Genomic DNA, 71505 nt, shown 5'->3' with positions numbered 1-71505 from the left:
AAACATAAATGAAAAATTATTTTAGATCTGTGGATCTTAAAGAAATCGTGACAACTTGCTAGCTGCCAAAAAAAAAACATTAAACCAAAAACCCCACACCACTTAATTGTTTTGCATCTAAAGAGAATTTCGTAAATATGCATAGTGGTTTCAAGGTTTCATTTTTAAAAAAATAAAATGGAAGTAATTATCTGCCAGCTAAATCTTTAGGTCTTATATTATCATGAATGTTAATTGTTTCCTTCTGATAGTATGTTTTGGTGTTGTTATTAGGTGATAAAAAAACGTAATAGGACAGGATATTTTGGTGTTGTTATTTGGTGATCAAGAAAAGTTTAAAAAAGTGAATCAAAGCAGAACAAACTTGACAAAGATTAAAAATCTTTATCTAAGATCTATTTACAATATCAAAACCCTAAAAACATCAAAACAAAGATTAGAAAAATAGGGAAAAGAAGAAACAAAACTAAAAACAACTATCTATAATTAGTAGATCGAGAAGAAAAGGAAAAAATGATCAGAAGTGGACTGTTATTCAGGTATTTGACCCGCCTAGGCAGGGATATTTTAAGCTGAACTGTGACGGCTCTGGCCTGGGGAATCCAGGGCCGGTGGGAGTTCAGGGTCGCCTTCGTAATCATGAAGAGGTAACAAGCGGGGCATTTTCAAGCCCCATTGGGACTGCTGACTCGAATGAGGCGGAGATTAGAGCAGTTCACCAGGAAATTATATGATGAAGGGGTGTACGAACATGTACTGACCATCCGCCCAAAGACCCACCCATGATATTTGATCCAACAGCAGCTCACTTACGAGTGAGGTGCTGTTGGATCAAATATCAAGGATGGGATGGTCAGTTATAGGTGAAACGTTTTTTTTCCATTTTGTCTCTTGGAAGTTGGAAGTGTGCATATACATCTCCCTTAAGAAACGTGCAGGTTAAAGAGACTTGATATCAACTTCTGAGGGATCATAGTTAGTACTTTCAATGAGGGGCGCACACTAGGGCATAGTGGGTCCCATTGTAGAGTGATCAGGCCATCCATTTTAAAGACTATGCATGGTCCGGATTCCTCACCCCGTATAGACTTTAACAGAGCAGTCGTTCAAGTAGTCAAATGTGGGGGGTTGGGGAGTGCGGGTTTGGGGGGGGTGAAGAGAAGACTATCCTAGATTACTTTGATTATATCTAGAGAAGACTATTCTTTCTTCTCAGGTTATATAAGCCAGAAACCCGGGGAAAGAAATAGGCAGTTCTCTATTTGTTTCAGCACAACCTTCCAAGTAATCAAAATCTCCATCTCGATGTCTAAGCTAAGGTGAAGCTCTCTCTCTCTCTCTCGCTCTCTCTCTCTCTCTCTCTCTCTCTCTCTCTCCACACACACGAGCGCGCACGCCCACACACACACAGATATATATATATATATATATATATATATATATATATATATATATATATATATATATATATATATATATATATATATAATCTTTTGTTATGGTTTCAACCTTTGATTCCTAAAATCTTGTACATCTCATGGAGTTGGTAACAATATCTATGACCCTTGCATGTGGTACAGGTTAGAAGGCAAGGTGGCCATTATCACTGGTGCAGCCAGTGGGATAGGTGAAGCAGCAGCGAGGTTATTCGCCGAGAATGGGGCCCTCGTCGTGATCGCTGACATCCAAGATGAACTCGGTGCTCAAGTGGTGGCCTCCATAGGCCCTCAAAAATCTTGTTACCGACACTGTGATGTAAGGGACGAGAAGCAAGTCCAAGAGACTGTGGACTACGCCTTGGAGACGTATGGTAGCTTAGATATCTTGTTTAGCAACGCGGGGATCATAGGCCCACTCGGTGGAATTTTAGACCTAGACATGGGAGAATTTGATAAAACCATGGCGGTTAATATGCGTGGCGCCGTAATCGCAATTAAGCATGCAGGTCGTGCAATGGTTGCGAGGCAAATACGTGGGTCCATCATATGCACCGCAAGCGTAACGGGGTGTGTAGCAGGCGCGGGCCCACATGCGTACACTATATCTAAACATGCTCTTGTGGGCCTCGTTCGAACGGCTTCCTGTGAGTTTGGGAAACATGGGATCAGGGTCAATTGCATCTCACCTTTCGCACTCGCTACTCCAATGGGTGATTCAGCTAATATGGAAAAAAGTGAACTAGAAGCCATGTGTTGTGCTGCGTCCAATTTGAAAGGTATTGTGTTGAGGCCACCCCATCTCGCCGAGGCCGCTCTGTTTCTCGCTTCAGATGAATCTGCCTTCATCAGTGGACATAACCTCACCGTGGATGGAGGATTCACAGTTGTTAATCCTAGTTTAGGGTTCTATCAGTGATGCTTCACTCATTGAAGAATAAAATGCTACATGGTAAAATAAAAGTCCCATTATTTGTGATATTGAGAGAGGTCTTTTCTTTCCAGTATGGCTGTAATTGATATCGGTTCGTAACTTCGTATACGAATAATGCAAATATTTTGCGCAGCAGGTGCCTCTTTTTTAATGATCCAATCCACTTATCTATTAGGAATTGCTATGGATGGGCAATGCATAAAATCTACTCACACCTGCAATTACCCACTAATTTACCGCCCCTAACTCAATTAAAACTGGTTTGATTCTCCTTAGTTATAATTACCATGTAAATTGAATACTCAGGCCACACCGACTCCACAAATATATGCATTGGTCGTGTTTCCTAGTCTTCTCTCTTACCAAAAAGTCAGTGTTAGAAGGAATGCTTCCACGAGACGTCATCAAATAGTAAGTCAAAGTGACAGTCTTATTTCATCATCCTTGCTTTGCAGAATATCAAAGTTGCTTTATTTTTCTTTTTTAATTCTCTCTTTCATGCCTTATTTTTTTTTTAAATTTTCGTCTATTTCTTTGTTTCCTAACAGTCAAAACTCATTTTACTCTCGTTTTAGCCTGCATCCACATTTTAAAATACTATTTGAAAGGGAAAGACTAAGGAAAAAGTCATCAAGAAAAAAAATGTGGGTGTTTGAAGCATGCATTGTAAACAACTTTAAAAAATGTGGGCTTTCACCCTCTAATTTCTCCTTTAACAGTTTTCGGTAACTATTATGAATGGGTGGAGAAGAAACATTTAACTCCAAAAGCAGAAAAGTAAACGATTTCTGCTGCCAAACTAAAGTTTGCTTTTCCAAACTAAGATGTGATTTTCAATGTATGTGGTGGATACGGAATAACAGACACCTTTCATCATCTAAAAGTTAGCTGAGAAATATAAGTCCTCTTTACTCCGATTAAAAAGTATTGAAAGGGACATCTTCTCTTCTCTGTAGATTGTTTAAGAAGATCTTTAAAAAAAACAAACATACAAATGTCATAACAACACATAACCTCGCCAGGAGGGCTGAACTCACACTTAAGGCAAGAAAATGACACCCAAAAGTAGACATCCCCCATTAGGCTCACATGACCGGCATTGTTTTTGAGAATAATGTCCCCTCAAGGTAATGAAATAAGGGAGTGCCCATAGTACAAATCTTCTATTATAATACAGCTAGACGGGGGTTTCAATGTTCACACTAACGTGGACAGCTTCCCCATCTAGCATATGATCTTCGTGGCACCCTAATTCAAAATAGCAATTAAAAAGAAAAATTACAGGATTGATACCCGAAATTTTGATACCCCAAATACCCTTACTTAAATTTTCATCCACCCTTAAAAGGAGATGGCGTTTTTGTCTTTTGAAAACCCATTAGGGTTAGAACTCTTAATAGAAAACTATAAATACATCATTTAGGGTTCTACAGAACATATCTCAACCCTAATTGTTTCTGCAGCCCTCGAAGAGAGAGAAGTTCGTGAGAACGGCGTAGCAAAATCGATCGCAGACCCTTCTTCGCCGAATCCGACTAAGAACTGCGAGTCTTAATTGTTTACGTAGTTAAGAGAACTAAAAAAAAAAGAATATGATTGATCTGTCAGGATTGGCGTGTGTGTTGTTGATCTAGGGATGGATTAATAGATCTCTAAGAAAATAGAATTTCGAATATGGAACTAGAATATTTAGGGTTTGCATTAATCCCTAAAAAGCTTAGATTAATTATGATAAAAAAATCTTTGACTTTTGGAGCATGAAATTGGATTAGATGGATTCCTCTCGTCGATACGAATCCAACGGATCCAGCCATGAGCGAATCAGAGTTAAAACTAGAAAGTTATGGCCTATTGAAGTTTTCGGGACGAATCTAAAATTTCTGCTGAAAAACCGAGTCCGCGATCTTAGGACTTCCAAAGCAGAGCTTAGGACTTCCGAAGGGGGACCAATAGAATTTCTTCTCTGGCTTGTATCTTCGGAAGGCTTTCGAACTTCGTAAGGTACACCAGTCGAACGTCAGAACGCTGAAATTCTGCAAAACTTTGAAAAATCATAACGTCTTCGTTTCTTGTCCGTTTTTTACGCTCTTGTACTCTACGGACATGTTGGAAACGCGCTTTTCTGTTAAAAATAGTTTCAAAAAGTTTTGGAGACTCTATAATGATTAAAATTCCATAATACTAAAAAGAACCCTAGGACGGGTTACCGTGTCTTTTCTGATTAGACACCAAAGGGTGTCTTGTGTTAGTGGAAGGGTGTATATGCCTAATATGACTGATATTAATGATGGAACTCATGGTGAATACTCATACTATTGATTGTAGGAAACCAAAGTGCACTGTGAAAATGATTTCGATCTTCAATCAAGGTGAGAATAAGGGACTATACTGATGAGTTATCCCAAACCCTTTTTGACAATATTCCTATTGTTCACATGCTTTACTGTTTGAAAACCAATTCAACTTATTGATTATTGCACCCTATTGAACATTGAAATTCATGATACCTTATAGATTGAGACTGTACACCCATTATGAATCTTTTTGAACCACATACTATTGAATATCCGACCCTTCTGAATATCGAATCATTTTTTCTTGAGATGCTAGTTTATTTCTGGACCCTTAGCTACTTGAGCGAATGCATAAGACCTTTGGCACTTAGATACCATTGGCCAGTGTAATTACTGTCGTATAGTAAACAGATATCGAATCAATAAGCATAGCACTATCGATGTCTCAAGAAATTCCGACCTATCGAATTTGACACCCATATTGAATATTGAAATTGAGTGATGCCTTATTTCTGAAATTGATGCCCATTGAACTACCAATTACTGTTATCATTGAATGCCCTATTGCCAATTGACTATTGTCGTCTTTGAAGCCATATTTGTTAGTGTAGTTTCTTATTATCTCACATGAGCGCGTTTAGCTCACCCTTATTTAACAGTTTTAGATCATGCGGAGTGATTCCAGCATAAGGTTGGAGCGGAATAGGAGACTTCTGGAAGTTCCAGTTATTTGCTTTATTTACATATTTAGTGAGTATTTGCTTTTAGTAGGCATTGGATAGACATAGTTTTATTTTATTTAAGTATTTGGGATGAGAGGAGATTGAATTTGATGTAATAGCCTAGACATATGTTGGTTTGATAGTTTATGAATGATTAAAAACTATGGATTTTAATTTATTATGGATTCACCATCATTAGCCTTGCATGCTTGTGAAGGCAATTTATAGGTATGTGGCGTTGTTGCACCCCTAAGCCTTATGATTGTGGTTATAATGAATGTATGTGGCTTGGGGCATGACAACTCTCGTTTTAGCCTGCATCAACATTTTAAAATACTAATTTAAAAGGGAAAGACTAAGGAGAAAAATCAGAGGCTTGGCAGCCATAAATTCATGTTCAATGTTGAAATTTAGTCATGAATACAGGATGTCACAGACGTTTACTAACAGAAATTTTGAAAGAAAAAAATCTGGGTGTTCCAAGTATGCATTGTAAACACATTTTTGATCTAAAAGTCTAGCCCCGTATAAATGTGAAAAAGGCCCATCTTCAAAATCAAGTTTGGCAACCATGAATTTTTTTCCATGGATGAGGGGGGACCTAGAAAAGTGGCCAAAAAGTAGGCAAAAATTGTGATTTTTTCTTCAATAGAAAAATAGACACTGAGATTCACCAACACCAAACTAATATATGATTTTCCATGTATGTGGTAGAAACAACAAACACCTTTCATCATCTAAAAGTGAGCTGAGAAAAAGAAGTCCTCTTAGTATTGAAAGGGAAATCTTTTCTTCTAAGAAGCGATTGAAAATATTTTTAAATACATAAAGTATCACCACATTTCACTTATGTTTTTTTAAAAAAAAAAACAAAGAAAAATACAAATGTCTTAATAAGTTAATATAACCTGGCGAAACAGCCTCTTGTAAAAATGGTTGTCAAAAGTTTTAAAAGAATGTGTGTTTAGTTCTATGAGATTTTATATGGTGTTCCGGCGTGAGGTCCGGTATTTTTTAAAAAGTACAGTGGGAACACTTAATAGGATGATCCATACTGTTCATTTGTTGGGCCACAACGTAAATAGGTGTACCCTATAAATCATATCCAATGGATTATCCCAACACTACAATATACAGAGGTTTCTATATTGTGCAGTTCCGCTGCAGATTGGAGTGTTAAAATCATCCTATGGAAATAATTAGGGTACAACCTATTTACTGTTAACGTATCTCATTCAAGATAACCATGACATACCCTTCTATATAGTCAAGGCATCATGACATCATGCTGAATCATGAAATCTTCCATTCTGCAGCAGCCCAAGAAGGAAGATATCTTCAACATAATAAGATAAGGATTGATGTTGTCACCCTTGACTAGCTAAAGAAGGAACGCCTTTCCAATTAATGCCATGTTGAGAAAGAGAATATTTTATTCATTCTTTGTATTTTATATTCTTCCTTATATTGATTGATTGTAATCATGAAATCCTAATGTCAGTACTCTTCCATGTATAAAACACCCTATTCATTATAAATATAGAGTGGCAATCCAACGAATGGATATGCAACATTTGTCTTAATCTTTTGTTTTCATTTACGTCGTGGCCCATCAAATCATGAATGGTTTGGATCATCATATGAAGTGGACCCCACTGTAACACAACAAATAAAATCTCTAAGATCTCTTACAACATTAATTGGAGAAAAAACTCTCACCACCCTTATAAGTGGAGTTTATTTTTAGAGGCTATGGGTATAGAAAAAACTAACACCGCCCTTGTAAGTTCGAGCTTTCCTGTTTGTCACTGTGGCCGAATTCTCGTCTAGAATCTGAGCTTTGAAACACTGCAAAAAAACCCACATATCTTACCCCGTGTATTGTCTGAGGTGCAACTGCAAATGCTTCCATTCCTACAGGAAAAATTGGGTAAATATTTCAAGTAAAATACAAATATATTTCAGTAGTTCCATACACATGATGGTGGTCATAAGTTAAATTCTAATTAATTAAGGCATTGCAATACTCTTTTAACCAAACCCATAACAAGTCCTGGCTGTCCACAGCCGGGTGCCAGATCAAGCCAGTTTTAGACTCAAAATCGATTCTGGAAATCCAAAACGAACCGCTTCTGTCATTGCTTACTGTTATTAATTTAGTTAGCAATATGTATCAACATCTAAGTATGCATCCCATAGTGTAAATTGTTGGACATATCACATGTCATAACAGAAAAGAAAGAGCAATAAGAAAATAAAAGGAAAGAAGTGACCCTTCAAGTGTAACATATGGTACAATGGTTGCATGCTTTGTGAGTGAGTCGTTGTGATTCATGCCGAAAAGTAAGCATTTCTCTATCAAGTGTTGAACCTAACAACCATGAAATGTAAGCATTCATCACAGAGATAGAAAACTTAATGAAAATCAGATTTGCAAATATCTCATCAATTTATGTAAGATAAGGCCTTCTCATATACACTGTATTGTATCAATCCCCATACATTGCTCTTACCCTATCCTTGGCTACATGAGAGATTCACCTGGTCTCATGTACGGCTAGGATTAATGGTAGTCCCTCCTGGAAGACCACTTACAGAGATGACGAATGGCATTAATGTACAGGTGTATGCGACAAATGGACAAAGTCCTCTGGCAATGAGCTACTATTGCAATGTGTACATTTTTTTAACGATAAAATTTATTATTAAGACAAGCATATCTAAAGGTAACATTTGGGGGGGGACAAGATATCCCCTTACAAATGCAGGTAAGTCCACAGTTCCACAATAGCAAGGAACCCCACACAGCAGTCACTCCCTGCTAGGATACGGCGTCCATACGATTGCAACAATAAGTGAAACGCCAAACACCTTCCATTACTGCTCGGTTGCAGAAACTTCCACTTCCCCTAGATAGATCAGCTCCAATAGACAGTGCCCAACAATAAATTAGTAGACCATATGATCCACATCAGTGATTGAATTACCGGGTATTTGCAGAGTTAGCTTGGACAATTGTTATGCCCCTCCTCGTTTGCTAATTTATCAGCCTCTTCATTCACTTACCGTCGCTTGTGGTCGCTTGTGTTGGAGCTTCAGGTTAATCAAAGCCACTAAATCCCTAATTTACATTTGAGGAGTCACCCTCGATGATAACAGGAGCAGATTTGTTGGCTACGGATCATTTCAGTCCCCATAACAATGCCCTAGCTTCCGCTCTTCATTTGAGTCCGCAAATGCCGGCTGATCCAAAAAAAAAGACAATTTTACTATGTCATTAGAATCCTGAAATAGTCCTCCAAGACCCGTCGTGCCTGGATTACCCGTAGAGCTTCCATCAAAATTTAGCTTGATCCACCCAGGCGGAGGAGAGCTCCATTTAGGCTTTATTTTTGGTTTCCTCTTCTTTTCAAACATGATCGCCTTCCAATTCCTAAGGATATCAGCAACGCTATAGGGAGAAGGGTCCATGCAATAATATCTGATTTGATGTCAAGAAATGTCCTTTCCCACCTTCTCGATCTATCTTGAAAAATCCAATTGTTTCTTTCTTTCCATATGTGCCATATTATTGCATACAACACAAGATGCCATAAAGCTTGAACCACTTCACCGAAAGAAGCGCCACTCCATTCCAAGACAACGGTTTTAACAGATCTTTGAAGAGACCATGATAACCCAAAGCTTTTTATGATGTTCATCCACAGCCTCTAGGAGTAATGACAATGCACTTGCAGATGATCCCAAGACGACTCAAACTTCTTGCATAACACACACCAAGAGGTCATATGAACTTTCCATCTTTTTAGGAAATCACAAGTATTGATTCTCCTCCTTACCACTGTCCATGTAAAAGCCACCACCCTAGGAGGAGCATGCGACTTCCATACCTTTGAACAACGAGATACTTCTCTATTCTTAGGGGGGGGGCACCCTGAAAAAGAAAGAGCGAACCGAAAAAGATCCATTTGGGTCCAAGATCCAAATTCTACAGTCCGATGTAGTAGGAGCACAGTAAGAAGCATAAAGACAGGTTAGAAGGATGGAAAGGCTCACTATCTCACACTCTTTTACATCTCGCCTAAGGTCAAGTGATGTAGATCTGAACGGAATGCAGTAACTCAAGCAAGAGAAAAAAATGTTAATCTTGGAAGAAAGACCTTGATGACAATGCTCAGTACCACATTTTAAGAAAGATTCATAATGTCAACACTTGGATGGGAGTCCAATAAAAAAATAGTGGTAAGAATTGGATGATAAGCCAAGACAGCAAGTTCTGCTTAGAGAACATGCTATCATGTGCAAATTGTTTGAAACAAAGATCTAGTTCGAATTAGGTTTAATCTTGGCCTTGGCCGTTGTACCTCAAAGAAAGAGACTAAAACTAGAACAGTAATAAAAGGAACAGAACCAAACAGTAGGGACTTAAAGACACTAAAACAGAAATGAGGATTTGTGAATGAATTCCATTCATACACGAGACTGATTACAGCCTAAGGAATAAAATGGAGTAGGAAAAGAGCTTTACTTGAAGGAATTTTCCTTTACATCCATGAAGAATGAGAAAGACAACTCCTATGGAGCACCCCACGTTCAAATTTTCTTCCACCAAAATTTGCCCCACAAGTAACTCAGCCCACTCTATTATAGAGTGGGCAGAACCTTCCAGAATTATGCCTCCTTGAGATCAGTAGGAAGGGTGCTGAGGTGGAAAGGAGCCAGCCCTTCAGGTTGACACACTTCATTCCTCCTCCACCTTGCTAATAACAGTCCCCACTCACATGGCCTTGTAGCTTCTACATATCTACATGCATCCTAGGTACTCCTTAGCACGTTCTCTCGTACCTCACTTGCTCTTATTACACAACTACATATACCACACACTCTATTGTGCCCTTATATATGGGCTTTTACATGCCTAATAGTAGGAAAAACAGAGAAGGATATATCCACCCTACTAACTGATGCCCAATTATGCCTTGGTCGGATTCCGCTATACATCATTCTCTCCTCAAGCTTGCTCAAATATTAGTAGGAAGGGCTCGATACGGACAGTGGGCTGCCAGGGATGTCACCCCCTCTGTACCCGGCCAAGGGTGGTTGTCGCCAGTGCCGGGATCAAACAGAAAAGTCTCCATAGCAAGGCCCTTCACCTGGTGCCTGTAGTCATTGTGATCCCTTCTTGGTCATCCTCCCTCCACCATTAAATGGTGTATTGTCCAAGTCCATGTCCCTGTGTTAACAAAGTCCTCTGCCTTGTATCTCTCTTCTCAAATTAATGATCTCTACCTTAAAAAACTGCCATAATCAAAGGCAGTGATCATCCCTGCCAAAGGTGAACCTCAAACTATTCCCTGTCTTGCTAGAACCACCTTTGTTAATGTGAACTCTATCCCATCCTCTGTCATTTTCAAATCTAAGTGTTTCTCTACTATCTCATCTATCCCAACATGCCCAGCCTCTGTAAATGCCATAAGAGGATGCTCTACGGCATTGTTGAAATTTGACCGACAGTCCTCCGAAATCTTACCGTATGTCTCAGTACAAAAACTCTACCGTCAGCTCACTCAACTCCTCAATGGTAGTATGCTGATCCCCTATCTTCTCACTAGTGGTAATGACCTCAAGACAATCCTTACTCTGCTCTCTCGACTCTCGGATCCTCAACAATGGCAGGAACCTTTATCACCACAGGTGCATCGCGCTCCCCCCTCTCCCTTTCTTCCTCTCTATCATCCTCATCCTCAGTGTCCTCAGCCTCAAGTGGAGGAATAGAAGATGCACACACTGGGGTCCGTTGCCGTTGTAACTGCTCAACGAGAAAGCGGAGTTTGTGCATCTCACGTCTCCATCTCAACTGAATATCCTCTGTCGGATCTCTGCCTCATGCCTCTCCGTCTAGCCTCCTAGCATCGTCGTTGATACTCGGTTGGTACATATAGGCGAAAAAAGTGATCACACACTTCCTCCCATCGACGGACAGGAGGCTCTACCAAGGTATAACGCTCCCTCTCCATGCCCAGCCACATGGAATTGGCACCTAAGTACACAGTCTATCTGGTACGCCGCAATGTCCAGTGATGACTTCTGTAATATCAGTGATATGTGTCGAGACCATCGACCAACCGGACAACCAACCTTACCATCACCACAACCTGTATTGCCGTAGAGATGAGGTACATATGGTGGCTCCATCAGTAATATTAATCAAAAGTGTATTACGATGCTCAAAAGTATGCCGAAATGGAGATAACCAAAATCAACTCTGAAAGTTACGTAGCTGATCTAGACTCAAAAATCAGCCCCAACGTGCTTAGCTGAAATGTTAAATCTCCACCCACTAAGTGCTAACAGCTGATTAGCAACGTACTAGAATTGCAGATGTTGATTTAGAAAGAAGAACAACTCAAGAGGAGCTTCAATTCTGTGGAAGAACACGAAAAGAACTCCTTTAAATGGTTGAACGATGCTCAGTTTCTTCAGATTTCAGCTTCGGCAAACTAGTACGGTAGCTGAAACACTCAAACATGGACTGGATCTGTCGCTGAGAGCCGGAACTTGATATTGCAGCAGGCGTTTTAAGAACGAAGCCATGGGCAAAAATCTCTAAATAGAGCATAGAAAGAGAAGGAAGAACATCTGAAGACACATTCCCGTATCTACCATAAGAATTTAATAGAAGCAGCCCAATTAAAACATCTGCATTGAGATCAACAACCCCATGTTCTTCCCATCCCTTTCAATTTCTTTGGCCACTATATCATTTTAAATAATATATTACTGTTGTGAAACAAGAATTCTGCAAGCGGATTTAGTGGGCTACGTAACATAATGTTGGGAAAAAAGTAACTGTTTTGGAATTACTGGCCCGGATAAAGTTTTCCCGAGTTAAAGCTGTGAAAATTAAATAGGATAAATGGAAGCGGAAAAATAAATGACAAATCACACCAGAATTTTTATGTGGAAAACCCTCCGGGGTGAAGGGAAAAACCACGGGACCATAGTCCACTTGAAAACTTCCACTATGGTAAATAATGGGTTACAACATCACATGTAGGTGGATTTCTCACAGAGTGCACACAGATGTCGTGCCTTCAGTATATGGCTATGAGTAGCTGACACTCCCCTCACACACTGGCTCTCACTGCACAATTATCAGAAAACTGTCTCTCTCTCTCTCTCTCTCTCTCTCTCTCTCTCTCTCTCTCTCTCTCTCTCTCTCTCTCTCTCTCTCAGTGCACTATTTGTGCTAGTGGGTTTCTCAATGCAGAACACGTACTGCTATTCTACTCTGATATTCTAAGATGGTATACATCTTCACTTGCTTCTACCTCGTATTTATAGGTGAACAGAAGGCAAGTTTGCGCATGCAATCGCCGAATAAACCAATCTTCATGTATGCGCCTTAAATGAATTCTACAGCGAAAGTCGTCAAATTCAGCACTGAATTCGGCGCGTGCTTTGCTTTCTTGGCGTATGCACCACAAAAGACGTTGAAATTCGGCGCGTGCTTTGCCGAATTTCGCGAAGAGATTCATTTCTCTTTCTTTGATTTGTTTAATAAATCCTCTTTCCTCTTTCCTCTTTCCTCTTGTCCCCCATTTGTCCCTCCCTTTTATTTTCCTTCTCATTTTATATCTATCACTATCACCATAGCTACTCTATTTATTACATATACACACTTCCACAAAAGGTGTCGGTAGCCCCAAATAGGAGGGATCCACACCAACAAATCTCCTCCTCACGACTTATTTGGGGAAGGCTGTCAAGCCCGCTTCTTTTCTGCAAGTTTCCAGCTTTTCTCTCGGTAGGGTCTTTGTCATCATGTCGGAACCATTATTGTCTGTGAGGATTTTCTCAAGCTGTAACAGCTCCTATTCTAACACATCATGTATCCAGTGATACCTCACATCGATGTGTTTGAATTTGGAGTGAAATGTTGAATTTTTGCTGAGATTGATTGCACTCTTACTGTCACAGTATAGAACATACTTCTCTCGCTTCTGGCCCAATTCTTGTAGGAACTTTTTCATCCACAGGACTTCCTTACATGCTTCTGTTATAGCAATGTATGCTGCTTCTGTGGTGGATAAGGCAACACATTTTTGTAATCGGGACTGCCATGATACAGCTCCCCCTGCAAAGGTTAATAGGTACCCTGACGTGAACTTTCTCGTATCCACGTCACCAGCCATATCTGCATCTGTAATACTTTCTAATACAAGTTTACCTTCACCGAAACATAACTGAGTGCTAGATGTACCTCTAAGATACCTGAGTATCCATTTGACTGCTGCCCAATGTTCCTTACCAGGATTTGAGAGGAACCGGCTGACAACTCCAACTGCATGAGCAATGTCAGGTCTTGTGCATACCATGGCGTACATTAAACTACCGATTGCCGATGCATAGGGCACTTTATCCATTTCTGACTTTTCTGTCTCACTTGAAGGACATTGTTTCATGCTGAGCTTAAAGTGACTTGCAAGTGGAGAACAAACTGATTTTGCTTTGCTCATGTTGAACCTTTTGAGAACTTTTTCAACATACTGTTCTTGAGATACCCAAATTTATTGGTTTTGTCTGTCTCGAGATATCCTCATCCCAAGAATCTGCTTCGCTGGTCCCAAGTCCTTCATGGCAAATGACTTGCTCAACACCTTCTTCAGCTTGCTAATTTTGCCGGCATCATGGCCGACAATTAGCATGTCATCAACGTAAAGCAAGAGGACAATGAAATCACTGTCTGGAAATTTCTTGACAAACACACAGTGACCTGCAGTGGTTTTGTTGTAGCCATGCTTCTCCATGAATGAGTCAAACTTCTTGTACCACTGTCTCAGTGCCTGCTTGAGCCTGTATAGACTTTTCTTTAGTCTACACACGAGATGCTCTTTTCCTTTAGTTTTGAAACCTTCAGGCTGCTCCATGTAAATCTCCTCGTCGAGATCACCATGTAAAAAAGATGTCTTTACGTCAAGTTGTTCGACCTCCAAATTCAGGCTGGCTGCCAAGTCAAGAACAACTCGGATAGAAGACATTTTTACCACCAGCGAGAATATCTCCTCAAAGTCAATGCCTTTCTTCTACCCAAACCCCTTCACAACAAGCCTTGCTTTGTACCGTGGTTGTGAGCTGGCTTCTTCAGTTTTCAATTTGAATACCCATTTATTCTTGAGAGCTTTTCTGCCTTGCAGAAGTTTGACTACGTCATATGTGTGGTGCTCATTCAAAGATTTCATCTCTTCTTGTATGGCTTTTAACCACTCCTCCTTGTGCTCGTCGGTCATTGCTTTCGGATAGCTCTCCGGGTCTCCCTCGTCAGTAAGCATCACATACTCATTAGGAGAATATCTGCGACTGGGCTGTCGTACTCTGGTAGATTTCTTTAAATGAGGTTCTGGTGGGACCTGTTCTGCAACCGGTTCTGATGTTGAACCATCATCTTGTGGAGTATTGTCACCATCAGTATCTGATATAGCTCCCCCATCATCAGAATCTGTGGGTTGGGAGACTGGTTCCAGATTAACTGGATGATCATCTGGTGATTGCGGCTCCTCGTGTTTCTCGAAGTCCTCGATTGTCTGATCTTCAAGAAATATCACATCTCTGCTGCTGATGATCCTTTTGCTAACAGGATCCCAGAGTCTGTAGCCGAACTCTTCATGGGCATAACCCAAGAAGATACACTCCTTCGATTTTCCATCGACCTTGGATCTTTCATCTCTCAGGATATGAACAAATGCTCTGCATCCAAACACCTTCAGATGGCCATAGGAAACATTCTTGCCTGTCCGGACAGCTTCTGGTACGTCGCCGTTAAGTGGAACTGAAGGAGAAAGGTTGATCAAGTCAACCGTTGTCCTCATTGCCTCCCCCCAAAAGGAGTTTGGCAGTTTTGCATTTGAGAGCATACATCTGATTCGTTTGCAGATGGCTCTGTTCATCCTCTCAGCGACACCGTTGTGCTGGGGTGTCTTCGGTACTGACTTTTCCAGTCTTATCCCGAAGTTTTTACAATATTCCTCGAATGGTCCTTGGTACTCACCACCATTGTCTGCACGTACGACTTCAATCATCTGCCAGTTTCTCTTTCAACTTTCACTTGAAACTGTGTGAGAACTTCTAGCACTTGGTCTTTAGTTTTCAAGGCAAACGTCCACAACTTTGTGGAGTGATCGTCAATAAAAGTTACAAAGTAGAGAGCGCCTCCGAGTGTTTTACTTTGCATAGTGCAGACATCAGTATGTATCAGATCTAGAAGATTAGCCTTTCTAGATGGTGGGGAACTTCGAAATGCAACTCTGTGTTGTTTTCCTATGATGCAGTCAACACAAGTATGCAAGGGTGTCCCTTTCATTCCTGGCAAGAGTTCTTTTCTGGCGAGAATCTTGAGCCCTTTCTCACTCATGTGGCCGAGCCGCTTATGCCATAGCTCGGTTGGTACTTCTTTCGCCATTTCATTCACTTCACCTCCACATAGCTTGGCTTCTGTGATGTAGAGAGTGTTACTTTTTACTCCTTTGGCTACTACCATATTACCTTTAGTGAGCTTCCATTTTCCTTCACCAAAGTAATTACTGTAGCCTTCGTCATCGAGCTTTCCGGCGGAGATTAGATTGAGGCGAATGTCTGGAACATGCCTCACGTCTTTCAAAAGTAGTTTGCATCCGATTTTAGTTTCCAAACAAATATTGCTGATGCCAACTATTTTGGATGCACCTTCATTTCCCATCCTTACAAGGTCAAAGTCGTCGCTTGTATAAGATGTGAAGAAATCCTCTCATGCAGTGACATGGAAGGAAGCACCTGTGTCAACTACCCAGGCGGAACTCTGGCATGCGAGATTGACACAGTCTTCATCTCGAACAATGACAATTTCATCCGCGGCTATTGCAGTGTCATTTGTTCTATTACCTTCTTCATTAACTTTGGATTGCTCCGCCTTGAACTTTCTGCATTCTCTAATGCAGTGTCCCGGCTTGCCATAGTGGTGGCACTTTTTGTCTCGTCTGAAATTGAACTTTGAACGTCCTCTTTGCTGGTTTTGGCAATAGGGATTTCGACTTTTGCTCCTCCCGCGCCGGTTTTGCTTTTCTTGTCTATCAGTGACAAGTGCCTCTGACTCAAGATTATATCCCTCGTCTTTTCGTCGGGATTCTTCATTTAGCATTCTGTCTTTTACCATCTCCATGGTCAGCGTTCCGTCAGGTGCTGAGTTGTTAACTGACACAACTAGTATGTCCCAACTTTTTGGCAAGGAGCTTAATAGGAGCAACGCCTGCAACTCGTCTTCTATTGTCATCTTCATAGAATTGAGTTGATCCACCATGCCTTGGAACTCGCTCATGTGTTCCGAGACGCTAGTCCCGTCCTTGTACTTCAAATTTACAAGTATGCGCCTCAAATTTGCTTTATTCTGGGCGGTTGTCCTTGCATACATTTTCTCCAATTTCTGCCAAAGAACGTAAGCATCGTGTTCATTGGCAAAATTTTGAAAAATGCTTTTGTCGATCCACTGTCGGATCTGAGCGGCACACTTCCGGCTGAGCACTGTCCAATCTACTTCGGACATGGTCACCGGTTTGCCGTCTGTCAACGTTGTCGATTTGTCATCGGTTGAGGTTGTCGGTTTTTCCATGGTAATAGGCTTCCACAGATCTTTAATGTATAAAAGATCCTCCATCTTTGGCTTCCAGGTCGCATAATTAGATGAGGTCAATTTAATCATGTTGCCTGAGCTCTCCTCCATTTAATTCTGCACGGAAAAATAATCTAGAGCAACCAAGGCTCTGATACCACTTTGTTGGGAAAAAAGTTACTGTTGGGAAATTACTGGCCTGGATAAAGTTTTCCCGAGTTAAAGCTATGAAAATTAAATAGGATAAATGAAAGCGGAAAAATAAATGACAAATCACACCAGAATTTTTACGTGGAAAACCCTCCGGGGTGAAGGGAAAAACCACGGGACCGTAGTCTACTTGAAAACTTCCACTATGGTAAATAATGGGTTACAACATCACCTGTAGGTGGATTTCTCACAGAGTGCACACAGATGTCGTGCCTTCAGTATATGGCTATAAGTAGCTGACACTCTCCTCACACACTGGCTCTCACTGTACAGTTATCAGAAAATTGTGTATCTCTCTCTCTCTCTCACTGCACTATTTGTGCTAGTGGGTTTCTCTATGCAGAACGCGTACTGCTATTCTACTCTGATGTTCTAAGATGGGATACATCTTCACTTGCTTCTGCCTCGTATTTATAGGTGAACAGAAGGCGAGTTTGCGCATGCAATCGCCGAATAAACCAATCTTCATGCATGCGCCTTAAATGAATTCTGCAGCGAAAGTCGTCAAATTCAGCACTGAATTCGGCGCGTGCTTCGCTTTCTTGGCGTATGCACCATGAAAAAGCCGTTGAAATTCGGCACGTGCTTTGCCGAATTTCGCGAAGAGATTCATTTCTCTTTCTTTGATTTGTTTAATCAATCCTCTTTCCTCTTGTCCCCCCTTTTATTTTCCTTCTCAATTTATATCTATCATTATCACCATAGCTACCCTATTTATTACACACACAGTTCCACAAAAGGTGTCGGTAGCCCCAAATAGGAGGGATCCACACCAACACATAATTACCCGATGAGATGATCCTAACCATCCACTGTCTGGATTTTTTAATAAAAGGCAAATTAAATTCCAAGGCATATCCAAAACTTTCACCCGATCAGTAACTCCCCTATGTTTAAATTGAGATTTTATATGGTGTGGGGCCGTATAGTCCCATATTTTTTTCAAAAAAGTACTGCTCGTCCCACTCCGTAGGCTGATCCAAACGGTCGATTTATTGGGCCACAACGTAAATAGGTTTTGCCCGAAAAATCATTTTCATAGGTTGATCATAACGCTCCGATCTACAGAGGGACTGCTCATCATGGAAACCTATTTAGATCGGAGGGTTATGATCATATGCCCAAACTATATCCATTGTGGCCCCAACAAATGGACGGTTTGGATCTTCCTATGGAGTGGTCCGTATAGTACTTTTTGAAAAAAATAAAATACGGGACTATACGGCCCCACACCATATAAAATCTCGTTTTGGGTAAGATCCATATATGGAGAAATTATATGGGGTAAGGGCTTACAACAACATTTGATCCAACAGCAGCTCATAAAAAAGCTCACTTTGTGAGCTGCTGTTGGATCAAATATCAAGGGCAGTACCCCTACGGTATTGTTGTAAGCCCTTACACCATATAAATTCTCCCATATATTACACCATCATAAGTCATAACCATATAAAATATTCGGTACATTCGTTCTCTACTTAAAAAGGAAGATTTGGTCGTCTCACTGCATTATTTTCTAACTTGGTGTGAGGAATCTGTCTGTCTCCCAAAGTCCCAAACCCATGTCTGGAACGGCAGTCTTTATTTCAGGACCGAGCTCGCTCGCCCACTTCAAAAGGACCACAAATGGGACCTTTTTCAAGACCATTTTCATTGGAAAGAGTGCTTCAATGCCATCTCTCAACCATCTCTTCTTCAAAATTTCATATGGGCAGCAGAAAAATTCTATCTTCCCTAGCGTCAGGCCCTTCTCCCCTGTCATGGAGTGGCAAGATTGCAAGTAAAAGTCAATACCCACAAGTTTTTTTACTGCTTTTTCTTTTGAAGAAATGGGTTAATTGTGATATATGAATTTTAAGTATCCTTTGGAGTATTTGGGTCAATACTCATTTCGATTTGATGGCATTTCTTCATCTTGGATTGCAATTAAAAGTCAATAGACTCAATAACTATGATAATATGGCTTATGAGGATCCTGTTGAGGGTTTTGTTCAGTACCCATTTCGATTTCATGATCATTTTTTCATCTCTCAGATGAAAGTGACTCGAGCCACATGATTATCAGATATTTATCATCATATCTATGATTTTTGCTGTTTATAGACCTTTCTGACTATGCAACAATTGCCCCCCAAGTATCATTTGTGCATATTAGGAGTGGACTTTTGACAGGGAATCACACAATGTAAAATTATGTTATCTGATTTTTATGGACCCTTTAGAATGGCTGTGATAATGTCATAATGATATATTTATCAGTTCCTCTTCTCTGAGCTGGAATATTACAGCCCCTTTTCAATCATCAGCTACTTATCACCTTATCTATGTTTTTTAGTTTGGTGAGGCTGCTATCTTGCAGGCAGAAACGCATACATTTAGAATATATTTAAAGCAAAGTGATTTTAGTATAGATATGGGACATGAATAATTAGTATAATTGTATAGAAATAACTTATGATATAATGATACAGATAGGAAGAGTCCTTTTGAAAGTAATCACGAAATGTTTTTGCATGTAGATACAACCTTAATTGGTGTGATTTCTACCACTTCGGTGGCTATAATTTTTATTTTTTGACCCTAGCTTAATAGTAAAGACAAACATAAAAACGCATAATAGTTATTTGTGTTTGGACTTGGGGTACCCTTCTGTCCAACTGTGTATAAGAGATATTTGATAAACAAGAGACAGGATGCTTGTTGTAAGTTCAAGGTGAAATGTCAACTCCAAAGTGTTGTGCGAGCAAGGATGATGAACTTTTGGACATCATTATGAATTCTAACAATATCATATCAATGGAAGATGATCTGATGGTGGAAACACTTAAGAACACTAAATGTCAATTAGCACTGGCTAATTGGTCCATGCTTCATTCGTAATCAGTCATAGTTTTCATTAGTTACCAATATTTTATAGTATTATTTTACCAGTATGAAGCATTTCTTGAAACCAATATCACCAAAAATCTATTGCCAATTATGACCTAATCCAAAGAAATCTGAACCCCAAAGGAGGAAGGACTCTACAAATTAAAAGCCAAAGCCCAATTTGTAGATAATTGCAATACACTGTCTGAAACTACATTTCCACATAATCAAACTCTAAAATCATATACTATGAACTGATATACCTTAACCATACACACCGAAAGCTGATTACCGTACACGCCAAAAGCTGATATGAGAAGTATACACTAGTTGGTACTAGGAAAAATCATTAATTTTCCTGTTGTATGGTATTATATGTGTGTATAGATTTAATATGAGCCCAGAAACTATGTTGATTTTGCTATATTTAATTTTACAAAGCGTATCGTTGGTTACAAAGGTCTAATACCTTGTTTTCCAGTCAAAGACGCACTTGTGCTTTGTATAATTTATATGGATAATTAGAGTATTGGGAAACCATGATGGGACATGTCTCTCTGGCCACACTCATTACTGTTCAGCGGAGACTACAATATTTAGGATACAATCATGCTTGGGAACTAAGGTTTCTCCTTGCAACATTCTGATATGGAGCAATTGATACTGGATGTATTTGAAGTACATTAGTTTATCAACCACAACAGTTTTGGATATTCATTCAGTGCATAAATATGCTCGGTTAGCATTGGAGTCTGGATCTGGAAAGTTATCTATTATGGTGTTCCATCAATAAGTTAGGACCTTGAAGGGAGGGAATCCTATTTGGCTAAGCTTTGCATGGATGGTTCCATTAGGCGGACAATTTTTCATTAACTTGGACGAATCAAAGGAGTTTTGATGGACCTAGTTAGGAAAAACTCACTTGGAAAGGAACACAGCCAAGGTAAAAAACGAGTCGACTCGGGCCACTGAGGATTGACACAGAGTTTTTAACCAGTGTTAGAACCATAGAAGATTCATTTAACTGCAATCTGATCTATCGATACATCATCCGTGCAGCTCGTCTTTTCTTAATATTCACTTTTTATTTTTTAGGGCCATGGCGATTATGAGCATTGTTATAACTAATCAAAACCTGGAATTACTAGTAGGGCGGCCATTCCTGGCATAGAAAAGGGGAAACGAAGGACCCCTTCGGCGTACAACACTATTGCTCCACCATCCCTGGAGTTGCTGATACAATCACTGCCTTCATGTGTGCCACCTATTCATCAACCCATGAATCGGTTCCGTGAATAGCCGGGACATTGAGGAATATCCAGAAAGGCATTTCAGGAATCGATCTGATTCTATCTCTGACACAAGCGATGCTTATCCAGTTATCCTATACGTTAATGTGTGACATAATTTGACTGAATTGATTACTGCAATAATTTATGAATGCCTGGTTTTTATTTTCAAGCCCATTCTTTTCTTCGCATTTAGACTGTTTTTTATATGCTTAACTTGAAAATGAATGGAAAGTGAGAAAGTGAAAGATTGTGAAGTTTCTTAATTGTAACTAGACAAACTTGAATACAGGGCTACTATTGAAGTTGATGTTCCTTGTTCAGTTGCCTATGATTGTTACTCGGATCGTGAAGCAATTCCACAGTGGATGCCATTCATATCATCTGTAAAGGTGCTTACAAATATTCATTACACATCTTTTATATTATCCTGCAATAAAGGCTCTTGATGTACGTATCTGATAGAAGTTCCATGAAATGGTCATTCCTCAACATTGGTACTCACAGATGAGCTTTTCATGTGGATAGAAATAACATATGATATAATGATACAGATGGGAAGATGCTGTTAGATTTTTTTCCTAGTCCTCATATTCTTTTTTATTATTGCCAGTATTAAGAATACCCATTCCAAAGCCCGATTCTACACATAGAGATTGTAGTGCTATAGTTATTTTGTTGCTTGCCAGATGATTGTTTTAAAATTCCCAAAGCTCATGCCCATGCATTCAGTATTCTCGAAGCTATGAATCAGTGATATTACATTTATTACCTTCTCTGGTGAAAATCAGGATAAATATTGGATTTATTTGTGTGTGTGTGTGTGTGTGTGTGTGTGTGTGTGTGTGTGTGTGTGTGGGTGGGTGGGTGGGTGGGTGGGGGGGCGGGTGCTGCGGCGGCGAAAGCTAGGATTGAACCCATAACCAGCTTTCTTAGTAGTTCCATCTTCAAAATTTATCTATCAACTTCAACCTATATATTCCATTGCAGAAATTTGGCTATTATTTTATCAAAATGCTATTCACATGGGTAACTCTGCAGTATCATATTCATTAGATGGCCCTATTTGGCAGGAAGGGAATGGTAGGATGGGCTGTGTTTGTCATGTGATCGTGGATTCACTTGGCTAACTCAAATTCAATGTACCTATTAATATATGGCACATTTTATTTTATTTTAAATTGGTAAACAAGCTTAATTAAAAGAATTACATGTCGAAATATATTTATGGAGTCCTCATAACATTTGATACATGGTAAATCATGTGGTAACATGGCTTGGATCTACCTTCTTGAAGTCCATGAAGTTCTTAGTGATTGTGGAGTTTACTGTAGTTATCACAGTGCAATTAAATAGGAATACAAGGACATCCTAGATCACCAAGGTGATTTCATAACTTCACTTGACGTAGTAGCCATTGACGGCCTTGCGCGTCGCAATTTTCCAAGCAGGCACAATTTCTTCTAAGAAAAACAAATTAATCAATAATGTGCATCCAATCATCTAGGTTTCTAGCCTAATCAGTGCCAATATCGGAAAAGACTCAAGAAATTGGACTTTCTATATCTAAGAATTCTGAAAATAGTTTCCAAATGTCTGTGTGGGAAGGCAGGGAGGGAGGGATCGAGGGAGGAATTCTAACTCAAGTAGTTATTCATATCTAATTAATGTCTGAAGAAACAGTGCTAAAAAATTACTCTGCCTAACTTCTTAGAAAAGATCTCACGTTGAAAACGGGGGGTAGTTTGAGGGTATATGGTACTTGCTGTCACATGGTCTTAGGGCTTCTGATTTTCTAATCCATTAACTTTGTTGTCCTTACACTTCAGGTAAGTAGGGGTGTAAATGGATATTCGAAAATTTGATAACCGTCCTCATCCGAATCCGTTTAACGCGAATATTATCTGAATCTGTTTCAACCGGATATTATTTGAATCTGTTTATCAGATATCTGGCTCTTAGCGGATTCGAATCTGGTAAATGGTATATCTGATCCATTTAGCATCCGAATCCGAGAAGTACATCCTTTTATTCATTATTAATAATATCATTAATATTTATTTTTAGCAATGACACGCTATCTTTTGTTTCTAAAAGAAAAGTGAAAAACAAAAAGTGTTTTGGGTGGGAAATGGAGTAATCTCTCATTTTAAGGGCATTATTGGAGTTTGACATGGCTTCTTTATGAGGCAACAAATGTGGGTTGTAGGATGAAAGAGACAAATGGATGATGGTGATTGAAAGATGGCATAGCTTGTAGAGAATTCTAAAGCAAAAAGGCCATCTAGGTCATTGGTGGTAAATGGACGGCTCGGATCAATTTTTCAACTTATGATTATATAAAAACCCAAAATGCAATTGAAAGAGGGGACTTCTAAGGTTTGCAAGGAGAAGCAAGAGAGAGGAGAAAGGAGGAGGCGGAGACACCATCTCCAGCATTCCTTGGTGCCCCCAACCCCCACCAAAAGTCACCGCCACCTCTCTCCACCTTCTCACGGCCACCTCCATGACTGCCAGTCACCTCCATCTCTAACCCAATCCCCATTTCCATCCCTATTTCTCTTCATCTTCCACCATCAGCACTCCCACTTCCTCTGTTCAAAATAGCCCAAACCCATTCCATCATATACACACACAAAAAACAAGAAGAAAAAACGCAAAGCCAAAGACCACTACCAGCACCATCATCCATCCCCACCTCCTCTCTCTCTCTCTCTCTCTCTCTCTCTCTCTCTGCCTTTGTTTTAAAAGGAAGAAGAGGATCTCATATATTTTAGGGTTTGAGAGTTAATTTTGAGAAGAGAAGGTAGAGGACTAGTTTTAGGGTTTGAAAAATTCATTCGAGGAGTAAGAAGGAGAAGAAAGATAAGTGCTACAATAAAATTTTTGAATTTACCAGATAAACGGATACGGATAATATCTGAATTTGAACAATATCCGCCGGAATCGAATTCGGTAATAGATATTAAATATCCGTCGAATTCAAATCCGAATCCGAATTCGGATAGTGTATACTTTAATCGAATTCGGATATAGCCATATCCGCTTCGAATTCGATCCGTTTACACTCGTACGAGTAAGTACTCTTTTTATAACTGAAACCGCAGAATTAGATTTCTCCCAATTGTGCATGCTTTCTTTTAGAGGAATCTCCTAACAAGAGTTCTGGAAAAGACTACCTATTCCAACCCTTTTGTTGTCAGTGGAAATTCAATATAATCCGTATTCATGTGAACATGTATCATTCTTTCTTTCTCCCTTTTTCCACATTAAACTGATTTGTATCAATAATCAAGAAGAAAATGCACTCAAATTTTGCAAAGGAATGAGAGAGAAACTGTTTCAAGGCTTCCAATATAGTAGCACTTCAGCAGGTCATGTATTTAGTCATTAGGAACCATTTCACCCCAAGGTTTTAAATCTCGGTTTCGGTCATCAGCGAAACCGAAACGTTTTGGTTTCGGTATGAAATTTCGGACGAAATCTTGTAAAAATTTCGGAAATTTCCGAAACGTTTCACCGAAATTTCCGAAACGTTTCACCGAAATTTCCGAAATTTCACCAAAATCTTACCGAAATGAAACGTTTCGGCCGAAATTTCCGAAGCGTTTAGGCGAAGTTTGGTACTTTTCCGACTCACTGTGAATTTCGTTTCGTTTTCCACCGAAACCGAAATATTTCGGCCAAAACGAAACGTTTTACCGAAATTTAAAACCATGTTTCACCCATGGCTTTTCAAATGTGCCATTCCACAAAAGGAAAGCTAAATTCCTTGTAACCAAACTATTTTCTTTTCAGAACATGCGAATTCAATTAATAAACTACTCCAATCATGAAATAAGCATATTCTACTTAGAGAAAATGATGTTGCTTCTCATTAACAGATTTTAGAAGATAAGCCAGATCTTTCGCGCTGGTCATTGAAGTATGAGGCATTTGGTCGCGATCTTGAATTTTCTTGGCTTGCTCGGAATATGCAGGTGATGACTATGTTTACCTTATTTTTCGTTCCTTCTTCTTCATAGTTCATCCAAATGCTTTAGTGATATTTTCATTCTAAAGTTAAAACTCTCTTTCTTAAATTACAGCCCATCCCCAATCAGAAAATACATTGGCGATCTCTGGAAGGTCTCCCTAACAAGTATGTTGGTTTACTTGTAGGACTTGCAGTAATTTTGGAATTCTGAGTTAAGTGATCTCACATCCCCATTTTCCCATCAAGGTCAAGCTAGTATAAATGAATTGGGCATGAACTCATAATTTCTGCCCTTGTAAAGTGTGAAAAGCATCTCCTACGTATCATTCTATATCACTTATATACAGCACTATATGGTGTGGTGTTTTTAAGTCTTGGAGTTTATTGAGTGGGCTTTTGTATAATTATGTTTTATTAGGAATATAAAGAGGGGGAGTCAAGTCATGGTGTTGACTTGAACGCCTTATTTCTCCTGAACTGTTTGTGAGGTTTAATTGAGTTGGTGAAGGGAGAGGAGAAAAGAGAAGTTCTTCTCTTTTCCTTCTTCAACTCGAGGAAAAGTAATTTATACATAAGGTACTACTCGAGGAACTTGCTTGCCCATGGGAAATGGACTTTCCCCTCCACCCGACTGTTAGTGCAGGTTTATTGAATATTCTTTTCATCTGATGAAAGTATGTATAAAATATTTTGTAATTCTATAGTTTACATGTTTTTTTACAATTGGCTGACTGTTAGATTTCGGTTCTATTTATCGGGCAAGAAGTACACAAAAATTTAGTAATTCTCTGATTTACTGGTTTTTCCATCTGTTCTCTGTATTTGCTGACTATTAGAATTCAATAAGCTCAATTGTGTTTCAAATTGCAGAGGAGCTGTGCGATTTTATCCGAAGGGTCCATCATCATGCAGTATAGAAGTGAGACTGCTTAATATGCTTTCTCTCTATGAAAAACTACGAATTTTTTCTCTATTTTATATATACATATGAGAAAAGAGAAGGTACTCCTTAGAGTAGATAGCTTATCTACTCCCTACCTTAAAATAACAGTTGGGGGCACATTGTTTGGGTGATCCAAAGCATTCATTTGATGGGCCCTCACATAGATAGGGTGTGCCCAAAAAATCAGCTCAATAGGATAATCCTAACCCTATGAACTGTGGAGGCAAAAATGGACGTGTATAAACCTGGACAAATCTGTCCATTTTTTGCCTCCACAGTTCATAGGGTTAGGATGATTTTATCGAGCTGATTTTTTGGGCACACCCTATCTATGTGAGGGCCCATCAAATGAATGCTTTGGATCACCCAAACAATGTGGCCCCAACTGTTATTTTAAGGTAGGGAGTAGATAAGCTATCTACTCCAGGGAGTACCTTCTCTTTTCTCTCTCTCTCTCTCTCTCTCTCTCTCTCTCTCTCTCTCTATATATATATATATATATATATATATATATATATATATAGAGAGAGAGAGAGAGAGAGGTAAGTGTCTCTAGTCTCTCCCCTAGATAAGCTTATCTACTCCTCCCTTTAAAAAAACACAGTGGGCCCACGCTGTTTGGATGATCCAAAGCATTCATTTGATAGGTCCTAACATAGATAGGGTGTGCCCAAAAAATCAGAACCAAAGGGTCATCCTAGAACTTCATTTTGTTGGGCACACCGTGTCCAAAATGGACGCATATAAACGTAGACGTTTATATGTGTCCATTCTGGGTACCACAAGGCACCACAAAACAAAGTTCTAGGATGACCCTTTGGTGCTGATTTTTTGGGCACACCCTATCTATGTTAGGACCTATCAAATGAATGCTTTGGATCATCCAAACAGCGTGGGCCCACTGTGTTTTTTTAAAGGGAGGAGTAGATAAGCTTATCTAGGGGAGAGACTAGAGACACTTTCCTCATATATATATAGATAGAGAGAGAGAGAGAGAAAACGGTTTCTACACACGTGTAGATAAGTTATCTACACACTAGCTTAAAATACAGTGGAGGCCCACATTGTTTGGGTGATCCAAACCATTCATTTGATTGGCCCTCACATAGATAGGGTGTCCACAAAAAATTAGCTCCATAGGATCATCCTAACCCTTCGAACCGTGGAGGCAAAAAATGGACAAATTTGTAAAGGTTTATACACGTCCATTTTACCTCCACAAATCGTAGGGTTGGGATGATCCTAAGTAGCTGATTTTTTATGGACACCCTCTCTATGTGAGGGCCAATCAAATGAATGGTTTGGATCACCCAAACAATATGCCCTCTACTGTATTTTAAGCTAGTGTGTAGATAACTTATCTACACGTGTGTAGAAACCGTTTTCTCATATATATATATGAGGAAACTCTTGGTGAGCTTAAGCTTAAGCTCACCAAACTTATGGTGAGCTAGCTTGCCCAATCACATGGGTCCCACATTTTGGGGAGTGATCCAAACCATTCATTTGCAAGGCCTTATCATAGATAGGGGGTGTACCAAAAATCAGCTCCATAGGATCATCCTAACCCCTCCATTTGTGGAGGACAACAATGGGGCATATTTGTGTCTGTCCATTTTTGTCCTCCACAAATGGAGGGGTTAGGATGATCCTATGGAGCTGATTTTTGGTACACCCCCCATCTATGTAAGGGACTTTCAAATGAATGGTTTGGATCATCCTAACAAAGTGGGCCCCCATGTGATTGGGCAAGCTAGCTCACCAATAGTTTCCTCATATATATATATATATATATATATATATATATATATATATATATATATATATATATATATATATATATATATATATTATTTCACTTCCTTTCTTTTATTAGACGTAACTTTATATAGAATCCCTTACCAATGTTAATCTTTCCATTTCAGCTCACTGTTTCATATGAAATCCCTCCAATTTTAGCTCCAGTGGCATCAGTAAGTACCTGAAATTTCATTTAATGATTATTGTGATACTTTTAAGAAGGGTCATTTGAAATTACTCCTTAACATCAGTTATCCTCTGTTAGCAAATCTCTCTTTTTGTTTGAATTTCAATGAATTATTCATTGCATTTGGCATTTTTTGTGGGTTCTTTCAGGCATTGAGACCCTTTCTTGAAGGCTTGCTCTTACGCGGTTTGGAAAACTTTGTGAAGTTCGCAAAAAACTCTCAGGCAGACTCTCCCAAGGTTTAAACTGTGTATGCATGCCTCGTACATCAGGATTACACCTCATTGTTGTGATTTATTTTCCTTTTTTTTTTTTTTTGAAAATTGTTGTGATTTATTTTCTATATTAAACATCTTTAGCTGATCCAACATTTCTCTTGTAATTAGTTCTGCAATTATGTAACTCATTCATCAGTTCTTTCACATATAAGGGAGATAAATTATATGAACCCTGAAAGCTAAACAGGATTGAGACTGGGTCCACTTGCCTCCTTTCCCTTACCATGTAATTCAATGAAGGAATCATGCACATAGAAAACAGGTTAGTGAAATGTCTTTTGATCAACAATAAGCAAAACTAAATACCTGCTAGTTCCACAATCTAGGATAGCTTAGATGGCATCAATTTGGGGGAAATACATATTGTAATGGGTATGCCTTTAGGCTCTCTGTAATGTAATGTTTTGTTTTGGGATCACAGACGTCCCTTCTCTTTTGTGGGACTGCTTGTCCCCCTTGTAAATTTTAACTCATCTAATAAAAGTTGGTTGTTACCTTGAAAGAAAAAAAAAGAAAAAAAACAATCTAGGATAGCTTTGTGCTCCATCATTAGATAAGCTACAGAGATTTGCCTGCTCTCAATGATTATACTTTTGTTAACTATTAAGAATGGCCCCATAACTTGTCGTTGAGCAAATGGCTCATGTTACAAACTTAGATCCCAATCTCCATTAGGGGTTTTGCTAAGGCTGGTCCACTGCAGTTCATTTAAATTTGAACCCATGAATTAAGCTCTTATGTTATATTATCCTCAGTGTTTTTGTGTGTTTTTCTCAACCCACACAGATCGGTTTAGCTTCTTGATGTCCCTCTCTTCATCCACCACATCTACTCTTGAATCTTGCCAGTCTTTAAAATGCTCAATTTGTTGCTTCAAATTCACCAGCTGCTCAGAAAGGTATTGGTGATCTATTGATATTGATTAATATATTGTTAGACATGAGAATGACTGTCATCCAACTTCCAGCACTGAGCAAGCTAATTTGAATGGAACTTTGTTGCAAATTATTCCTGTAGAGTCAATCTCATCTCCGTGTTAACACGAGAAAAGTTCAGTCAGGCCTGCCTGAAGCTTGTAGAACCTCTATTAGCTTAAGCTTGCATCTGTGCCATATTTAAACTTTAAATTCGAGCCGATTCCTCTGTTTCTTTGGTATTAGCTCACTGAAACTTGAATATTTACTCCCATTAGCGTCCAGTCTAAATTATAAACTCCCTAAATAAACGAAAATCTGGATTCCAATATCAAACTGTAATGAAGCTTAACCTGACTGTTTCTTATTAATCTGAATAAGTTTTATGTCTATCATTACTGCAAGTATTTCAACCAGTATCACACTATTTCACAAAAAATATAATGTACTAAAATTCCTATGGAAATAAAACAAAATTTCGGAGACGGGAATTTCTTGTTCATAGTTTCACATAATTAGTTTATACTATTAACTGCAAGATTTAACCCTTCTGTCAGCAAGTTAGGATCAAACAATATGTACTTATTATCAGCTTATCTATCTCAGTTGATCTTGGAAATTATTCAAGGATTGACCTTTTCATCTCTGAACAGAACTCCTTCCATGTATTTGGATGTACCCCAAATTGCAATTTGAGGGACACCCTAACACACCACTGGGTAGTTACATGTTCAATATCCATCCAATTTGTACGCATTAAAATCTAATTTCAAACTGGCAAATAGGGGTGCATTTGAATGTCTACCTAGATTGCGACTTGGGTAACAATTTGGCTCTTGTTGACTTGCACAATGTACAATTTAAGGAGGCCAAGTTGTGATATTGGCGACACATCCGACCCACCTCTGCTAATATTTATTGCCATAATGGAGTCTTTTAATCTTCTTGCATTGCAAAAATACTTCTTGGTGAAGTATTTATATGGCAGAAAATAAAAAACCAAGAGCATTAATACTTAGATTGGCACTTTGTTCTAATTTTGCCTGCCAATGCTATTATAAACTAGTAAGGAACGTCATGTTTTTTGTATGCTTTTTCTACGCAAGCATAATCTAATCAGCTATAAGTTGTGGAGAAATTTGCAGTATTATTTTTATTTTTTGAACTATGGTGAATTTTAAAAAGAAAAAAGAGGGGCAAGGAGAAATTTGGAGTATTGAGAATAATCTAGATCCCCTTGTATTGGTACCATTTAAGAGGCTTCAAATCCAAATGATCTGTACGAGCAAAGAAAGTGATTAAAGGGTGTGTAAATATCAGAATGGTCTTAATCGGTCATAGATTTCAACTAAGGGAATGGGGTAATCAATGCACTCAGATTCATCAGTGTTTCAATGTATTCGTAACCAGATTGGCAAAGCCCACAAAGGGCTACGAGAATCAAGCCCAGGGTCTGTCCTACCAAAGTTTATAGTTCTGACCAACCTGAGTTTGGCGAAAAGAGTATTGGGGCTGTCCTCCTTGAGGACAGCAAGTAAAGGAGGACAGCAAGTCGGGGTTTATGTTATCTTTGGTCAGACTAGCTATCCTTGCATTCACGTGGACCTATGGTTTTAAATTTCAGTTTCCAGGGGAAATTTGGTCCTCACCGAAACCAAAATTCCGAAATTTGGTAAAGGCGTTCGAAATGTAGGTTTTCTGGGCCAAAATTTTGGCTGAAATTCTGTAAAGAAATAAAAAAAATTAATATTTTATCAAAAAATTTGCCAAAATTCAGTTTCTCCTCACCGAATTTCGGATTTTAGTCGAAATTTAAAACCTTGAGTGTACCTTTGTTCTCCGATAAAATATTACCAGAAACAAAAATAGGAAACACTAGGGAAAGTACAAGATAAAATTAGGGCAGTGATAAATCGACTCCCAAATATCTTAAATTCGACTCCCCATGTGTCTTTCTCTCTCCTCTGGGTAGAGAGTGAAAGTGGAGAGAGAAAATTATCCAAATAGGATATCCAATCCCGCGAACACAAATCCAATACCCTCTTCTTGCCTTGTTAAGGGTACTTCTCAAGCAAAGAAGAGAACCCTTTTCTTGCCTGTCTAATTCCAAACGGCTAATACATAACTCTAAAGATCTAAAGATCTAAAGATCAATGCTGACTCTATTAATCAATGAAATTAACTGAGATGCATAAAATGTTGTCTAAACAAGTATTTGGGCCCCGTAATTGACATAGGACCCTTCCAGATTTTGTTAAGGCTGATCGCTTCAAGTTCATTCAACGATAAATAGTCTAATTTCAAAAATGTGGACGCACCAATGTAAACATAACACAAATTCCAAAACTCTTAAACATGATGCTTACTAATGAAACTTAATCCTTCAATTGCATGAGCACAATTACTAATATTTTGGGTTAACGTGTAGTTGCTAAACCACTAATTTTGCAAAGGGATCAAAGACGCAAGGAGAAACACCGTTCTTCTCTTGTTCAACCTTCTGCTCAGATGCCGCAACAAAAGAGCAGGCACAGACATGAAGCATAAGCAGCAATGCAAGATTCATTTCAATAACAATAAACAAGCGCGAAATAAATAAAAGAGGCTTCTTGTTGAGTCAACCCAAAATTATTCCAAAATTTCAACAGGAAAAAAAAATAGTAAAACAGAACACAAGCAGTACCCTCTAGATGTGAATGGGCTTGTCATAAGTAGCCATGGCAGCTTCCTTCACAGCCTCGCTCATGGTCGGGTGTGCATGGCACGTGCGAGCTATGTCCTCGCTCGACGCTCCATACTGTAAGGCAAGTACAGCTTCATGAATGATCTCCCCCGCATTCGGAGACATAATGTGGACACCCAGTATCTTGTCTGTCTCTTTCTCAGCCAATATCTTCACCAATCCCTCAGCATCATCAATCGCCTTTGCACGGCTATTTGCCATGAAAGGAAACTTTCCCACACGATACTCAACCCCAGAAGCCTTCACTTGGTCCTCAGTCTTCCCAACCGACGCCACCTCAGGGTGTGTATACACCACTCCAGGCACCATATCGTAGTCAACGTGGCCTTCTTTGCCCGCTATGAACTCGACACAGGCCACTCCATCCTCTTCTGCCTTGTGAGCAAGCATGGGGCCGGGTATCACGTCTCCAATGGCAAACACACCTGGCACACTCGTGGCAAACCGTTTGTTGACTGTAATCCGCCCAGCCTTATCAGTTTCCACACCAATCTTGTCGAGCCCAAGCTTATCCGTGTATGGAATACGACCCGCTGAGACTAGAACAACGTCGGCGTGAAGAGTGCTCTGCTCACCGCCAGCTGCTGGCTCAAGCGTTAGTTTCACGCCTTCTCCAGATGTGTCAACCCCAACCACTTTCGTCTTGAGCATGAACTTCATTTTTTGTTTCTCAAGTGTGCGTTGGAAGAGCTTGCGGACCTCTGAGTCCATGCTTGGGACGATATCAGGTGCAAACTCAACAACAGTGACCTCTGAACCGAGCCGCCCCCAAACAGAGCCCATCTCTAAGCCAATATAGCCAGCGCCAATGACAACGAGTTTCTTTGGGATTTCTGATAAAGCTAGGGCTCCGGTCGAAGACACAATCTTCTTTTCATCAATCGTAACTCCGGGGAGGGATTTTACATCAGAGCCAGTGGCGATTATGATATTCTTTCCTTTGACAACAGTGCTTTCGCCTTCAATAGTATCAACAGCAACCTCAGAGGGAGAAATGAACTTACCAAAACCTTTGACGTAAGTTACCTTGTTTTTCTTGAAGAGGCCTTCGATGCCTCGGGTGAGATTGGAAACAGCTTTGTCTTTCTGGGCCATCATGGCAGGCAGATCGATCTCCAGCTGAGAGAACTTGACGCCATGGCTGGCAAAGGAATGCACGGCTTCGTGGTACATATGAGAGGAATGGAGCAGAGCCTGAAAATGAAACAGTAAAATAAGCACCTCGGATGGATAACAACAAGAGTACATATGTTTATTGTTTTATCTCATTAAACATTGTTCTATCTCATTGCTTTTGTTTCTTCATTAACTAGGCAGACACAAAAACTAACATAGTAGAGGGTGAGGTCATTACCGCGGTGACTTTGAATGGTTATTCTGTTCTATGGATTCGGGTAAGATACAATTAATAAAAAGACCTCTGGGCTGAGATGAATAGGACCCAAGACTGCATAATGAAACTGTCGGGACACCTTTTCAACAACTTTATTTGGTAGATAAGCTTGTTTGGGTACTACAAGTGCAGATTTTTGCCATTGAATAGTCAAACTAATGCATTACTACAATTTTGCAGGTGTGGTTTCCGTCTCGCCCTACTGGTAGTAAGGCGATGACTGGCATAACCTTTCCTGAGAATGGCCAACGCATCTATAACTTACTCTTCCACAATAGATACCAAGACATCAAATGATGCCACTAAACCAACTCAAATGCACACAACAAAACATTAAATGATACCATTGGACTGACAAATTCAAGATTCCCGAGCATCACAACAACACTTCGCACTTCAACCAAGTGGTTACCAGATATCATGCCCACCCCCTTTCAGAACAGATGAACCCCTTGTTGACACCAGCTAATTTTTGGAACATGCTCAGCAGCATGTGACGGTAGAAGAAATAGAAAAGAACAGTTTCCCTAAAAAATCACAATTCAATTTTCATTACAGTAGTCAGAATAGTAAGAATGAAAAGAGTAGAGACAGGTCAATTCACAAAATCTCCTATGCTCCACTGAATGCTAGGGATGATTCCGGAATCTGGATGTTAGTAAAAAAAAATTGCTTGCTTCTAAGAAAATATAAGTTTATTTCAGACAAACCCTATTGTCTCAAGGCAATAACATAGTTGCAGACACTCGATAAAGGAATTAACAGCTCCAACAGAGGTTAATAGAAAGAAACCATTGCAGCCAAGTAAAAGGAAACATGATCCCAACTACAGAATCAGACTAGGTAACAATTGTCAGTGGTTTTGATTATACTGAGCTATGAAAAACTGAGTCTTTCACCTAAAACTCTTTCCAAAGAAAAGATTCCAAAATGAAAGTGAGTGAAGGGGAATCTGTGGCCCATCCTAGTGTGCTACTCAACTTGCACAAGCATGAGCGCAATGCATGATCACAAGCCTTTTGTTTTATTATTTCATTTGTGATTAACTTCTGTTTTAAAGTACATATTTTCGAGTTTTCTCTTTTGCAACATTTTTTCATGAAACACTGGTATATTAACTACAGTCCACACAAAAATCCTGAACGCCAGTTAAGTTATCCTGAGTGTAATATTTGAAAGTAACTTTTTCAATAATGTGATTTTATATACGTTTTCGTTTTTTTTTTCTTTTGCTTCATTATTGCTGCTACTAGTGATTTTTTTTTTTGAATGGTGAGAGATTATATTAAAAAGGGAGAAAACTCCAACGACCAAGGTGGTCAAGATACAAATGATCAAAATCTGGACTTCTGCAGTGGCATTCGCAAACCTCCAAGGATAGGGCTTCCCTTAAAAGCACGGAGCAAGGGCGGGGGCGGGGAAGCGTGGGGTCTAGAAGATTCTAAGTTTGGGAGTGCCATGGGAGCGTGTAATGTAATATTTTCTTTATATATCTTTCAAAATTCAAGTACATCAAAAAAATAATAGTTTCTAACCATTTTTATATGTATATTTCAAAAGGTAAGTACATCAAAAACCAGTAATTTCTAATCATCTTTGAAGAGTAATTTCTAACCATCTAAGTTTGGGAGCACCTCGTTCCTCGAGCCTTCTGAAGATGCACAAGCATTTGTGCTTGCTACAACGAAATACTTCGAAGAGTTCGAGGAGTTTGATGCAAGGATGTTGGTGATGGTGGGACTTATGGAGTAATAGTCGCAGGTTGGGAGCAGTTCCCGCTCTTTGGGGTTGCGCTCCCTGGAAGCTCCTTCCTAAGAAGCGCCGAATCAAGGTTCTGAGGTGGGAGCGGCACCCCGAAGGAAGATTCATGCTTCTAAGGGGCTTCCTTCGACCATCCATCTTATCACATTAAGATAATCTCCTTCCACGATCAGCCGATCCAAGTCTCTGTCATCCAAGAATTTGATACTATGTAAGCCATCCACTCCTCCTCTTTGGAGTCGTAAACTCCCATTGGGCCTGAAAAGGCCCATTTGGTCAAACCATACTCATCTCAAAGGACCGACCCCCCCCCCCCCCCCCCCCCCGCCAAACACACACACACCCATCCACCACTGCCTAGATTACCTAAACATGACACGTAAACATTTACTATCAACATGCTTGGCTCGGGAGGGGACACGTAAAAGTTTAGTTTCAACATCTTCGCTCAGGAGGGGACTATTGAGGAGTAGGACCTCGATCCTCTCCACACTTATGCGAACCTCCCTCCGAAACTGACTCAAAGCATAACTAGAAATGTCCCTAAAGCATGACAGGATTTGTGCCCAGATACTAGTCAAGTATATTACGTTTGGAAAGATGGAATAGGAACTTTAACTCAAGATTTTCAATTATACTCAGATATGTCATTTGCTTTCATCGAAACCTGTGCATTATGTACACGGGATCATGCTAGTAGAATGATGCAGCAAACTCAACGGTCGAGAGAACACACCTGGTTTCTATACTTCTCAGAGCTAATTAGTTAAAGAATGCCATGAAATCTCAAAGTAGGAGAATTGGAGACTGAGATCCTTGTAAACAAGACAAAAAGTGGAAATAGCATTGTCCTTGAAAGATTTTTATCAAGAATCTTTCAAAATGAGTGGTGCACGGTGCCTCTTAACGTCACTATAGCAGATAACACAATCAGCATTAGATCAGAAATGGTCAAGATAGATCTTTACCTAACAACTAAGACTCCATAAATCTAACTCCATCCACAGCTAAGCGCCCATCAAAAAAATGAACTGAGAGTGATCAAGGCAACATCATCCAGGCAACAACATTGCCAACACCCTTCTCATTACGCACATCGACAGAAACCAACAACCCTAGCAAAGCAAAGAAGTACTTGATTCTCTGCATTACTTGGCCTCTATAAAGTGGAGAGAAAGGCTTCCCATAGCTACTCCAGAACAAAATAATCAGTTATCAAAATTCAATCGGTCTTTATGGTTTATCGAACATCTAAGACTCCATAAATCTAACTCCATCCACAACTCAGCGCCCATCAAAACAATGAGCTGAGAGTGATCAAGGTAACATCACCCAGGCCACCAAATCACCAACACCCTGCTCATTATGTACATAGACAGAAACCAACAATCTGCTTGATGCTCTGCATTGCTTGGCCTCTATAACCAGGAGAGAAAAGATTCCGATAGCTAGTCTAGAACAAAATCATCAGTTATCCTAACCTTACCATCAACTGCCAACCAAAACTGGTGCAACAGATTTCATTCATCAAAATAAACAGGAAAAACAAAAACAAAAACAAAAAACAAAAGCCGGACCAAGATAGTAAGGCCAGCAACAGCAAAACAGAACAACAGAAACAGTAGCAGTGCTGAAAACCAGGAAATTAAAAATTGCTTCAGAATGCCTACTCAGGCATATGATCTCCAATAACCAAATTGGGACAGGACACTCTTCATTTGCTAATCTGTCAGCCTCCCCATGGGCTTCTATCTTCGCAAGACAGAATGGATCCAGATATCAAACAAGAGCTCACTTCCAACCCATAGCCAATTCCATACTTTAATTCTCATATTTACAAACAAGCACTCCTCTTCTATTCTTCCACTCGTTCTCAATTAAGAGCCTACAATAGATGCAACTATGAAACCCAACAGTACAACAATCTAGATTTGAGAATACACAGAAAAACCAAAAGTAAAGAGGTTTGAAAAGTCCTTTTTGCTTCACCCTAGTCTAGACAAGAGTGGATCTAGAAAAGGGCGGCCCAGTGCACGAGGCTCCCGCCATTGCGGGGTCTGGGGAGGGCTAGATGTACGCAGCCTTACCCCTGCTTTGCAGAGAGGCTATTTCCGTGACTCGAACCCGTGACCACCAGGTCACAATAGAACTACCCCAAATTCAACTCTTCATTATCTCAAGTGGTGAGATGCCCAAAGTTCTCCAGAGTATCCGCTTTAATAGATAATCACTGTAATTTATCAACAAGTACCTTAAATATCCCCATACCAAAGCATCAATTGAGTGCACTTTACAATGAACTTAATCAACTTTGATTTAGTTTATACTTCACGAGATCATAAATTTAAAACCTCAGATAAATATCTTACCAACTTGTCTATCAAAATGAAGCCTAAAAACTGCCACTTAAAAAAAAAAATGAAGCCTAAAAACCATTTAGTAGAAAGTTCTGCATGCCTTGTTAGATCCAGTCTGATGCCTAAACTAGTTTAAAGGGACCTCTGTGACACCCCAGTGTGTATCCATGGTTTAATGCACAATGTCATATCATACACATGGTTTCAAATTTCGACCAAAATCCGAAGACCGAAACCGAAATTTTCTGAAATTTCATTTTTCGCCATTTACCAAATTTCGGTAATTTCGGAACTTTCAGTCCGAAATTTCAATTAAATGCCATTATTTAATTGAAAATGATTTATGTTCGTATGGTCCTATCAACTCCAAGCATTCAGAAAATTGATTTATGGGTGCAACTAAAGATGTGCTGTACTCTCTAAAAAATAAATTGGATCTGACTCGAACCCAAATGGATTTCAAGGTAAAGGTCAACCCCAACTCCCAAACTTAGACCCAAGTTGCATCCCTACTAAAATTTGAAAACAAAGACCTAAACAGATATAGTCGAAATAACAATTTTGATCGAACCATATAGTTGAGTTTGTTTGCTGCGGGGTCATGCCTTGTTTCAAGATTCATCCAACAGAATCCTACTTACCCTTTCAGAGGGAAAAAAATAAAAAATAAAAATAAAAACTTAAAATGCAAAATTATCATGATTTATCAGCATAAGCTACCGAATTATATATATACTGAAAACTACCAATAAAATCCAATAAAACCAGGACAAAAGGTAAAAACCTTCCCTCCATCGAATTCCATCAACTCGACTCGAAAATTAAAAACAAATCCACACTAAAAACAGAAAAATCAACAGTCGGACAACTAAATTACTAAACCGAACAAACCTAAATCATAAATCAATCGAAACGAATTAAGATAACAGATAATCCAAATGAGTACCTACATAAAAACCCGAGCAGATCTGAATGAAGAGTACGCAAAACCCTAATTAAAACGTAAATCGAGAGATTAGGGATTTATTTTAATAATCTTTTAATTTTTTTTACCTTGGAAGGGATACAGCCTACGTTGAGGCAAGTCCCACCGAGAGCCCCTCTCTTCTCGATGCAGGTGGTTTTGAGCCCTAACTGAGCTGCTTTAATGGCTGCCACGTAGCCTCCGGGCCCACCTCCGATTATGACGACATCGTTATCGTCAGATCCCGATGAGAAACTTCTAGAAGAAGAGAGACGGAAAATGGAGTATTTCAGATTATCAGAGGAGAGGTTTCTTGAGAGAAGGTGCGCCTTGCGCCTGGCAAAGCTCGCCATCGCCATTTTTCTTCAGAGAGAGAGAGAGAAGGTTTAGATTTGTATTTCCTCTTCAGCTCTTTTGCCTTTCGTATTCTTTGGTCTGATTTGGCTGCTATGTGAAAAGGTATGGTTCATTTGTATTTTAATTATCTCAAAGACATTTTTTTAATAGAATCCTAATATTGCCACTACCACTTTTTATAATTGCACGAATTCAGTTTGTCTTTTTATTTTTATATTTTACTTAAGAACTGTTTAGTTAATAAAGGATATGATGAGTTAATGCCATTATCAAAACATAGTGGTGCCAATATCAACAATATTTTTATTATGTTTTTTCATGTGTGGGATTGTAGAAGAATCGAAGTGACGTTTGTGGTCGAACTTTCGAGAACAATGGCAACATAATCTGGACCGTTCGTCTAATAGGACACATTATAAATGGGCCACAAGAAATAAATCCTGTTGGTCAAATGATCCTAGCCATCCAATTGTATTATCCATGCATATTTTTAACAGTCACCCATTTAAGATGAGACCCCCTCCCCCACAACCCCAAAGTGTAGGCATAAAATCCGTGCACTGGGGCTGTTCTCTACTAAGGATAGGGTATGTCATACAAGCATGGTTTTAAATTTCGACCGGAATTCGGTTGGGACAGACACCGAAACGTACCAAATTTCCGTTTCGGCCGAAATTTTGGCTTAAAAAAACGACATTTCGAGAGCTTTCGGCAGAAATTTCGGTTCTGGTGAGGATCGAAATTTTGCCCGAAACCAAAATTAAAAACCTTGCATACAAGCACGTAGACGATACAAGGGATTTATGTAAGATAAAATTATCCAAGCAGGATAGCAAATCCATGAAACAGCTTATCATCGAGATCAACTAGGTCAATACCAAAGGGCCGTTTGGATACGTGGATTTTAGAATCCAAGTTTTAGTTTGAAAACAGTGTAAAAGAAGGTTCATGATCAAGTTGATGTATGCTGTCCTGACAGCGTTTTGTGGATTTTAAGTAAGAAATCCAGGTATTAAAAATCTTTGAGATTTCTATAACCTTGAAACATGGGACGATCTACTGCTCTCTTGATGTGGGAAAGAAGGACGAGAAATCCAAAAATGACAGCTGCTCTCGTGTCCTATCTACAATTTTAAAGAACTCAAGGATTCTAAAATCCACGTATCCAAATGGCTCCCAAGGTGATTATGCTTGGGTAATTCTACTAATTATTGGAAATTATTTTTATTAATTTAATTTAATTTTCTTCTATTTTTTTTTAATTCTATTCTTTAGCAAATGGAGCTAACATAGTATTTTTAAATGTTATGATTATTCGAAATTGACTTTTAGATGCATAAAATTCCTTCATCTGATTTAGGATGATCCCTCTTAGATTGTATAGAAGATTTCTATTTCTCCATATCTTTTTTAACCCAGAATTTATCCAGGAACCAGGCAGGCGCCTTAAATTTTATTAATGCGAAAAAGAAAATTATAAGAGGGCATTTCACTGTACCTCCAGACCCATAGAATACACAAATTTACTTGCATCGAACACTTGGAATTCCCAAAGCATTATATCTGACAGAACCCCTACATCTAGTTGGGATCTCCTTACGATATATAAAAATATTTTTATTTTTATTTTCCCATGCATAATTTGGCCAAAACGTCTACAACTTGATTAGCTTCTCTGTAAGCAAGAGAGATATGCCGCTTAAGCTACAAGACAAGTGAAATCAGTTCATGCAAAGGTATTTCTCAATATCTTGGTCATAGTAACTTTTGCCTTTTTTAAAAAAGTTTTAAATAAGTTTACCATTTTACCTTTTTTTTTTTTCTATTTGAATGGTAAAGAATTATATTAATAGAAAAGAACGAAACACAGGAAATCCTCGACGATCGAGAAGATCGAAGCAACGCAATATCTTTATTTGTTCCATTTTAGGTCTACCATTTTATCTTTAATTTTAAGACCCAAATGGTCTTAAATAAAATAGAAATCTCTACTTTCAATTAGTCACATTGTATAATCGTTATGATCTATAATAAATTTATATCAGTTTGAATGTTTAGGATATCCTATGGAAGTATATTTTATTATTTAAGGAAGTAATTTTGATCTATTTTTATGTAATACTCCTACATGTTTATTACATCCCTAAATTCTAATATAATTTAAATCAAGTTTTCTTCTGGCATGTAATTTATATGGAGTTAATTTAACTGATTTTGAAGGTAACCTATTCAAAATATATGTGTAAATACACATTGCTAGCTTGGTACTGAGGAAGAGAATAAGGAAGCGACTTCACGTTTGGGAAAGAGAGAAGTATAGATTGTTAAATTGGTTACCTTCGAAGAAAACCAACATCCAATCGAATGTCATTCATTCATATACATGTCCAACAAGTATCATACCTCAGCTTATCTTACTAACAAACTTTATTCAATCTTGCTTTTTCTCCTAAATAGCAGCAACAATCAAGCTTATACCTTTATTCAATCTTGAGCCTTAAATTACACGTAACAGTAAGGCTTATAATTCGCAGCCGGCTCTATACATCATTCATAAATCTGAATAGTCAATCTCTCTGTAGATCTAGAACGTTGGATTGAGCTATTTAGCCATACAGTCCAACACAAGATCTATCAAATCTATCAAATTAATTGAGGATTGTTCGCCTAGGGTACTGGACCCAGATAGGAGGTTAGCTGCGCGGTCATAGGCCTTGTGCCAGCAATGCCCCCGGTCTGGATTCTTAATAAAGATATAACGGTAGCCTCCCTAAGCGCCACATTCCTACAAGTAGTATCATAGCCAGGTCTCAGGTTCGAACCTCCCGGGGTTTTTCTTTTCGTTTCTTACTCTTAATAAAAATAAAGGTAGCGCCTTTCCCAATTCCCATCGGCAATAGCTTTGGGGATAGTTGGATGAATGATTTAGATAAATCAAAGGTGAGGCCTACTATGCGATAAGAGGCATGCCTCTTACCTCTTACCAAACTAATCTTAACATTTTCTTAGAAAAAATAAAGCCTTTGTTTTTCTCAGATAGATAGATAGATAGATAGATCTCTCTCTCTCCACACTACACAATTGCACACAAACATGATGCACTGCAGCCAAGGGCACTTCTACTGCACCCTTTTCCTTTGAAATGATGGAATTTCTTAAAAGGAAGAAAAGAGAGAGAACGTAGAGAATACAAAGTATCACAATGGAAACAAGAAATACAATTGTCAAGGGGGGAGGAAATAGAAAAAATTTAGAGATGGACAATCCACACTGACTCTATCCAGCTGGTCCGCCTCTTCGTTAAAGCCAACCTCAAGATATGATGGAACCTAACCGGGTGGCCCTCCACACAGTCCAAGATTTTGTCTGTTATCTCCGAGAATCTCCAAGGGAGTGGATGCCTCCCATCCAACCACCTAACAACATCGAGATTCGAGAGTCTTACTCCACAATAAGATTGTCCAAACCTGTTCTTGCCATCAATCTTGTGCCCAGAAGAATAGCCCTCACTCACCTCAACAGAATCCTCGAGTCCAATTGGGCCAGAGAAAGCCTATTTGGTCGAACCTATCTCATCTCTAAGAAGGCCTCCAATATCCTCAAGCCGGATTTTCGAAAAACTACTTCCATCACCGTCAAATATCTATTTGCCCAAAAAAATTAAACAATGGAAGATCTAAGCCCATGAAATAGTTGAGGTTACTATCCTCGTGAATGTAGAAGAAGCCTTTTTTTTTACACTGGATGCCGTTTTCCTAACAACCCTCATTTTTTTAAAGTGCGAGAGTTTCTGTCTTTCAGTAATACTCAAATAGACACTTTAATGATACCTGCTTGTATCAAATGTAACATATTTCAATAGAATTGTGTGGGACTTGAGATTTAACCCTGTCCTTTCGATCGATGCACCTTTGAGAGTTGGTAACTCTCGATTCAATGCTCATTCAGTGCACAGTTAGAACATAATTTAATAAATAGCCAGCAATCTACTTTCTTAAGTGTTGACAAATCACGGAGTCGGGGCAGTTCAATGCGAGACACATTGGGGCAGGCAAACGAACGGTTTGGATCTTAGTAAGGGTAAGTTCGTCATTTTATAAAAAGAGGCATCTTGTCGTGGAAAAGACAGTTATACGGCACAAAAAAGAAGGGCTTTTATTTTCCCAATCCCAACAGCTCTAGATAAAATAAAATAAAACAAAACGAGGAGGGTGTATCTATCAAAACAAATCCTCCTATCCCATCATCCACCGTCAATAAAGACACGCGTTAAGGGAAGGGGAGGATTGAAAGGAGCTCCAAAGTCAATAAAGGCGACTTCACCAGCAGCAGCAGCAGCCGCCCTTGAGTCCGATTACCTGTTGCCGTGTAAACGCGATATATTACATTAAAATAGCAGAGCATTATTTAGTTGTAGAAGCTGTGTGGAGATTCAACTAAAATTTCCCATCAGACATTGCAACCAAAAAACAGCATCTCCTGGATTCTCTACCACTTGGAAACTAAAAATTAATTGAGTGGAGACTGACTGACACCATATATATAAATTAGTCCCCCGCCATATTGATATATGACACCCACCCCCTTAAAACAAAAACAACAACAACATATGAAACTGATAGTGTTTTTAATCTCTTAAAACTCCCCCCCACCACCCCCTAATTCATATTTACAAACGCCCGAAACCCAAAACATACCTAAACAAAACTGCTGGGCTGGTTTTTCACCCATACTGAAGCAGCCCCGAAACAGAACAACATCTATCTAAACTGTTGCATAAACTCAGAGGCCGTCACCACCAAGCCAACTCTTCAAATTACACAGTGCCTCCGCAGAGAGGCTGCAACACCTCAATCGCGGAACTTCCCTTCGCTCCGGTGGCAAATCTGGATCACGATCGGCCGAAAAGCAGATAACAATAACAGTGAGGTTGTCGAATGTGTTGAGCCTTAATGCCTCCATCACCAGATCCCTAGCACACTGCTCTGGGTCATCATGCCTCCGCAAACCACGGCGCACAACACTCACTGCGTGCTGACTCGACATCACATCCCATATACCGTCACAACCGATTATGAGGAACTCGTCGTCCTCTGTGAGAATGGCTTGCCGGAATTCAGGCTCCGCGATTAGTGGGGAGGGGGAGCCACGAGGTAGCTTCATGTCCCAGTCACCCAGAGCTCGAGTGACTGAGAGGACGCCGTTGAGGTAACCATCATCGACAAATCCACCCGATTCTTCTATCCTTCTGCGCTCCACTCCATAGATGGGTTTATGGTCTTGGGACATCTCGACTGCTTCGCCTTTTCGGCAGAGGACGGCCCGGCAGTCGCCTGCATTGGCTACAAGGAGAAGCCTGCGCCAAATAATGAAAAATCAGATAACCAACATAACAGACTTGGACAAATTCCTAAGAACAGACTTAAATTCTACACCCTTAGCACTTTATTTGTAGTGAGATGATATTCGTAGTTGTTTTGATATTGCAACCTTCTCTTTGTTTGAACTCCCATAATTGGCTGGTGACAGCTTGCTAGCAAATGTAATAGCCAGTGATGGAAGTGTAAAATAAAGAAAGATATAACATCAAGTCACCCTCCTCATAGTAGTTTTGCAGTTTCATTACATGCTATTCCTACCCAAGAAGACCATAAAAAGAGTGTGAATGTGTGATTACGGCCTAAGAGAGTACGCTCATTCAAGAGTTGAATCTCAAAAATTATTAGGACTTACAACCATGTAGTACAATAGGCAAAAAGCAGTGCAATCAAACTAATAGAAAAACTATGGCAATTTCAGTGAAACAGATAAACGGTTTAAGATATTACCAAACAGAAAAAGATAAAAGATCCAAGATATTTTGCAGAACGGATTAAGGGGGAAGATAACCCAATAACGAACCTTCCAAATATCAGGGCTGTGAGGGCAGTTGTTCCAGAAGAGCTGCTAACAGTACAGTCATCTGCCAATGCAAGATCAGCAAAAAGAAACGCTTTACGAACAGAATTCTCCAATTCTTCTAAGAAGGCATCGTCAGTCTGATATTCTTGTGGGAAATTAACATCTTCAAAAAAGAATCTAAGAGCATGCTTTCGAATGAATGCAGCTGCATCGGGCCCTCCGTGACCATCAAACACCTGTACAATAATCAAAATTCTTTTAGTAACATAACAATTAGTAAAAATCTAGATGCATGATCCTAAGCAAGGTAGTATAGTGTATTAATTACCCCATAAAATGCGCTCGGTGTAGGGCAGTGGAACAGTGACCCTAAGTAAGAGGGAAGATTGTCAATCCGTATGTGCTCATCTTCCATGAATCTCCTGGGCCCAATGTCAGCAAAGCTACCAGAGCGAATGTTGGGGACAAATTGGAGAATTGCAGGTTCAAGTGAACCATCTGAAATAATGTCGGGGGCCATCAAATCCTGCACAAAGAAGGGGCACAGGGTACTCTAGGTCAAATATTTTTCATCAAGTAGTTCAAGAATATGGAAATACAGAATGCAGGGATGCTGACTCAGATACACAAACTTTTTTTTTTTTTTTTTTTGAGATTTTTAACACTTTAAGAACTAAAAGAGAATGTAATTCTCTTGATGACTTGACATGTATCTCTTAGTTGTTGTTGGCATTGATTATGGATAAATTAATTAATCCAAAATGACATATTATCTCACAAATATAAATTTTCACTTCTTAATATGATTTTCTCATCCATGACAATAACCAAGACATTTGCTCTCACCGTTCTTACTCAATTCTCACTATATGATGCTATGTTCCCAATCATGCTGATAACCATAGAATTCTTACAACCTTTTCATAGTATAATACAATATTCTAAGAAACTCTGATAAAGATCAAACAAACTGCAATCAGATAAGCCTAATTTATTCATTCTAGAGCATAAGCCATACCCATTTCATAAGAAAAAGAAAAGGAGAAAAAAGAATTCATAAACAGGACACCTGAAGACCTAAGGAACTAAAATGGAAACCGTAGTTACGATCCACTCTAGTTTTGAACATGACAAAATCGTTTCAGTTGCCCAAAATTTCTTACTCCCAACATCTCAGATAAATACCTAAGAAAACGAAGTCAAAATCCTTGGTCATCACCCGGTTTCAATTTCCAATAAAAAGACGAGTAAAGAAGTATCTAGTCATCAATGATAACCCTAGTAACTCTAGTTACCGATCTTATTAACTCCAGTTACAGATCTTAATCCACTACCAACATTCAATGCAATATCCTTAACTGAAAGGAAACCAATAAAAATCTTCCTCAATTGTGATAAAAAATTGACTTTCCCAAAATACAGAGGAAAAAAACCAAAAAAAGAAATATTTCAGTTCTACTAATCTAAATCGAATAAAGCCAAGGATCCAAGAAAATTGGCAGCACAGCTTTTATAGAAAAAAAAAAAAAAAAACCATTCCAACTCTCCTAAAAGGAGACTCGAATTTCGATATTCTAAGAAAACCAGAGATGAAAGATGAAAACCCTGTTTGGATTGCAAGAATTTTTTGGAAAAGAAAAATATTTCTAAAATTTCTTACTTTGTTTTACACAACAATATTTCTTCTAACTTGACCTTCAATTTATGATAATATCTATTTAAATTAACAATTATCATATCATTCCCCTCTAAATAATCCTGAAAAGAAAAAAGAAAAAAAAAATGTTTTTCTTGCAATCCAAAAAACAAAAAAGAAAGAAAAAGAAAAACAGAGCCTTACCAGTGCGGAGGGCGATATATGAGAAGAATCAGATCCACAGATTTGATGAAAAACGGGCGAAGAAGAAGATGTAGAAAGATCAACGATCTCTTCAATTTTCTGAATTTCACTCTCTTTAGAAACACTGCATCGGTATTGAACGTCCAAAACCGATAAGCTCTGATGACAAACCTCTGCTCCTGCTACCATCTCTCTCTCTCTCTCTCTCTCTCTCTCTCTCTCTCTCTCTCTCTCTCTCTCTCTCTCTCTTACTCCTCAATTCCAAACATCATTTACAATATAACTCTAAACGCCCAAACAGAGGAAAAGAGATTCCAAGCTTTTTTCCTTCTCTCAAGAATCGACGACGAAGAAGATTCGAAGCTTTTCAGATCAAAAGAAGAGGAAAACCACAACAAAGAAAACGAGGAAAAGAATCGAGAAAACTAGGGTTTCTTTTTTCGTTCCTTCAAGTCTGCTGCAAATGCAATCGAACGTGCCAAGTGAGAAAAATGTGAAAAAGCTGCTTGAGATTTGTATTTATAAGGCAGATCAGGAAAGCAGGTTCCAACGGTAGATTAAACCTCCACGTGGCAGAAATTTGGAGTGAGAAACTGAGAAAGAGAGATACGATTTCGCTTTGATGGGGAAGACGTGGATGCTTCTCGATCATCGCATGACCTTTAAGAAGAAGTGGGAAGGGTAGAAAGGAATTTGCCCTCTTTTTGCTGATTAATTAACAGGCATGCCATTGGTGCTATTGCTTATTACTTTTTTACTCAACCACCCTTTCGTGGAAGTTGTCATATCTTTTTACTTTTAGAAATATTTGTAGGGATAGTTTGGTAAATTCGTTGCGACAAAAAGTTATCCAAGGCCTCGCGCTATCTAGAACGTAAAGGGTGTTTGTGGATTGTGTGAGAATATAAGGGTAGTTTAGGAATGTAGTATTGTTGCCGACAAATGAATTCGGTGAGCTTTTGTCGTTCACACTTGCTGTCGTCAGTACTTTCCACTCCACTGCTATCATATGGGAATCTTTCGTGTATTTTGACAAAAACAACCTCATCCATAATAGTTAAAGACTAACTTATCCCGTTTTGCCAGGTTATCGACTACAGAGAGGGATATGATATCTAAAGGGAAATGTTATCAGCACTGCTGTATTTTGATGATCGCACTATAGGATGATCCAAACCGTCCATTAGATTTGTCATTTTTTATCGCACTCTAGGTTGCGCCCTATAGTTTTTTTTTATTGCACTATGGGCTACAGCCTAAACCATCCATTTTGTATGATCGCCCTATAAGTTGTGCCCTCAAAATCATTTCCATAGGCTGATCCTAACCCTCTAATATCTGGAGGAGGGACTGAATGTTCGAGGGTTGATCCTAACCCTCTATAGATTGGGGTTAACTGAAACCAAAATTTTAGCCAAAATCCCAAAATTTCAGCCAAAAAGGCTAACGAAATGTCGTTTTTTTGGGCTGAAATTTCGGTAATTTAGGCTGAAATTTGATAAAGGAATAAAAAATTAATATTTTAGCAAAACATTTGCTAAAATTTTGGTTTCGGAATGTTTCGGTTTTGGTCCTCATCGATTTCGGCGGAAATTTAAAACCTTAGATATTGCTGGATTTAAAACTTAGGTGCATTACTCTGATTCCCTAATTTTACTTAGATATTACTGGATTTTCATTGCACATCAGAATCCCTAAGATAACAATCGTTCTCAAATTTTCATTTGTTTTATATGCATACATAGCCGACTGCATGTCCCCCGCCCCACCTAAGTAGAATGGTTAACTGAAAATTTGCGATATGTTAGCTTGGAACCTTCGTACGATATTGATAAAAACAACAGTAATAAGGGATTAGGGATACGATTGTAAGGTTATGAGATTGTCATTGCGATATTTTAGCTTACAGACACATGATAAGAAAACGAATGAAGAGGATGCATCGATCTTCTTTATCCCATTTTAAGCGAAAATAGAAAGTGCAAAGAAATAAAACTGCCGAATCTTATCTTAACCACCTAGGTGTTTAAGGCCCTGTTCGTTTGGGGTTATGAACCAGCCTACTGTAATTATGGCAACTGATTGTGATAATCACCTGTGATGAAAATAATCTATTATCATATAATTGTGTTCTGTTGCATCATTTATTAAGTGATTAATCACACAACTTATAATGACCAAAACACCCTTAGATAAAAGAATTCCAGCTTTACAAACCATTCTTCAAATGCAATTACAAGGAAGAAAAAATACAGTTACAGCCACTGTTGGCGGAGCATGTTTAAACACTCTGGCTATCGATATTAGCACTTCCATGTTTTGATAAGTGCACAAACTCAGCTTGTATTTCTGTTTTACAACCACTTGGCAGACACCTTTGGCTATCGATATTGGCACTACCATGTTTTGATAAGTGCACAACCTCAGCTTGTCTTTTCTTCAACAGCTGCTAAACTTGCCTAAGGATCAATGAGTTACAACATTTGAAGAATAATCCCAGAGAGACTTTTCACCATGGGTCCCACTTGACAAGCTGTACAAGGAAAAAAATAGAGGAATTCATCAATATCATGTATTAAGAAAAGACAAGCTGCATTTGTGAAAAAAATAGAGGAATTCATCAATTTATTCCGCCTCTTCTTCAATCTTACAAGAAAAATAAGCATTCATGAGGTAGACCCCCCCCCCCCCCCCCCCCCACCTCAGATAATTTTCATTGAAGAATAATCTTTACCTTCTACAGGTCTTGATAACAATTAAAAAAGCACTCCAAAAAGAAGATATCATAACTCCTCAAACCAAAATGAATGAGATTACTCCATGAAAATCATAAATATTTCAAATGAGAAAATAAACTAAGAATGATCACAACACAATAGAAGTTGAATCCTCCTTGATGTTTTTCTTTGGAGATTGAGGGTTGAGTGAGAGATTTTTGGTGAGGGTAATGAGAGATGCCTTGGGATCACTAATAGTTCTACATGATCTTGAAGATGGTTCTTCAGACTTTCTTCGTTCGTCTCCGCTGACATTACATTTTCTCTCACCAACCTAAGAAACCACCTCCAACTATCTTCGTTCTCGGTCTCGACAACTGCAAATGCTAATGGAAATAATCCGTTGTTACCGTCAACCCCGACCACAATCAATAAGATTCCTAGATACTTTCCTCGTAGATGTGTACCAACGACCAAAACTATAGGTCTGAGTGTTCGATTAAAGGAACGTATGCTGGGACCAAATGTCCAAAATAAGCGAACAAACCTATCATCTCCCCTTTGACGTAAATCTCTTCCACGGAAAACACGCATATAAGTGCCAGGATTTCTTCTCATCATCTCAACTGAAAGTGCAGGCAATATGCGGTAAGAGTCCTCAACATTCCCACACTTAATTTCAAGGATGATGTTCATCGCAATGTATGCTTTTCGATAGCTTATAGTTATACCCCAATGCATCTTAATATATTCTCTTATGATCCTTGTCCTGATCTCTTTTGGGCGACCGAATAAGCGTAAGCATGTCTTAGCAACCCAAGCTGATGTTACAAGAGGGTGATCATTGCCCCTTAGTTGAGTTGTGCACGTATGGTCGCGAACAAACGTCTTCACTAACACATAAGTCGTATGGTTAATGCCAAATATACACCATTTGCAACCTTCTTCCTTACATCAAACGGCATATTTTTTTGATGTTGACTTTGATTTCAAAAACTTAAATCTTTGCCGAATTGCATACTCTCGAACTACCTGCTTGAACTGTTTCATATCTACAAATATTGCCCCACACGTTAACTTCTCAAGCTCAACATTATCAGCATCTACCTCATGAGCCCCAACAAACATATCATCTACTTCCATTTGCAGCCTACTGTCATGAGGGACACCAAGATTTCCATCATCAACATCATGATCATCATCAATGCCATCATGATGATCCTTGTCATCGTCACTATGATCATATCATTATCATCATCATCATCATTCCTATCTTCTTCAAAATAACCACTCATGACACAAAAATCATCTTGAAATTCATTATTGAAGTGCATTTTCAAATCTCCATCACTTTGTCTGTCGTGGATATCTTCAGTGGCATGATCCGTCAAATCATGTGTAAATTCTTCATTTAGGACAATGCGAGACCTGCATAGTTCAACAATATATAATCAGGCTAGTAGATTGATTAATTTTGAATTTCAAATATTGAAGGGGGGAAACCATTAGTAAAGAAGTACAATACCTTAGAGTCGGTTGTGTTGAATCACCTCCTATATTGGTACCATCAAGTTCATCATCGTAGTCTCTTTGCAAATTCACTTCAAAACGCGGGGGACGATTGACATTTTCTACTTCTCGAGGAAGATTTTGGGGTGGATTCAAAGTAGACGGAATGGCTACATTATTAGAGGGTCCCGTAATAGAAACATTGTTTGGAGGCAGCATTGACGAATACAATGAATTTCTACCATTATCACTAATGCTTTTGAATATGTATATCATCATAGAATTAAACACATCTTTGTCAAACATCCTCATGATGGTTTGGAAGGCATCATCATTATCGACATCCATTAAAGTGGATATATATGGATCAACAACGTATCGACACTTTATAGATTCAATCACCTGCCCTTCTATAGTTCCGATTCTTTTCTGGATTAGAACTTTAAATTGTTGGAAATTGATTTGTCGTCCAATCAATAAGAATGTCTTCCTCCCACCAATATATTCCCACGAAACTTCATCCTTCAATTCTCCATCATAGTGTAAAAGAAGAGAAACTATTGTTTCGGCCATTTTTTTAAACACCTGCAAAGACACAAGATGTCAGAAGAACAATGTTGAAATAAGGGGAGTTTTCAAATCTCTAAACAAGGTTGTCAACACTCTAAATGGGGGTTTTAAAGTCTCAAGAATGAGGGTTATGAAGTCAATAAACATGGTTGGCTAGGGGGGCTCAAGTCTAAAATAGGGCTGATCAAGTAACTAAATTGGGGTTTTCAAGTGTCTATAGAGGGCTTCTCAGGTCCCAAAGGGATTATCAAGTACCTAAATTGGGGTTAACAGATATCTAAGGGAGGGTTTTCAAGGACAAAAAAGCTTATCATGTGATTAATTGGGGGTATCAAGTATCTAGATGGGTTTCAAGACTATAGAAGGGGGCTTTTCAAATCTATGAAGGGAGTTATCCATTATCTAAATTGGATTATGTATAAGCAGGGGTTTTCAACTCTCTAGGAGGGGGTTTTCAAAGCTTCTAAAGTCTATAAGAGAGGGGTTTTTAACTCTCCAAAAGGGGGTTGTTAAAGGTTTTAAGGCCTATAAAAGAGGGGTTTTCAAGTATCTAAATGGGGCTTACTAAATATCTAAACAGGGTTTCCAACTCTCAAAACAAAACCTCAAAATAGGGTATCCACCTGAAATCGGGTTTTTAACTCTCAAAATAGGGTTATCCACCAGAAATCATTAGAGATGAAAAAATACAAAACCCTAAACAAGATAATACAGATATTGAGAAAACAAAAACATTGCAAAAAAACTACTCATGTGTTTGTTGAGTTTTCCCACGTCCAATGCTAGGTTAAAAAACCCCTAAAGTAGAAAATGAAACAGTAAAGAAGAGGGAAAAGGGAAAAGTAGAAAAGTAAAAAGGAACGTGGTCTTTAAGAAAAGAAAAGGGCATTTTGGACCACATTTTTCCATCCGTACAGATTTTGTCCCCCATTCATAATTTCTGAAAAGCCTGGTTCTAGTTGATAATTCTGCCTAATTTTTGTCCCCCTTTGGCAATTGATCCTAAAAGAAAAGACGATCCGAGCTGTAGCTTAATGGCGAGTTAAAAGAAAGATCCTTCCTCTTAGATGGCCCCACAGCAAAGAGGGATCCTAGCCCTTAAATTAATGTTGCGTTAAGAGAAAAGATCCTATCACGTTGATTGGCCGAGGCCTGAAAATCTATTGCATGTGATGATCTTAACCATTCGATCCATAGAGGTTTATACTGTCTTGTCCATTTTGCGTGTACAATCTATTTACATCGAGACCCCAATAAATGAAGGGTCTAGATCACCTAATTGCCTTGGTTATGCACTACCGTCGTTGATTAAAAAAAAAAAAAAAAAAAAAAAAAAAAACTTTAATTACTACGTTATTATGTGTTATGGACGGGACACATACATTGCAGATCATAGGCCTTCTCTTTCCTGACCTCATTGTAATACAGTGGGGCCTGCCCGCTACAGTGTAATGGATCCAATTTTAAATGATCGGACCCTTCCCATTTCATAGTATAGACTAGAGAACCGTCATGAATACTTTTTATACGGCCCACAACGTTACATTCACGTGAAGTAGGGCTATAAAGTATAAATGAACCCAATTTGAATTAGACCTACCTAATACCTATTGGGAGATGATAAATCCGCGCCCCTAGAGGATAATTGGCATCCCCTTTATTGTGACTTGACTAAGGGTGTCAATTTTGGCTCGGGCTCGGAAGCTCGCTCGAGCTCGGCTTGAATCCTTAACAAGCCGAGCCCGATTTAGGCCAGGCTCGTCTCGGCTCGGCTTGTTAAGAATTTAATATATTTAAATATATATATTAATATATTAATATATACACTAAAAGGGTTGCCCAGGGAGTGAAAGGGGGAGGCAAAATATGTCACTTCATTTTTGGAACCCCATTTGTTACTTGGACCACCCCCCATAGTGTAAAAAAAGTAGTCAAATTACACTAGATAGGGCTGTCCAGGGAAGATGAAGGGTGTGAACTTAATATAACCCGAGCTCGGTAAGGCTCGTGAGCCTGGCCGAGCCTGACCAAGCCGAGCCAAGCTTGGCCAAGCTCGGCTTGTTTACACCCCTAGACTTGACGTTAAAAAACATTAAAAAAAAAGGAAAAAAAAAAGAGGGTACGTGGCAGACTATAAAGCTTTTTGCATCAATTGACGTTAAACGGGTGCGAATTATCCTCTAGGGGCTGCAAATTTATCATGCCCCACCTATATCTGTGTCACATTCTATTTGAATCCTAACTCGGTTACGGATTTGGAGAACTGAACAAATAGCCTCTTAACACATTAGAAATCTTTCCCTCATAGCTTTTTTCTCAATGAAAATGGCAAAAATACTCCTCCCATGCCATGTGACAAGTGGGTATTTGTTAAGTTATACTCTCGGTTCCACTCCCGGTCTCCACGGTGGAGATTCGATGGATAGATGACAATGATTGGTGTTATGTTTCTAGGATGATCATCTAGATTGCTAAGGAAACCATAAAGTGAATGGTAAGGTGGGTTTTGAAGCTATTTTCATTCACCTAGATTCATCAAATTCATTTATAAATCTGCAGGTTTGTACCAAGGCCCTGTTTGATTTGAAAGAAATTTCTAGAAAAGCTTAGAAAAAGAAAGGTAACCTTTCTAAAATATCCTGCTTTTCCAATGTTTAAAAAAGGTAAATATACATGAAAAGGTAAATTGAACCACGACAGTTGAAGTTTTATTTATAGGGGCTTTCAATATGTAATGATATCCCTCTAAATGAGGAATAATCATATCATTTCCTTATAAATCGTGGAAAAAAATAATTAAAAAACTGTTGTTTAAGGAACAGAAAAATACAGTGGTAGAAAGTCATTTCCCATGCACTAAGTAACATAGAGTTACACCCCCAGCACTGAGTGGTAGAAGGACATTCCCCTATCACTGCGTAACCTAAAGTTACTCCCCTAAGCACTGAGTGGCAAAAAGCCCCTCCCCATGCACTGAGTGACAGAAAGTCACTCCACCCCTGCACTGGATAATAGAAAATTATCCCCTAGCACAGGCTAGAATAAGATTGATTGTTGTATCATGGCAGATAATAGTGAGTGTGAGAATATATGCTTTGAAACAAAGCTTTACTCCATTGCTTAACATTTCTCTTATTTCTATTTTCCTTTTCATTTCCAATCTCAAGATCCGCTTCCTTGTACCTTTATATCTTTTGTTTTTCCCATCGCTTCGCATTTCTCTTAAAATGGATTCTTCTTTGTTTTCCCTTACATTTCCCATCTCAAGAACAATTTCCTTGTACCTTCCATTGCAACATATTAAAACCTATAACTAGCAAGCAGAAGTGCCCCTTATCTCATTGTTCCATACCAAATGCGAAGCAAATGGCAATGCTTCTAGTTCTCTTTGGCCTACACCAACAAGACTTAAGGTTATGGTGGGGCCTTTCACTCTCTTCAGGTCATGCCAGCAAGGTAAAGGCACCATCAGTCTCAATGGTGCAGGCCACAATAGTGAGATGCTCCCTTCATGATTTTGGTCACCCTCCCAATGGAAAACCCTAACAAATATCCACATCAGCATATTCTAAAATTAACTATTAGTCTATTACTAGCCTCCAACAGAATAGATATTTTCTCTTACATATGTTATAGGGCCAGCATTTCTGCATGGTTTCCTGTCTACAGTTGGGCTCACCATTGTGGTGTGCGGCAGTCTATTGCCCACACAAGATGCACTAGCCTAAAGGCCCTAAACTGACAACCATAACCACCGACCCCCTCATAAACACATGGAACAAGAACCATCACACCAACAAAAGCATGTAAGAGAAACAAGGTTATAAGCTGTGTAGACTTCATAAACAGAAATGATAGCACATGGTTCAATAGAGATTGATAAGGATTACGAAGTTATATGGTCACAAGCAAGGCTCAATTACACAAGCAACAGTCAGCATACATTATGTAAAATGCAGCCTCCATCCGTAGCCATAGGTTCTTGAACCATAGCAAATGCAACAACACATGACCTATAATCCACTAGCCACAGTCGGCACCCATGGGCCATGTTGTTTCCAACTCAACCTCACATTTGGTTCCAAGTCTCAACTCAACTCAACTCAACAAAGCCTGTCCCAAACTAGTTGGGGTCGGCTAAATGAATCCTTCTGAAAAATTTCATGAAGAAGGTGAAAGGAATCTATCCGGCTCTAATCCCGGCTCTAGTTGGGTTCTTCTACGTGAATCATTTTCTTCCATTCTATCCTATCCAAGGTCATGTTCTCTGTTATGTTCCTAGCTATCAAGTCTTTCCTTACTATTTCTACCCAAGTTGTTTTCGGTCTGCCCCTACCTCTTTTCACTCCATCAATTTGGCACGAGTCGTCTCTTCTCGCCGGAGCATCCAAAGGCCTACGTTGGATATGTCCAAACCATCTTAAGCAGTGCTCTCTCATCTTCTCCTCAATTGGTTCCACACCCACCTTTTTATGAATATCTTCATTTTTAATTCTATCTAACCTTGTGTGGCCGCACATCCATCTAAGCATTCGAATCTCCGCTACAGTCATCTTATGCACATGCAGCTTCTTGGTGGCCCAGCATTCTGAGCCGTACAGCATGGCTGGCCTCACAGCTGTCTTATAAAACTTTCCCTTCAACTTGGTAGGGATTTTACAGTCGCACCGAACTCCTGAGCCAAGCTTCCACTTCAACCAACATGCTCTCATTCTATGGTTAGCATCCTCTTCAATCTCTCCTTCCTTATGTAGAATTGAACCAAGATAGCGAAAGATATCCCTCTTACCTCCTGTCCAGTCATATTTACTACATCCTCGTCCAGCCTCCATACATTACTAAAGTTGCACTCCATATACTCTATCTTAGTCCTACTCAGTCTAAAACCTTTAGATTCCAAAGTAGTTCTCCATAACTCTAACTTAGCATTTACTCCTGCTTTGGTTTCGTCGATTAATACTATGTCATCTGCAAATAACATACACCACAGCACCTCATCCTGGATACCCTCTGTAAGCTCATCCATAACTAGCGTAAAAAGATAAGGGCTTAGAGTTGATCCTTGGTGCAGTCCTATTGTAATTAGAAACTCACTAGACGTGCCATCCGTGGTTCTGACACTAGTTACTGCTCCATCATACATATCCTTAATCACATCAACATATTTAGTAGGCACTTTTTTCCTTTCAAGGACCCACCACATAACATTCCTGGGAACCGTATCATACGCTTTCTCCAAATCAATGAAAGCCATATGAAGGTCCTTTTTATTTTCTCTAAATCTATTTGGTTCCAAGTCCCTATAATAATTGGATACTTGTGTAGGCTCAAGAAATCATGTCCAACATGCTACGATACTGATAATGGTACTCAGATACCTGAATACTACATGGATATTTCAGTTGGTCAAAACAATTATAATGTTCGAAGCATGTCACTATCCTCAAATTAACTATAATGCTTTTTGCCTGTTCATGTCACATATTTGCAATTATAATTTTGAGCATGTGAATCTTGTAGATGTTATTTTAAATTTACTATTAGCCCCATTTTCTAATTTAAATTTAGTTAAGTTTTTATGAATATCTTGTGTCTTATCTCATGGTATGGTACACACGTACCCATGCCCGTGAATTTGGAAAATGCCGATTCGTATGTCCGTTCTCATGTCTGTGTCTGCATCCATGTACACAATTGGGTATCAAATTGTTCTAACTGGTGCAGGAGGGTTAGCCCACATATAAAGCCAGATATATCTTCATGTATTTGAATTTTTAAACCCTCAAGGGCCGTTTGGATACGCGGATTTTAGAATCCAGGTTTTTAGTTTGAAAACAGTGTAAAAGAGGGTATGAATCAAGCTGTTGGATGCTGTCCTGGCAGTGTTTCTTGGATTTTAAGCAAGAAAAACAGGTTTTAAAAATCTCTCCTACATCCTATGATTTCTAAAACCTGGAAATATGGGAGGATCTGCTACTCTCTTGCTGATGGAAAGAAGGGAGAGAAGTAAAAAATGAGTCAAAAATGACGGCTGGTCCTCTTCTTCTCTTGTCTCTAGCCCTCTGTTACACTGTTTTCAAACTAAAAACCTGGATTCTAAAATCCGCGTATCCAAACGGCCCCTCAATGTATGATGTGTTCCACTTATGGGGAACAAGAAATTCATTGGAGAAGATGCCAAGGTACATGAAAGTTGCAAAATATTTGGCCTCTAAAGAAGCAGCCAAGAAAAAAGATACTACCAATAAAGAACGAAGAAAAGGCCTTACTATGGGGGTAGTGGTAAGATAATGGTGTAATAGTAGAATATCAGCTTGCTAAGATACAAAATTGTTGTCATCATAGCAAATAAAGTAGATAAATATGCAAACTATCTTTTATCAGCTAAGCATAAATTGTGACCTGTCCTGGATTATCAATATTGTCCGATAGTTTAAAAATTGTATAAATGTCAAACCCTCAATAGGACGTAATTACATTATAATTACAAAGGAGAAAGCTCTTACAAGATTATCACAAGGGAAGGAATTGGAAAGCAAATAACCGGATCTATCCCCAATCCACAAAGGAGGGAGATGGATATCCCCCCTCTGGTGGAGGTCTCAATGATGGGGGTAAGTTCCCAAGTGAAATTCTCGTGTAATCTCTGACCGCATCACCTGTGTATAAAATGAAAATGCAAGCAAAAGTTATTTAAAATAAAAAAGAGAAGTAGTCATACCTTGAAGCAATCGATGACCCTTACTGGGCGTTTGCCGATGTAAATCATGAAACCCATGAAACAAACAAATACTAATTAACTACCAATATCCTAAGCATGAGCCTCATCCTTTAATAGCAATTTAACATGGCAAAATTGATAATACATGTTTTTTTACGTGTTTTTGCATATAAAGTTTTCCTAGATAATACATGTTTTAATCATGGAAAACCCACCAACATCAATAACTATAGTTTTATAAACAGCACCAACAAGATATCAGTGGTAATAGATGATGGAAGCAAAGTTCATGAACAAGCCCATTATCTAGGAGAGATGACTCAAGAAGAGGGATGACTGTGATGCAAAAGTAAACCCGAAGGCGACCAAATTTTCATGCTAATGTCAAAAAGTGGACTTTGCATAGCTTTGTTCATCACGAAAATTGCCATATGAGTCCGTATGATTTTTGAAGGTTTTTAGTGCCTTATTTAACTTTTCGAAAAAGGTTTAGTAGGTTTAGGGGGACACTGTGAAAAGACAGTGTGAGTAGTATTTTTAGGTCAGAACTTGGAATCTTTTATTTGGAAAGTTTCCAAGTTGTGAAAGTGGTTTTATGGGCTGGAATTAGTAACTTGCAATAGTGGAATGAGTGGAGTTGTTAGTGGAGATCTATTTGACTGTTTGGTGGATTCCTAGTAGTTTACTTGCATCAGTATCAATGACAGACTAAAGGAAATCAAAGATAAATTAAGTTCTAGGACTATGAAATAATTAGTAGTGTAAAGAAAAAAATAGAATACAAAGCATAATCTGGAATGGGATCCATAATTACAATCTATACAAGAGATAGTATCCAATTTTGCATAGTTTTTTTTTTTCGAAATATAAGAATCACATATGTATTGACAACCTACACAGTGTCATTAGCTGCAATTCTATAAACTATGACAAATAGTACCAACATTCAAACATCAGCAGTCAACATTTCTCGGTAATAATTGCAAGATAAAATAAGTAATAAAAGGATCATCCTAAAATATACAAATAAAAAAAGTATTAATACCGTATGCTCAACCAATGTGGTTGTTTGGGCAGTCTCTGGATGGATCAAAATGTCAAATCATGAGTGGAGTGGTGGAGCAGAGAATTTCATAAACTGACTACAAAAGTTACTTCATAACTTGTAAGTTCTCATTAAGGAGATGCATAACTGTTGTGGGGTGAGGCAGTTGAGAGCATCAAGTTATCTAGGGAAAGTGAGTATCAAATTATCTAGTTATCATCGAGCCATTTTATACCAAAAACATCTTCATATATTCTTTCATAAAATCATAGTAATTGCAAGATAAAAGTAATAACATGATCATTCTAAAACACAAAAATAAAAAAACAAACAATTACTTCTTTTTTTTGAACTGTAAGTTCAAGCAATGTGGTTGTTTGGGATGTCTCTGGATGGATCAAAATGTTAAAACATGAGTGTAGTAGTGAAGGAAAGAATTTTATCAATTTACAACCAAAATTAGTTCATAACTTCATTAAGGAGATGCATAAGTGTAAACAGATACAAAGCAATGACAATAGGTTCACAAAATCCCTTGCTAGTGAAACAAACTTCTTGCAGGACGTGGTAGAGGTGGGTTGAGGGTAATGGCAATTTGGAGCATCAACAACCCACAAAAACAATTGCGGCTAGGAGAAGAATGAAAAGTTGATGCATCTGTGGAGTGAGGTAGTTGAGACTTGAGAGCATTTGTCTTGGAAAAGTGAGTATCAAATCATCTGGTTATCCTCAAGCCATTTTATACCAAAATCATCTTGATAAATTCTTTTGTAAAATCATATCTGGCATGCTAAAAACCAATGAAGCAAATTCATGGGTCAATATTTTTTTCTGTTCAACTAATGCTCCCATGCTTCTGTCAAACCTCGTAAGAACTGTTCATCCTGAAGCTATAAAAAATGAAACAAACAACAAACACTACCGACAGGCACTCACATGGAAGTCTCTAAAACATGAAGCCTTAATATAAACACTATATGAGAAGCATTCAAACCTTGTCTTCCTTCCCTTATTTTTACGAATCAATCAACTTTATAATATTGTACTTCTATAACTAGAAAAGGTTGAAAATATTATGGCAATCTAAACTTGCCTAGCGGTGCTCCCCCAGCTAGAAGTTGATTCCCCAAAATAATTGGTGATTGCATAGTCTCTGCAGAACACATTCAAGAATGAAGAGTCCAATTAAACATTACCATAACCATTCAAAAAAAATTAAACATTACCATAAAAGTGATTAGTATCTCAAAATTCCTCCAGAATTTTTACTCAATGAATGCCCAAACACCACATTTAGTCAGAAAACACATGCATTTTAGTTAGGAAAGCCATAATACTTTATTTTTAAAAAAAATGCACATCCTCCTATCGCATCTTCAATCAAAACTCTTGGGATTGAACACACCCAAATAATGTTAGCAAAATCTGAACTCTTTATACAGTGCATCCCAGTAGATTATACATAGCCAGAGATTAGTGACCAGACAATCTTAATCTTCCAATCAGAAGAAAAAAAATTTTTTTTGAATGGTAGATTCAATTAGAAAGGGAGCCAAAGCTTGATGACCAAGATGGTAAAAAAACATAACAAAAAGAGAAATGCAAGCAGAGAAAGCAGAACATGGGGGAAAAACAAAAGAATAATAATATAAATTATTATTTGGAATGTCTCCTTGGCCACGATATGGGTTCTTTGGAAAGAACGAAATGCAAGTATTTTCAAGGGATTTGCTAAAGGAGTCCTTTTCAATAAAGCTATCGCTTTAACAATATCAAGGGTAAAAACTCTCGAAAACTTCAGATTTGTATCGGCTTACAATTTATGGCATGGGTGGAAGGAGATATGTGGCACTTCTAGTGTCGAACAAAAAATTATTCAAGGTTGGGCACCACTGGCCACGGAATATTAAAAATAAATTTCGATGGCTCTAGCTTTGGAAATCCAGGACCCTCTAGAATTGGAGGTTTATTCCGGGATGAAGGAGTAGTTCTATGGGCATTCGGGGAATTAGATTGCTCCTCAATGTAGATCTAAACAAGATTGTAGTTGAAGGGGATTCTCTCAACGTTATTAGATGGTTAAGAGAACCACACGTGGCAACCTGGAGATTTGCTGCCTTTTTTGACGGGATTCAGGATAGGTTGGGATCAGCTTCAGTTTCTTTCCAACATGTAGGGCGGTCGCCAATGAGGAGGCAGACAGATTGGCAAGACAAGGAGTTTCAAGGGAGAGTTTAGAGCATTTTTATTTTCTTCCTCCCTAGCTTTTGATATTCATTGTACTTTGTTTATCTGATTATGTTTCTTTTCTCTCATTGTATTTCTGGGACCTTCTTGATCTCATTTTCAGTAATGAAATCCTTTCACCATTCAAAAAAATACAAAATAAATAAACTATGTTGTATTCTTAGACGAATTCTCTAGATGAATGTGGATTATTGATCAATTTTTTCATGTGTGTCACATTTTTTGAATGATAGAGAATTTTGTTTAGGAAGAAAATGGGAAGATTTCTCCAACTGAGATAGTCAGTACAAAGAAATGAAAGAGCAAAAACAAAAACAACATAAAAAACAAGCGACTTCAAGGAGGGAGAAAATTAAAAAAATCACAAAGCTAGCCCTACCAACTCCTATCCGAGCTAACCTATCTGCAACACTGTTAGCCGACCTTCTGCCATACTGGAAGCGAAACGGGATACCCACCACACAATCTTGAATCTCATCGATCATATGAGCAAATCTCCAATCATGAGGGTGGCTCCCATCCATCTATCTGGTGACATTAAGCAAATCTTCCTCCTCAATCAGCCTATCTAAGTCCCCGCTCTCTGTGATCCTAATTCCCATAGTACCACCCTCAATTCTGCTTCATTAGAATTCTTTACATATTTGTCAGAAAGTCGGAGTGATTGCTATTTCTGGGACAAGCCATAGCCATTATAAGTTTGTAAATCACTTTCACTTTATATGTCTTCATTATTTTGATTAATGTGTATATATGTGTGTGTGTCTCATATGGCATCCTTTATGTCAACTAAACCCTCTTCTATGCACGCACCCAATTAACTCTGCTATTGCACCGATTCAACACTTGCGCAACAATAGAAAGAAATGCACAGCATAATGTCAAGAAAGAACAAGTAAATCCCATTGCAAATATTCAAAGCTATGGCAACATAATAATCATGAGTGGAGACATGACTCACCAGATATTGCCTGAGTTGGGTTTTGTATATTTTGTTTAGGATGAAAATATTTGCATCCATCTCCATACTGGCAAAATCCCTTCATTGTATGAAAAGAAAAAATTAGAGTAACACTTTAAACTAACTTCAATCAAAATTTCCTTTTTTTTTATTTAGGGAAAACTTAAAAGAAAGAGAAAAATTAGATCAAATAAAAGAAAATTATTGATTTTGTTGTTGAACTACTTAATAAAGAAGCGCTAAAAGTTCCCGAATCAGTCGAAGATCATAATAAAGATGATAATATCGGCAGAAGAATAAATGAGAAACTCCAGTAAGTATTCTTCCAGTAGAATTCTCCAAACCACCAAGCAATGGACAATTGAGATTTCATTTCAATTAAAAAAACCCAAATTGCAATTTGGGTTTTTTTTTAATACTGCAAAGAGAAAACAAATGGGGAACAATTTTAGGCGTACCGTCCTCACAAAATGGTTGCAGACTCCTTTTCCGAAGCCCTCTGGTTGGATACGATGTGGGTCTGAAACAAATAAAAATGAGAGAGAGAGAGAGAGAGAGAGGCAGAAATACATACCTTTGAAGGAATCGTACCAGAGGGTTCTGGCTCTCTGGTGTTGAATGCCTTGGAGATGGCGTTTTCTAGCAGAGGGAGTATCTTGGAATTGCTTGTCACAGAAATCGCAGTAATACTTCCCCAACGGCATTCCTCTCCCTATTCCCACTTACACACACTAAGTTTTGAAAAAAGGTTCCCAAAACAATTAATTAGTTTGCCCTAATTATGTTGGAATAAGTTTCGATCAAATGATCCGCAGCAGCCAATACATCTCGTGGTAACAAAAATAGATTGTTCTGAGGTATATCAAGATTCAATCTCCGGTTCATATTTTGTCGACCAATCCTTCCTAATTCACATCTTTGTTGAAAAAATTTCTTGGATTTGAATCCAATTTCGGATCAATCTATATTGATTGACCGCCTCCATTATGTTGTTGCTAGCAAATACCACTATTTTGGGTTTTGGATCTTCCAAATCATTCCCGCAGGAGATCCGGACCGTTATAGTTGATGGTTGTTTCTCAACCCCATCTCTACTGCAGAACCGGACATGAGAGTTTCGTCTCATCCAGCTCCTCGCGAATGAAACGATTCAATAATATTACAAATACACATGTATTTAATGAATAATACACTGAATCATGGGATTTCTTGAATGCTCATTCAATGAGCATTTTCAATATTATGCCTTGAAGAGGACTCGAACCTCCACGCTCTTAAGCACGAGATTTTGAGTCTCGCGTGTCTACCATTTCACCATCAAGGCATCTTGAAAGTGAATCGTATTCCATGAATATGATATCTATCTAGTGTGATATATGGTTGAGATCTAATACTATGGATGTGCATACTTTTTATAGAAGCACTTGTAGGGCCCACTTGTTCTATGATTCAGACCCTTCAAATATATGAGGTATGGGATTTGCTATGGACCATGGCAGGAGGCATTTCGCGGACCCATGTAGTTAAGGATCATATATTCAGCCAGTTCCGAGGTCCTAGGAACAATTTAGAACTTGATCGAATGAAGAAAATCCCTAATGAATCCTTAGGTCTACATCTATCCAGACATATGCGACTAGCATGCTTGGTGCGTATCCAAGTGATCCCTATATGGATCATTAGAAAGTTGTCAAAGTTATTGTTCACTGTCTAAATGGGACTAGATTTTATGCTCAAATATTGAAGAACAGAAAAGCTACACTAAATGCAATGGTTGTAAAAGAATTAGACATTGAATGGCCACATTCCATGCACCGGTCGATTTGCAAAGGCCAGGTAGCATTGCAAAGGCCATTAAATCTTTTTGGAAACTTAGCTTACTGGTGTCCTGACAAAGGCCACTAAATCTTCTAAGACTAAGCAAGTGGGAACAGGTTCAATGACTGATGGCATCTTGTTCTTTTAATTGCTAGTTGCATACTTGGCAACTTTCTAAGCTTGAGATCATTGAAGTCATGAAGTGCAAGAGCTATTCTTGGGATGGGAAAAGGCTTGATGGGAAGGAAGGCCTCGGCTTTAGTTCGTTTTTTATATTGAAAGTTTGCCAAAGATCATCTTTTTATCATTTCACAAAAAGGTGCCAACCAAACCTTCAATGAGGTGAATTTCATGTGAGACTTTGAAGGGCTTTTTCACATGTGAATAGTATAATCATTTGATCCATCTGGTAGAAAAATTACTACCACACATTTGCATTCAAGTAAAACCATGACTTTCCCTGTATTCTTCTTCTTTGAAAAGGCATGCATTGAAGTGACTACATGATAGGAAGACAACTTGAGGCTGACATAGAATCCTCCTTTTTTTTGAAAGGTAAAGATATATAAAAAGGGAGAAACTTCCAAGATCTAGATGGTCAGACTAGACCAAAGTAAAAAGAGGGGAAAAATAAACAAGGAACATAAAAGGTAAAAGAGCAATCCTTCTTTGTGCAGTTCATTTCACATAATTCTTTAATGTCATATCAAACTAAGTTCTTTTACATGAAGGTGAGGCAGCTTTTCATTCACATTCAACTTCTTATTTTATGAATTCTAAAGTCTAAACCATAACAATGCAATCATATTGGAAGAGACTGTTGCTTATATAACTGTTATTAAAATCTCTTTTACTATCTTTGAGTTTCCATGCTTTTACATTCAGGACAGTTTACAACATTTCATCACACTCTATGGAAACAACCTCTAATAGGGTGCCTAAATAACAAAAAGGGCCAACAACAGTTCAACTATAAAAGGAGTTAAACCATACGGACCCTGGGCTTTGTACAGTATAATGTGGTTTAGCTTGTAGAAACTCAACAGCCAAATGTTGAGATCTCTGATATGACTTGCGGTGAGCCATCTTGTAAACAAGTAATGGGTGGAATGGTGAGAGTCTCTAAAACTCCATAAGCATTCCAACAGAAAGGATCATCCACCATCTCACCCTCTGATGGGAGAAGCTCCACCTCTGACATTGTTATGTTTGTGCAGGGGACTGTGTCGCTGCAAGCAAAATGTATCGGCGGGCTTCTAACGTCATAAGTCCCTTTGATATTGGTGTAGGAGACATCTGATACGAAAACGGCAGCCGTTTGATTGGTGCATCCCTTTGTCAAGCAGTAATATTGGTCTATTATGATGCAATTCCTTACATTTTCCATGAACACAGTATCAAAACTTAAGCCTGTTACGGCACCCATTCCCCCTTGCCATGTCTTGATCCTAAGTCCATTGTCTGAGTTTCTTATGACAGCGTTCCTGACTGTTATGTTTGCAACGCAGGCCTGCGAGTTGTGTACACCGAGACTTCCGACACTGCAAAAAGGCATAATCATTAAGAACTAAAAAGCTTGGTAAGGTGCAAATGATAAAAAAAAATAACTCCCTAGACTTACCTGATCCCATGACTATGCTCGCAAGTGACGTTCTCTATATCAACATCTGAGCAACCGGTTCCAATTGAAATGCAATCATCACCTGTTCATTAATCGTTCGTGATTAAGACATACACTGGGATATGAAATTGGAGAATCAAATTGTAAGGGCAATGATTTAATAACAAGACAGAGGAAATTCATTGGTTATTACCATTGGCAATTATGGAGTTGTATATACCAACGGCCTTCGTGTTTTCAACGTGAATCCCATCGGTATTTGGACTAAGGGCTGGGGAATCAATGGAGAGGTTTTCTATCTGCACGCCCTCGCAGACATCAAATTTCACATGGAATTGGGGACTGTTCTTTATCTTTAGGCTGCTGACGATCAGATTCGAGCTCAAGAAGAACCGAATTAACTGCATTTGAAAGCACATTTATAACTTCTTTAGAAACCCAATTCCTCTCCTAGGCAGATGAAAATTTGAATAGTGTTATGATTTAAAAATAAACTCACAGCAGGACTGTCACAAGGACCAGGCAATGTCGATCCATTTGGGCCCTGTTGTTCCATTGCAAAGGCATTATTTTTATCATTTCTCACCATAAAGGTAGACAAAATCTAAAATCTGTTTTTCTAGTGTTGATTGAGATTTGACATTCATAAATAGCACAATTTAGATGTTATTAGTGTTAAATTACCCTGTGAGGTTTGCAGGGGAGATCCCACCATTTCTCTCCATTCCCATCTATACTTCCTGACCCTGTGAGAGTCATTCCGTCAACTCTGTAAAACACAAGCCATTGGTGCTTGCTGTCAGTATCAGGCCAGCAATCCGGTCCGTCCGGTGCCATCAAAACGCCATCCACCTAGTCATAAAAAAAAATCTCATCAGGTATTTCAACATTATGGTCATTAGCATTACAATTTCTAGGAATGAACATGAAAGGGAAATCATAGTTAGTCTTACTTGAAACACAATATTAGGCTGGCATGGGCCTGAGAAAATCAATGATGTGATTGTGAAAACATAATCAGAAGGAACAAGAAGAGTTCCCGATTCTACGGCACATGCCGCTGTCCAAGCTGACCTGTTAGAACAATTAAAAGATGAATACTACGATTCAAGGTTGTTGGAAAATAATATAATTTTGAGTTCAAATTATAACTTTTTTTGGGTTCAAAATTCTAACACGACCTGAACGCAGCAGTGTCATCAGTGTCCTCATCTCCAACCGCTCCGAAAGATCTCACATCAAAAATACAATCGCCTGGGCTCGAATCGTTAGACCCGCTAGAATCGGGTGGACTATAAGGACTATTTGCAGGGGGCTGAGAAACAGGGGTCTGATTGTTTGAGCTAGAACTCTTAGGCTTATGAAAATGAGTTCTTCCATTCACATTGCGTGAATTGAACGATAAAACAGTGACGGCAATCCAAACGGACAGTAACCCACGAGCGATTTCCATCGTCATTGCGGTCTCAGAGATTAAACAGTCAATTTTCGTCCACTTGACAACCAAGAGAAGATCTATCTCTAGATTTTGCACAAAAACCACAATTTAACTATGTGGGTAGCTGGAAAATGACAGGAAATATACTTCAGGAATGTGAAGATTCAAAAAGACTAGCAGAGAAGAAATGAAAGAAGCTCAGATAGGAGCCTCAAGTATACTGGGTTTGCAAGGACCATGACAAGCAGAGGCTCTTGTCTTATAGTTTAAGTGCATTGCTAGAAGGTCCCCAGGTAAAATGGTGACACATGTCAGGTTCTGGTTGATCACAGTAACTTTGTATTGAAGGAACGGTTGGACGCTTTTCCATGTTAGGTTTTTGTGTTCCTAGGGAACTTCTCTCTTTTAGATATTTTATTTTCCCTTTTATGGCTCAATTTTTTGTTTTCTCATAGGTAAAAATCATTTTTATATTGTTACTTTCATGGAATTTTTTTTACTTAATATTATTACTTGTGACTCTAGTCCATACACGTGTATTAGATTGGCCCGTTCATTCAGGAGGGCCAACAACAACATGAATGGGCCCACCAAATAGTGGTCGATATCTCATACAAGTGTGTCACGTGTACTGGATTCTTCAAGGAGAGAAATGGACAAAAAATGTTCAGTTGTGCTGTGGATAGAGGGAAGTGAAGAAATTGATCTTCAATAGCTTCAACTTCATGCTCAGTTCTCTAGGGAAATGTGACCAAAAAGGAGTCATTGTGTGAGGATTTTAAGCTTCCACACAAGAATCTGAACTCCTGCAATTTTCTTCTCTGTTGTTTTTTTTTTAATTCGTAGAGATGGAATTCTTTTCTTGGTGTAATTACTGTATTTAAGAAGCTGATAAAAATAGGCGAGAAAAAGAACAGTTGGTGGTTCTAGAAATGGAAAACAAAATGATCAAAACAACCTATTTTATTTTGCTGTTATCTTTCCCTTTTTTATATCTTTGTTTAGACACACACAGGGGGGGGGGAGGGGCGGGGGTGTATAGTAATTACTGTATTTAAATGCAGCAAATCGACTCTGCATGTAATTCTTTCTACAAAAATAAAGTTAAACATACTGTTTTCGTCCATATGATAAGCCGCTTGATCAAGTATTATGAAGAGAGACATATAAGTATCATAGGCAATGTTTAATTGATGACCCCAATCAACTCATTTTTGCCTTAGCCAAGTTCTCATCCAAGTACAAGTTTTTAAACATTGATCATCGGCCGATATAAGAAGCATTGGGATAAAATTTGTGTGTCAGTATTCAAAATGGTATGTTAATACGAGTATCAGCTGAAGTAAATAGTATAATGATCTTATAATCGTTTGCATATAATTTTATATGCAAATAAGATTGTATGCATAATTTTATAAATAGTTTTCTATCCACCTTTCTTTAATGACTTCCAAAGTGTTATAACGGCCCCATCTGCAGTTTACATTAACTTAATTAAAATAATTTTATTTGCAAACAAGGACCGATTTTGTTGCTATATATATATATATATTACTTATATGGTGCCCGACCGTGAGATTATAAAGGGCGGAGAGAGAAAATCATCTCTCCCTTGATTTTTAATCCAAGAGAAAGCTCTTTTTCTGACTTTCCTTGGTTCAAAAACTAAGGCTGCAGGTTTTGTCTCTACCCGCCCTTTACATTCTCACGGTCGGACATCATATAATCTCTCTCTCTCTCTCTCTCTCTCTCTCTCTAAGAGACCATTAGTCTGCAAAGATAATAGTCCAAAAATAATTTATAATACCAAAAATGATCGATGATATAGGAACCGCATGCATTGGCACTGATCCCAATAATACAACCAATCAGTAGCATTCACATTAAAATAATAATATTCACGATGTGATTGTGACCTACCCCATGTCGGCAGCTGATCTATGAATTTTCGTATTTCACTTCATATGTATCTTTTTTTTAATTTTTTGTTTTCATTTGTAAACTTTATTTCTTCTAGTATGCAAATAATGCAATATCATCATCATCATTATATATATATATATATATATATATATATATATATACACACACACACATATAGAGTAACAATAAATCCTTGGAAATGAAAAATGCGCCCCTTTTCATCACATGGGTGTGCGTGGCAATCAAATCCATTGAATCCGTACATGAAGTACATCAGCCATGCAGTCATTGATACACTGCAGTTTGGTGTCCAAAGTTATGAAAAGGGGCGCATTTATCATTTCCCTAAATCCTACTCTATATTTTCCTGGGTGACACCTTTCAATAGTTTTATAAATAAATAAAGCAGTCACAAGGAAACATGTGGTTATGGTTGGAAGAGGGGGAGGAGGAGAAGAGGGAGGAGAAGATGAAAAAAAGTAAAAAGAAGAAGGGGGTTCATTGATATAATTCATTACCATTCAAAAATGAAGAAGAAGGGGATTTTGGGCTACTGTACGTAGTTTGGTGAAATGGGTGATGAAGAAAGAAATAAAAAGATCTTTGTAGGTCGGTGAATAAGGTGATGTAATAGCTAAAATTCCCGTGAACATTTGTTGTACTTTAGCTTCATGTGGCCATAAATTGGGAGGAAGGAAGGCGACAATAGAAACAAATCTGAGTCACGGGTACCCTCAACCCCATAGCATTTCATTGTCTCCTGTGTGCTACGAAGGTGGAATCATAGAAAGCTACTTTCGAATTTCATATGATCGGCCACCCAATAATAATAATAATACAAGTAGAAGAATAATATTAGTATCATACACTTACACTGAAATCCGGTGTATATGCTAGTCATCACCCATCAGATCAAGATCAAATGTGGTACAGATTGGCTCCTACGATATACACTTGCTCCTACCTATCTTGATGTTTGAAGAATAAACAATGAGATCGAGAAAGGGAACCTACTGTAAAAACAAGGATCAACATTCCTTCCCTGATTCATTCAATAGATTAAATAGAATGCTTAAAAAATCTTATCTCCTTCATGTATAAATCCAAACTATGAGATTTATTCAGAGAGTTATAAAAAGCAAATCTAACAACTCAATAGAATGCTAACTAAACGACACCTCCATGCGTGCTATCTTAATCCGTGCACACGTAACAAATAGTAACGATGAGCAAGTGGGGCTCACTACATACATCAAGCAAGATGTCGTATACACCGAATGTTCCTGTGCACCCTTATCGTCTCCAAGACGTCTACGCAATAATAAAACTTCTTTATAATAGGAGAGAAATCCATAATTCAAATTTTGATTGATAGATTCAAGGGAGAAATCTAATTTACTAATTGACACTGAATTAGGAGATCGATCTCATCCATAAACTAATTCCTCAACATATTTTGGTAGGTGGACCTAGTATACACCTAAGGTTGGGGTGCACCCTTACATTCCTACTAATAATATTAAGACATCAGAGTAAATACAATTCTCTCACCTTGCTCTCTTGAATCATGGACTACGTTGAACTCGAAAGTTCTCCTATTGTAAAGCGTATATATATATGAACCCCTTGAGAAATTATTGTGAGCAATCAAAGCTTTATATAGACATGCAACCCATGTACCCAAAGGTTGTATCACTGTGTCACATGCGGCTATCACGGGTTGGGGTTCTGACTACTGTCTTCTCAGGAGGGGATGCATTGTTCCAAAAAGAGAGATGCTTTTGTTTTTGTGGTTTTCAGATATGACGAATGATAGTTACTCCTCCCTTTTTCTTCAATGGTTTAGAAAAGGATTCAACTTCCAACACTCATTGCCTACTTCACATGATCCCCCTCTGTTGTCATTCCTGAAATTTGAGCTCTCTCTCTCTCTCTCTCTCTCTCTCTCTCTCTCTCTCTCACGGATGGATGTGTCACGGGTGCAAATGAGAGGCTCAAAATTGTAGTTAGAGAGGGATTTATATAAGATTAATTTAAAGTAATCTTATCTGAAAATAAGATCTAATTTTAGTGGTATCCAAAGATACCTTTAATTGTGTCCACCTAGTAGAACGTCTTTATTTAAGT

The 71505-nt window shown here is 38.6% G+C and overlaps 6 protein-coding genes across 8 annotated transcripts; 2 read left to right on the top strand and 4 right to left on the bottom strand.

Annotated features, from left to right (window-relative positions):
* The first annotated feature begins 1137 nt into the window (after positions 1 to 1137).
* Positions 1138 to 2502, top strand: LOC143852871 (short-chain dehydrogenase reductase 3b-like). The gene is made up of 2 exons (XM_077362509.1): positions 1138 to 1319; positions 1581 to 2502. The coding sequence occupies exons 1-2, from the start codon at positions 1306 to 1308 to the stop codon at positions 2353 to 2355; spliced, it is 789 nt and encodes a 262-aa protein (XP_077218624.1). The 5' UTR covers positions 1138 to 1305; the 3' UTR covers positions 2356 to 2502.
* A 16192-nt stretch (positions 2503 to 18694) lies between these two features.
* LOC143853433 (uncharacterized) lies at positions 18695 to 28776 on the top strand. The gene is made up of 7 exons (XM_077363194.1): positions 18695 to 19017; positions 21687 to 21786; positions 25279 to 25374; positions 25483 to 25535; positions 26241 to 26289; positions 28239 to 28286; positions 28450 to 28776. Exons 1-7 carry the CDS (start codon positions 18800 to 18802, stop codon positions 28543 to 28545), a joined length of 660 nt encoding a protein of 219 aa, XP_077219309.1. The 5' UTR covers positions 18695 to 18799; the 3' UTR covers positions 28546 to 28776.
* A 3262-nt stretch (positions 28777 to 32038) lies between these two features.
* LOC143852254 (dihydrolipoyl dehydrogenase, mitochondrial) lies at positions 32039 to 39170 on the bottom strand. The gene is made up of 2 exons (XM_077361657.1): positions 38800 to 39170; positions 32039 to 33429 (listed from the first exon to the last, which is right to left on the bottom strand). The coding sequence occupies exons 1-2, from the start codon at positions 39067 to 39069 to the stop codon at positions 32179 to 32181; spliced, it is 1521 nt and encodes a 506-aa protein (XP_077217772.1). The 5' UTR covers positions 39070 to 39170; the 3' UTR covers positions 32039 to 32178.
* A 4392-nt stretch (positions 39171 to 43562) lies between these two features.
* LOC143852950 (putative protein phosphatase 2C 2) lies at positions 43563 to 47303 on the bottom strand. Its single transcript, XM_077362622.1, has 4 exons — positions 46809 to 47303; positions 45297 to 45494; positions 44969 to 45204; positions 43563 to 44423 (listed from the first exon to the last, which is right to left on the bottom strand). The coding sequence occupies exons 1-4, from the start codon at positions 46995 to 46997 to the stop codon at positions 43850 to 43852; spliced, it is 1197 nt and encodes a 398-aa protein (XP_077218737.1). The 5' UTR covers positions 46998 to 47303; the 3' UTR covers positions 43563 to 43849.
* A 10655-nt stretch (positions 47304 to 57958) lies between these two features.
* LOC143853382 (C2H2 and C2HC zinc fingers superfamily protein) lies at positions 57959 to 63819 on the bottom strand. 3 transcript variants are annotated; one of them, XM_077363135.1, is made up of 5 exons: positions 63153 to 63819; positions 63037 to 63077; positions 62579 to 62657; positions 60464 to 60523; positions 57959 to 58263 (listed from the first exon to the last, which is right to left on the bottom strand). In XM_077363135.1, the coding sequence occupies exons 1-5, from the start codon at positions 63280 to 63282 to the stop codon at positions 58154 to 58156; spliced, it is 420 nt and encodes a 139-aa protein (XP_077219250.1). In that variant the 5' UTR covers positions 63283 to 63819; the 3' UTR covers positions 57959 to 58153. The 3 variants fall into 3 exon arrangements, with proteins under 3 accessions (XP_077219250.1, XP_077219249.1, XP_077219248.1); XM_077363134.1 differs by having other exon boundaries at positions 63037 to 63098; positions 63153 to 63810; XM_077363133.1 differs by having other exon boundaries at positions 63037 to 63817.
* A 1382-nt stretch (positions 63820 to 65201) lies between these two features.
* On the bottom strand, positions 65202 to 67851 carry LOC143853361 (polygalacturonase At1g48100-like). Its single transcript, XM_077363111.1, has 7 exons — positions 67199 to 67851; positions 66971 to 67091; positions 66702 to 66869; positions 66517 to 66561; positions 66211 to 66418; positions 66018 to 66099; positions 65202 to 65937 (listed from the first exon to the last, which is right to left on the bottom strand). Exons 1-7 carry the CDS (start codon positions 67474 to 67476, stop codon positions 65436 to 65438), a joined length of 1404 nt encoding a protein of 467 aa, XP_077219226.1. The 5' UTR covers positions 67477 to 67851; the 3' UTR covers positions 65202 to 65435.
* Positions 67852 to 71505: the final 3654 nt, after the last annotated feature.

The sequence above is a fragment of the Tasmannia lanceolata genome, unplaced genomic scaffold (assembly GCF_043159265.1).
Source record: "Tasmannia lanceolata isolate RefF3 unplaced genomic scaffold, GAP_Taslan_0.1 ptg000019l, whole genome shotgun sequence".
Taxonomy (NCBI): Eukaryota; Viridiplantae; Streptophyta; class Magnoliopsida; order Canellales; family Winteraceae; genus Tasmannia; species Tasmannia lanceolata.
The sequence above is the reverse complement of the archived record's forward strand: the minus strand, read 5'-3'. Positions and strand labels throughout refer to the sequence as shown.

Coding starts and splice junctions, on each gene's coding strand:
- LOC143852254 (XM_077361657.1), bottom strand. CDS start 39,069: ATGGCGATGGCGAGCTTTGCCAGGCGCAAGGCGCACCTTCTCTCAAGA. Junction 33,430..38,799: donor TAGGCTGTATCCCTTCCAAG/GTAAAAAAAATT, acceptor TTTCATTTTCAG/GCTCTGCTCCATTCCTCTCA.
- LOC143853382 (XM_077363133.1), bottom strand. CDS start 63,282: ATGCCGTTGGGGAAGTATTACTGCGATTTCTGTGACAAGCAATTCCAA. Junction 62,658..63,036: donor GCAACCATTTTGTGAGGACG/GTACGCCTAAAA, acceptor CATACAATGAAG/GGATTTTGCCAGTATGGAGA. Junction 58,264..60,463: donor AGCTGGGGGAGCACCGCTAG/GCAAGTTTAGAT, acceptor TTTTATACACAG/GTGATGCGGTCAGAGATTAC.
- LOC143853433 (XM_077363194.1), top strand. CDS start 18,800: ATGTCTGGAACGGCAGTCTTTATTTCAGGACCGAGCTCGCTCGCCCAC. Junction 26,290..28,238: donor CATCATCATGCAGTATAGAA/GTGAGACTGCTT, acceptor TTTCCATTTCAG/CTCACTGTTTCATATGAAAT. Junction 28,287..28,449: donor TTTTAGCTCCAGTGGCATCA/GTAAGTACCTGA, acceptor GGGTTCTTTCAG/GCATTGAGACCCTTTCTTGA.
- LOC143852950 (XM_077362622.1), bottom strand. CDS start 46,997: ATGGTAGCAGGAGCAGAGGTTTGTCATCAGAGCTTATCGGTTTTGGAC. Junction 45,495..46,808: donor ATATATCGCCCTCCGCACTG/GTAAGGCTCTGT, acceptor TTCTTTGTGCAG/GATTTGATGGCCCCCGACAT. Junction 44,424..44,968: donor ACAGCCCTGATATTTGGAAG/GTTCGTTATTGG, acceptor TATTTGGCGCAG/GCTTCTCCTTGTAGCCAATG.
- LOC143853361 (XM_077363111.1), bottom strand. CDS start 67,476: ATGACGATGGAAATCGCTCGTGGGTTACTGTCCGTTTGGATTGCCGTC. Junction 66,870..66,970: donor AGCCTAATATTGTGTTTCAA/GTAAGACTAACT, acceptor TTTTATGACTAG/GTGGATGGCGTTTTGATGGC. Junction 66,562..66,701: donor TCCCCTGCAAACCTCACAGG/GTAATTTAACAC, acceptor ATGGAACAACAG/GGCCCAAATGGATCGACATT.